This window comes from Rhea americana, unplaced genomic scaffold (assembly GCF_003343005.1).
Source record: "Rhea americana isolate MKP2758 unplaced genomic scaffold, rheAme1 scaffold_11, whole genome shotgun sequence".
Lineage (NCBI taxonomy): Eukaryota > Metazoa > Chordata > Aves > Rheiformes > Rheidae > Rhea > Rhea americana.
Genome location: NW_028185150.1, coordinates 4,300,872 through 4,372,960, shown reverse-complemented (window position 1 = coordinate 4,372,960; position 72,089 = coordinate 4,300,872). Strand labels below are relative to the sequence as shown.

General features: G+C 39.8%; 1 protein-coding gene across 1 annotated transcript; it reads right to left on the bottom strand.

The window, feature by feature from the left end:
• Window positions 1-15,633: 15,633 nt before the first annotated feature.
• On the bottom strand, window positions 15,634-53,591 carry SLC28A3 (solute carrier family 28 member 3). The gene is made up of 18 exons (XM_085312415.1): window positions 53,535-53,591; window positions 45,343-45,444; window positions 41,264-41,346; window positions 38,258-38,349; window positions 37,026-37,215; window positions 34,627-34,771; window positions 32,790-32,903; window positions 31,240-31,317; window positions 28,239-28,319; window positions 27,120-27,200; window positions 25,941-26,066; window positions 24,681-24,811; window positions 23,661-23,829; window positions 21,909-22,106; window positions 19,259-19,340; window positions 18,461-18,559; window positions 16,567-16,690; window positions 15,634-15,736 (listed from the first exon to the last, which is right to left on the bottom strand). The coding sequence occupies exons 1-18, from the start codon at window positions 53,589-53,591 to the stop codon at window positions 15,634-15,636; spliced, it is 2,055 nt and encodes a 684-aa protein (XP_085168541.1).
• Window positions 53,592-72,089: the final 18,498 nt, after the last annotated feature.

Here is a 72,089-nt window from a genome sequence, read left to right as displayed (position 1 = left end):
ACAAAAAGATAAAGACTCTAGGTAGGTCTATGAAGACATATACTTTGAAAATGGCTATCCTGCTGCACATTAAAAAAAAAAGAAAGCACTCAAAAAACTGCCCCACATACACAGATACATAAAGGGTTATCTTAGAAAAAGCATTAGTTGAGGAGGCCATTAATTCACTAAATAATGGAAAAACAGCTGTCTTGGATGGTTTCCCAAATAAATTCTATAAAATCTTTAAAGAAACTCAAGGGTCCATTTTACATGCAACATTCGGGATGGCCTTTGAATGTGGTGAAGAGCCAAGACATTTGGCAGAAGTCTAATTGAAACTGCACATATTCGTCATCCTTTGATCTAGTTTGCCTATAAGGCGTTTGCAAAGACATWTCCAAAGAGTTTAAATGTAATTTTCCTGTTACTGAAGATCTCTATTAGATCAACTTATAARTGGAGATTTTTTGATTATTAAGAAATACATTTTTGGCTTTATCATATTAATTAGAATAAGAGACAGAAGGATCATTACTTGTGAAATACAAAAAGCCTTGGTTTGCAATGCTTTAATATTTAAGCTCTGATAACAAGCCTCTTCATCTATACCCAAAAATTATGTTAGCTTTTTTAAGAATAAATTGTTCCACAAGACCAGACRGCCACGAACTAGGCAAAGTACCCTTTTCATTCCCATAAAAAGCTAATTTCTTAAAAGAAAAGTGTTGGTAAGAAAGTATTGCTTTCAATGAATTCTTGAGCTTGAAATATGTTTGGAAAAGTTTCAAAATCTGTTCAAAACGCAAAATGCAGTCATCTTTGCCAGCATGCAAAATACCAGGCAGTTATAGYGCCAATTTAAAGATTTTACAAGTCTGTCAAAGAAGATGCTTGAATTGACCTGGACTACATTTTGCCTATCTGAAGGGTGAGGGGGGAAACCAGACCCAAGTCCTTTCACTATATTCCTATGGTCCCTGGTTACAGAGATGTTCCTGGCACCTTCAGACAAACTGTTCCTTTTGGCCTTCTTACAGGGGCAGAGAACCAGACCTACTGATGGCGTACAGACGTGGACTGAAGACTTTCCAAGACTAACCCAAGATTTTGTAGGCTTAAGTTGGACTATATGCTTTCTAATGACAACAAAAGAAAGAAGATTTAGAAAAAAAATCCTATTGTATAATTGTAATAGCTTATGTTTGTTTTTCTGTTTTTTTTTGAATTATTTAACATCCTTATTATTCCTATCCTCTGATTTTAATTTTCACTTCATCATGCCCTTTCTATAGATTTTATTCTTTTACTCTTCTTTCAAACTTGCAATTTGATTTTCCCATTAATGTGTTTTCTCTTCATTCCTATTTCCTGTTTATTTTCTTTGCCTTCATTTATTTTATCTCCTTCTGTTTCTTCCTCTCTTGTCTTGTCCTTGACTCCCCTCTTTTCTTTTTTCATTTTTCTCTCCATCCTCTAGTTCTAACTTTGCTTCTTGTGCGCCAGCTTTTCTTTTAATATTACCTTTAACTGCTTCCTATCTTTCTAAATATTTGAGACTGCCCAATAAATGGGTACTTGACCCAGCACTTGCAGAAGATTTGTGCCCCAGAAACTGAATCTTAATAACACAGGAAAAAGTGTCTGATATACAACAAATCTCTGTGATTACTGAATTTAGCCAGTGCAGTGAGGTCAGCCTGTACCAGCAGATAGCATGAGACAGACATGATGCAGCATGTTCTGCTGCATTTGTGAGTGCTGATGCCCAAAGGAAACTATTTGTGTTGATATTATTAACATTTTTTTTTACTGATAATTTTAGAAGGAACACTCAGTTAATGTATTTTTTTCTACAGTTAAAAATCTCATATGCATATCGTATCTGGCAGTTTTCTGATCCTCGCCTAAAAGAGAGTATGTCCCTTAGGTTCCTTTATGAACAGAACTGAAAATAAAATCAGAAACAGCGTAAGGAAACTATAATAAGACAATTGTCCTGAGTGGGATATTCCTAACACTGGCCTCAGAGGGAAGAGGGACAAGTATTTCTTCTTCAAATGCTGCTGTAGCCCTCAAGCCATGACCTGCACTGCCAATGAAGTGAGCTACACGCTCAGCCTCTCAGGGTCTGACAAGCCACTTGAGAGTTGCTCTTCTGGTTACCATGTCACCAGCTCCTTCATACGCTTTTGTGTTGCTACAGCTCCCAGCAACGTTTTCCTTTTTTTTTTTTTTTTTCAGTAAAACGCAAGCAGCCACTGAAAAGTTACATCTAAACAACCTTCTTAAGCCCTGAAAGCTTAGTTTTCTTCAGATCTTGATGTCATTTTCTGACTTTTCCCAGGGAAAAGCAATGAAAACAGAAGCTTTTGTTTTTTATGTATACTGTGGTCCCTTAGCTTGATTAATAGAACATACTAGTTGCTTATTCCTGTGTTAAAGCACCTTTAAGATCGCCCTTTAGAAAGGCTGTGTCAAGCACCCAAGCTTACACTGTACRTGTAACAGATAAACCTGTTACTTACATGTTTTCCTGATAGTGACATCTCTACAATCCATGCACGTTTTACTTCTACCATTCATGCTATGTACTTGTAAAGTTATAAAATGGTAGATAGCTTAATTAGTGTTTTACACACATAAATCTAGTACTGTACYGTACTGCAATAACACATTTTACCTCAGGTATTGTAAGCCCACCCCAAAAGCCCATCAAGATCAGTGGGTCCCTTCCACYGACTCCTCTCACCTTCCATATGGGCCCTATGTTACTGTGGTGCTCTAACAGGGCATTGGACTGGAAAACTTCCTGATCCTTAGCATGGTCTACTGCCCCTTTGTATTGCTTTGCTTGTTGTATGTATGGCTACAGGTGTTAGTTACGCAAACATGCTGTCATATATTTACAGATAAACAGATGYAAGCTAAACAAGTATTTCTGATTCAAAGGAACTCTGAGACTAGGAAAACAGGAGGAGGGAGGAGGAAGAGGAGGAGAAAGAGGAGGAGGAAGAGGAGGAAGAGGAGGAAGTTCAGAGGTGAACTGAGGAAAAATCAAAGCAAAGAGAAGGCTGGGGCTGTATAGTCCTTCTGAAGGCTAGTAGATGACCAGCTTGACCAGCACTTGCTTAATTGTCCAAAAGTCGAGATTGTAAACTGGATTTATGAGATGGGATTAAACAAAACAGAATGCAGTGTAGCTGATGGGTTCAGAAACATGCTTTGAAAGCAAGGAAACAGAAACAGCAGGAAGCTGAGTCAGGAGGACATGAGTGGAGCAACAACAGCCTGAAACATGGCAGAGAAGCAGGAAGAGGAGGTAATTTGTAGGAGAAGAGGAAGTTTTAGAAGGTGATGAGGGTTTTCAAWGTAGATGAATTTTGCATCATTTACAAAGTGTGAAAAGGACCAAGATGAGATCTAAATCAGCCTGGAGAAGACAAGGCTACAATGGTCTACGCATGCCYCCAAGAAAGTCTACACAAAAGTTGGAATGACTATTTAGGTATCACATTGAAGCTGAGGATTTTCTAGTGATGTGTGTTTTTAATATTAGCTCACTTGGGGTTCAAGAATGATCATGGCAGGAAATCTACTTGATGAAAAATGAGTACACTTAATATTCTACCATTTTCTCACAGACATTGTATTTGTCAATTCTCTGATGCCTGAAAGATCTGAGCTTGCAAAACTAACAGCAAAATACTAGGAAGTGCAAGGAGGGATGAATCCCATGAAGTAGCTGGCCTACAGATACAAACCAATCTCAATCTAGGGCATTTCTCATCACAGTAAACTCTGTGTGAAGAGATCTGGCAGAAAAAAAAATAAACCTAAGTTTTCCATAAAGCTGAAAAAGTTGAAAGAAGAAAAATGAATTCTACTTCTGAAAAACATTCGCAGTAGGCAGTCTCTCTCAGTTTTTAGTGTAAAAATGATAGTTTTGAAACCAGACAGCTTTCAAGCCTGGGGAAAACACTGATGCCAGGCAACAAAACTAAATGTATCATTAACTGCATATATGAGACATTCACAATGCAAGATAGAGTGGTCAGATTTTTCATGACTGATGTGAACAATTACATGTTTTCTGGACATGCATCTTGTGAAAAAATGTGAAAACTAGTTTTTAAAGACAGACTTTTATCCCATTTGCTTCTTAAAAAACCACAGATTTAAACAGACTTAATTATCAGTTATCAATAATTGTCCCAGAGAACTGTTGTATGTTAGACATATGACATATGTCTATTTCTTAACATCAGAAACTCCAAACAAAAAACTAGCAGAACTCAGAATTACAATATCAATTTCAGTCAATCTGGAAAAAACAAAGAGCATTACTGTTTTAGAAAATAATAGTAGCACGGTAATTCAGGACGCAGGTTTCAAATATTTTAAACTTCAGCTATCTTGTAGTTTAGCTCCATTTTCAAGGCTTTCTTGAATGTTCTCATCTTTTCCCTTTATGTCAGTGAGAAATGGCAGATACTTATGTGTATAATCTGAGAATATAGCACCGAAAATCTTGTTCAGGGTATGATAGTCCTCAATATTTGGCTTGAAAGAATCAGACCAGATTTAGAGAGTGGAAAAGAGGTTCAAAAAGCTCAAAAAGCCACAGGCTCAGAGAAACACCTGCCACAGGCTCAGATGATATTTAAGTATTAGAAGGTTTCCTTCAAGTCTAGAAATATGAGGTACTTGCACACTCATACACAGAGTATTTCAGTACTCTTTAGGAGAGTACTGTGGCCCATATGTTTTCACAACATATGCATTGACATATGTCATATGTTGTCAATACCTTATGTGTTGTTGTATTGTCACAACAGAAACAGCGTGGGGGGATTTTTAAGATACTTATAATACATGATTAAGAACAACCTAAAAGCATACCTTTGAGATCTTAGAAATTAGGATCTGAAATCCGGAGACTTCTTAGCCTTTTTTTTTTTATTTGTACCAGGTGTTTCTAGAGAATAATCCATAATAATTCTATAATATTTCTAAAACATATTAAAGCTCTACATTCCCCTCTGAAATCCTATGAGTTGATGATTTGTCCTTACCTAGACTTGAAGCCCTGCCTCTTCATTTGAGGGGTGAGTAACATTTTTCTGGAGCTCCTCCACTTCTAAGGGATGACAGGCAAAGGACAGTCAATGAACATTTCAACCTAGGCCYTTGATCCTCCAATCTTCGTGCCGTTCATGCTAAATTTTTGTGATTATTTAGTTTTTCCTGCCATGTTTTTGTGGAAGAGCTGGAATATTGTGATGCATGAGTAAATTTAAGCAATTGCTAAGGCATTTTTAAGCAGAAGGTAAGGATTGAGGCAGGTGCATTATTCAAAAAAAGACCTTAACTGACTGCAGAGGTCCCCATGGCTTACTTTGGAAAGTGCATTCTGCAGAGCTCACTGAGAGCGTTGTCATTGGTGCATACTTGATTTTGAAGGGACTCAACTCTCATTTCAGCATGTGAAAAGCACTGAATTCTGAAAAAGAAATAGATTCTCAAAATATGCAGCTCTGGACTCTGTGGATTATTTGACTTTACGTGCTGGGATGCAAACAGCTTGATTTTGAGCACAGAAAAGCTGTTCTGTATATGTTGCATACTTGAAAAGCTGTTGCAAAGTCCTGCTCATCTGCTCTTTTCAGGGCAATACGGATGCTCAAGGCCAGGTCACTTTTATCATAGATGCAACCAAAGGTGGGACCAAAGACCAGCACTAGTCTCAAATTAATAAAAGCCCAGGTAGATGAGAGAAACTACCTAATTCTGTAGAAACAGATAGAGGAATGAAAACAAAGAGCGTCTGCAGATGTTGTTTTCATCCTTTAGATTCTCCAAGGTAGATTTTAGCTACTTAGGGAAACACAACAACTGAAGTAGTGAAAATGAAAAACTATAAACTTCATCCTTGCATAATCCTATAGTTTGTATGAGGACAATGAGAAAAACAACAGAGATGATGATTACACTAACTAGAAGTCTCAGACTGGTTCCTGTAGCTCATTTTTTATTAAATAATCATCAAATAAGGTTGTTTTGTATTTCTGATTAGACAGAAGGTTAGCATAAAGTGGTAGCTCAGTAATATTTCCATTAGAGTTGGTTATGCTGGTCATTATTCTTTTTAATAGAAAGTGCTTGCAATTTGTTTGTTTAGCTGTTTCCTTTCTCATCTCCAATCTGCTGGGCCATCCATAGCAATTTTATAGCCTGAACCTTTCCTGTAAACTGCACATTGACAGCTAATGTGGACTTCAGACACTGTCATTACAGTGCACTGCTGTAGGACAGGACTTACTTTTTTAACAGGATGAGGAGCCATCCCCAAGTCATGTTCAAGGAAGTCTTTCATTTGCCAGAAAAGAATAGGAACTGCAAGTGACAAAAAATTTCTGTGCAGAGGAGTATATATGTTTTCCTTTGCAGCCTGTACTGCTCCCTTAATAGTCTGGAGACTATTTATATTAAAAAAAAAAAAAAAAAAAAAAAAAAAAAAAAAAAAAAAAAAAAAAAAAAAAAAAAAAAAAAGCAAAAAAAGCGCAGTTGTTCCTTGCCTCCTCCCCTTACATATGCTTTCCCGAAAAAAATCTCCTTCCCCCGCCCCCCAACTTTTGGCTCTGCAGATGCTCACAGCAGCAGCACCAGTCACACACAATTTCAACCCCTAATCTTTCTAGACTTGCAGAGAAGATAGTGATGCTAACATCATCATGTTTTGAATAAACAAAAACCTCCTTGCATACAATTTGTGCATCCATTCTAAAGCACTGGATGGGTACCTTCAGAAAATGTGTCTATGAAGCTCTAACACAATCCTACCAAGAGGCAAAGTGCTGTCAAGGATGACAGTGGAGCTCCCAAGGCCAGCTTGTGCTATCGAATGTGAACTTTGGCTCTTACTGGTGCTTGGCGATGGAGCCGACAGACATGGACCTGGCCACATTGCATTAAACATAGGGCACAGCTCAAGTGAAAGGATGAGAAAGTAAAAGGGTGAGATCATCTGATTCCAGTGCCTTATTTTATCMGCAGTTGAGGACTGTAGTGCGCAAATAGCATAAAGATGTAACATGTTTATCCTCTTGCTTAGGAAGAGAGACTATATTTGGATTGTGCTCTGTATTTTATTATTAATGGCTGTTTAATTTGTAYAATTTTTAATTTATCCAAGATACCACTATGATAACTACTATTCTGTGCACCTGTCTCTATTGTTACCTTGATCTCTGCACATGCTTTGTGTGTTTATTCTATAAAAACTGGATCAAAAGCTCTCTGATGCTTGGTCTATTTGTTTGTACAATGCAGAGCAAAATGGAGATTAGTGCCTGCTCGTGGTCCCTGTGAAAGTAATACACTCAGATTTATACCTAGTACGACACGATTTGCTACAAACAGCACTGTTGAACCAGTCAGGATCATCATCTACATAGCCTCATTTTGTCACTTTCAGGAAAAAGGCATCTAGCAGCAATTTGGGACGGGGCATCTATATATAAGAGGCTCTTCCAAGAATCTTAAATGAGATCATTTTTAGAGAGAGAGAGAGGAAAAAAAAAAGGATAATTGTTCACAATATCACCAAAATAGCTCCTGGGTTATTTGTACCAAGTCTTCAGAACTCAGCTTGAGTCAGTCTTTCTGAAATATCTATATTGATAAAGGTAATCTGCAAAGGGAAGATTTTGTGTCTTTGAAAAATGATGTCCTCAATGTCTCCTCTCAGAACAAACAAGYGAAGAGTTACCATTTTCCTCTGCTTGGCCAGCACTCTCAGGTCTGCTTAACTGGAACTTTCTTTGGTGATTCAAAGTTGTTATATAGTTAGAAATAGTATTTTCTTCCTTTTATTTGGGGGGGGGGGGCGGTTGCTAGTGCTACAAAGTCAAACAAGTCTTAAGAATCAACCTTTTTCTCTGTTAGACAGCTAGACAATAATTACCTGACTGAATTTGCACAGAGGTAACTAAAACAGCTACTTCTGACAATATGTGAGCAGGAAAGGAGTCCAGTTCATTCTCTATCACTGCCTCATGTAGTTTTAATGGGAGTCATGTAGATAAATATTTTGCTACCTAACTAAGCACACRTAAGTGCTCATGTATAACGAGAAGAAACTGTTTTTGTCTAATATCTATATTGCAGGATTTTTGTGAGGTACAAAGTATGGGAAATGTTTGCAGAGACCAAAGAGCTCATCTCAGAGAAGAAATTAGTCTAAACTTAGCTGAAAATACCTTCGTTTTGCTGCTTAGGAACYGCTTGAAGAGTAAGAAGGAGATGAAGATGCTTTCTAATACAGGTACAAGTCTGGTACAACTTCAGCATCCTCCTGAATCCTCAAAGTGAATCTGCAAAGAAATGAATGTCTCCACTGATCAGAATAGCAATGATTATCTAAGCAATCATTTTTTTCTAGTTATTGAGATAAACTCAAGCACGGAGGAAGATCTTCCTGTTGGCACTAATTTAAAACTTTAGTTTTAAGTCTTGTATATCCCTTGAAAGAAAAGGAGTCTAGGGAAAACACTACAGTGAGTTAGACCCAAAGCTCTCCTCTTTTTATKTGAGTCTTCATTTGGCAGTTTCTTCACTGGAAACAGGCAAGTCAAAGTCTGCAGGACAGAAATGTGCCTTTTGAAACCATCTAAAAGTACCTTTGGAGCATATGCTGCCTTTTGTGTCCAAATGAAAATGCTTTTTTCTGAGCCATGCCCTGGAAAAGAGAGCCTTCCTGAAGATAGGCATCCCAAGCAATAGATCTCCCATACCCCTGAGCCCTTTGATTACTCTTATGATGAGYATACATAACAACCTTTGGAGAAAAACATAAGGAAAAATTAAGAAAAGCTGATTTAAGAAAGTCACATTTATCTGACCTTCTTCCACAAGCATGCTACCTTCAGTTGCAAGCCTTTCAGGTTTTTTTAGAGTGTTTCATTGGTGGCTTGTTTTGTGAAGAACGGGTGTTTTGAGGAATATGCCATTACTGAATGTTCCATTGAACGCGGCTGAAGCTCTGAGAGATGAGAACAGCCAAAAGTAGGTAGCATGTGCTTTGCTGTCTCATATCATTTGATGAAACATTTCGTATTTTGAGTGAGAGTAATGGAGAGACACTTCTCATCTGGGTTTTGAGAAGACTATTCCCATTCAGTCTTCTTTAAAGAGCCCTTTTAAATACGGTACAAGCTCTTGGAACTTAATGCAAGCAGGTTATTGTTTACCAAGTGGATTACTTTGCTACATTTAGCAGTAAGTATTTAAGCTCTTGAGCAGGAGTAGTCACATCTCTGGAAYGCAAGGAAGCCTATTTGTGCTTCACTCATTCCTGTAAATAATAGTTTACCAGACATTGCAACTAACGATGCCCAAGAAACAAAACATTTGCCCAAGTTATATCTCATGATAATATCKTGTCATTCATTTTCTCTACAATACATCATTTCCCTCCTCTTTTCAAGAACATGGTGTACTAGGATCACTACTCATGACTCATATCATCCTCAATATGGTTTTTCTTAATCTGCTTTCGAGCAGTGAGCTAACTGCTCCAGTTCTCCCTTAACATTATAGGGCAACTAAGGAAAACTGGCAGCATGTAAAAAGCCTTATGGTGAGGACTGTCCAGGAAGTCTCGACCCAAAGGACATGCCAAATACTAGGCTGGTAGTGGAGGCTGTAATAAAAGGGACTTTGGTACTGCTGCTGGTGTTGTTATTCTGGGCCATGTACAAGCTCTGTAGACATCTCAGAAACCTTTATCTCTCATGTTATCTGCAGGGAAGTAGACTGGAGAGAGCATAGCAAGGCACACAACCATCTCCCCTCCTCCAACACCATCTGTTGCAAGCTTCCCCCCCCCCACCGTGTCTTTATTGCAGAATGGTTTTCTTCATCATTCACTCTGCTACTTTCACTAAGGTTACRCTAGATGAGCACTAACAACCTTCACCACACTCTACAAAGGTGTCTAGAGATTTAGGGCATCCTGGGCAACATTTTAGAAACAGAAGATTTTCTGAGATAGCGGCATAACAAAGCATCTTGGTCAAAACATATATTTTTCTATTACCTGAAATTGGAAGGCAATTAATAAAAATATTTAAGCTCCCATTTTGAGCAACAAACAACAAACAAACAATATTTATTGAAGTAAAAAGCTAGATAGTTGTATCCCTACATGGCTTCTTGTGAAGAGTTTTCACCGATTGCATTGTGCCACCTAGTGATCTGAGGTAGTAAAAATCCAAGCACCCCTGTGGTGATGCTGGAAATCAAAACAAAGGGGATAARCACTTAAGCAAGCGGATACATGAAATGAGATGAGAAATGCGCTACTGTAAAGCCATAAACAAGAAGAAAAATACAACGAGGCAGGGAGGCAAGAGGCTTGGAAATACAACAGTCGCGTGAACGTACAAAGCCTAACCTGAAATGTCCCTCCAGGCTCCACTGTGGTGCTATCGCGGCAGCAAAGAAGCGTAAGCGGGGAGCTGACAGAGCTGACTTTGTTCACGAGGATTTCTGTAAGTTTTCCTGGGTGATTTCAGGTTAAGGTGGATACTGCAGTCAGTTGACTTCAGCAGAGCTGCTCATGATAAGAGTGCATAACCACAAGGACAAATTTGATTTTCAAAATGCCCAGGCATGATTATTCAAAAAACCGGATGGGCTGGATGTCATTTAGATAGTACTTGTGAACTGACAATAGATAGAGGCTTTTCTCATTGACTTCTTGGGGAAGTATGTAAAATGCAGAAATAATTTGAGATAAACAGAAGAGAGATTTTTAATTTCTTTTCATTCAGAACAACAAGCATCATGTGGCAAAAGAGCAAGACTTAGAAGCAAATGAGAGCTTTGGAGAGCAAATTAAGGTCAGCAATTAAGGATATTTGGAAATATTTGGGACCATAGAGCAACAAAGCAGTCATGGAAGCCAGCTGGGGTAATGTGCTGGGAAGAGCAGTCATTAGGTATGGGCACCAACTCGTTTGTGTCCCAGCTGTTGTTTGCGTTCAGACACTACAGCATCAGATCAGTATTTCTTTAGCTACAGAAAAAAGCACTGGTGTGAATTTAGCTACTGTCTTCCTCTTTTTCTGCAGGGTTGTGCAGTTTGGGAAAAGCATCAAGCTGAGGGAGCTATATCTAGTTCAACACCTGAGTTCCTGACAGAAACTAGGCATGTAAAGTACAGTTCCCCGTTACTGCTCCATACAAAACCAGGCTGGAGAAAGCTCCTGGGTGTATAATTCCACAGCTGTGATGATCATACCCTCCCATTGCTGCTATCTAACAATTATTGCTGTACTGCCACTGGAAACAACGCCTCTTGGCTACAACATCATTCTACAGATCGGGAGCAGAGATATCTCAGACGAAAAGCTTTCCCAGGTGCACATGGGACCCATTTCTAAGCTAGGAGCTTAGCACAAATCTCTAGGGCCATAGTTTATTAACTGATAGACAGGTCTGCTCTCCCTAACACAGGGACTCACCATGTCAGAGAGCAATTGCTGCTGAGCAGGAATGCTTCCCTAGCCCCTGAAAAGCAAACAAACAACAGAAATATTTCTTAAATATATTGAACCCTAGCAACATGCAAGATTTTGCAGGCAAAACTGCAGGATTTTCTGGTTTTGCCTAGGCAAACCTGGTCCTGGACTCTGGCCTGTACTTGCCACAAGGGAATGTGTACCACCAATGTGTCTTATGCTTGCACCTCCCCCCCCCAACGTTTTTTGCCACCTGGCACCAAAGGCACCAATCAATACAACAACAAAAAATTCTGWTTTTACTATGGCAATCCTTGCATGCTGATCAATGCCCTTGGAGTTAGTATGCTGACTGCTGTAGTGAGTCCCTTTGCTGCATGATGCCATAGCAACAAGAAAATATTGTGATTCCTCCCCCCCCCCTTTTTTTTTCTCTAAAATCATCATGAAAGAACAAAGTGGTTCTGAGCTAAAGACTACGCTGATTTTCCCTAGTTGGTTTGTCTGAGTATCATTGGGTTTCAAATTCAGAGCCCCACTGGGCAAAACAAAAGCGTATCTACAGATGCACCATTGACTCATTGTGGTGTTTGAAATACTTCCGTCGGCTCCTGTGAGATGATGCAACTTTAAAACCAGCTTGAAATCAGAATCGAAGCTAGGGAAACAAATTCTTTTCTCATTTACACTGGCATAACTGTATGGTAGCTCTAACCTCAGGGATGATAAAGTTCAGAAAGAATTTGATTCAGCATCTCTGATAGGAAAGATTTTTAACTCACCACTTGTTTTCATGTTTGATCTCAGCATAGGATACTAGTGGATCTATTTGTTCTGTGGGCTGACTTGTGGAGCAAGGACCATATCACCTGCATGAACTGATGGTAGCAAAAGCACCTTTCTATGTCCACAAACACACGGTGTGTCTGGGACCCCTTACGGCATCCCCAGGCTTGCGTGCTGCTGGCTGCTGCATAGGGCTCTGCCCTCACTGGACATGTTTGGTGCTGTGGATGTCCAGCACCTTGGAGCAGCAGGGAGCACCTGCTGCCCTGCATGCCCTAATTACTGATCTGTGTGCAGATTGCAAACAAGGACTGAAGTTTGCAGCCACCTGAGGGGGCTATGTGTGACAGGGGAGACTTATGAAACACGGCGTCACATATATATGATTTTAAGGTTATCTCTACTTGTAGCTAGGAGCAATTTGGAGGTCTAATGGTTATCTGCAGACTGGCAAAATTTGGGAACTGTAAATCTCTGGTATCATACAGACTGAAGCAATCTAATGACTGCACAGCAAAAACACTTCCAATTCACAGACGGGAAATACTGTCCTTAATGCCCTGTCTCTTTAGCTAACTTGCCTCTCTCTCTGCTTAAGCCTCTTGTCAGAAAGAGGTAGTATTTGCACCAGACTTGTTTTGGAAAACACTTAAATGTCTTTATAACTTGCAGCACATGATTGTCTTTAACAGATTCAACCCATTGCATGTTTATGAGTGTGCATAGGTTACAAGTGCTGCTGTGGTCTGCTGGAATTGGAAAAAGTGCTTGTTTCTACATGTATGCCTGTTTTTTCCAACAGCTTCTCAGCTGGCTAAAATAAAAACTTCCTATTCCTTACAAGCCTTGCCTCATTTACATATTTAAATGCTTTTTTAGATTGGGGCCACAGGTCTCACATTAGGGATAGCTCTCTCTGGTTGTATATGCTGAGCATTAGAAAGGCTGTATAGACTTTCCTGGAATTACTGTACACTGAATTTGGTAATGCATTTCCAGGAATCATTGGTAATGATTTTAGGTGTCTAATTAGCTGAAAACAAAACAAAACCAAGCCAAAACCAAGCCAAAGAGGACCTCCGGCAGCGATGCTGTAGGAGCTGCACTTTCAAGTGCTGACAGCCCAAGGCCAAAGTGGACGGGTTACCCCAGTATGCGTGAAAGGCAGTCAACAAGCAGCAAGCTTAGTGCACAACTCTTAGGGAAAAAGAAAACACCTGAAAGCCTGGTGGCACCTCTTATATTAGCAGCCCCATCCTGCTCTCTTTCCTTCCTTCTCACTCCTTCATTCATGTATTTAGGGGCAGAAGTCTTATGAGCAGGGGATTTTTCTGCTTGATGGTTAGAGTTGAAGGAGAATCACAGAATCACGGTTAACATTTCTGATTCATTCCTCTTGAAAGAATACGTCTGCATTGCAGAACAGCTAATGCCCCAAGCTGATTTTGGAGCTAAGCCCTGCTATAACTATGATGTTGGCTGGAAACTGTGGAACAAAACCTTCCCGATTTTTGGTTTCTTTAGGAAAGTTTTGCATCATATATTTGAGCTTATATACCCATAATAGTGAGATTCAGAAACATTCTCTAAAAGCAGTGAAAAATAAGGTTCTCATACAGTGTTCTAAACTGAGAAGGATGAGGCCAAAGAAGAATACCTAATATGAAACCTGTGATAAAAATCAAAAATGGTACCAATATTGGCATTTTTGGCAATTGGCAATTACTTTTTTTTTTTTTTTTTTTTTTTTTGAGGGTTAAGCTAATAAATTGATCTTTACAAGAAACTAGCATCTTTTACTATCAGCCTGAATCAATACTCCTTTAAAACAGCTGTGCTGGCAGCTGTCTAAATTTTTAGCCAAGATTTCCCGTAACAGATTCCAGAATAGTTAAATGAAAGGATAAAAACTTAGTTACTGTTTTATCAGAATAGGTTGGTTCATCTCCCAGTCTGTGCATTTGGGAGGATATGTCAGGATTTTCTGTCRTTTTTCACTTCAGTTCGTAGCCTTTTTTAGAAGCCTTTGGCACTGACAATGCCATRGGATAGGAATATATATCATAATCTTTTGAAAAAAAGCCACATACAAGTTTTTGGTTCTGGAGTTCATGAAAGGGCTAAAACCTAGAACATACTTCCCATTTCAATGGAAATTCTTAGCATGGAGTGATYAATCAGCATTTCATTCATCAGACAGGCCTCAAAAATACACATTAGGCTTATCACGAAAACTTGTAACGTATTTGTTTTCCTCAGTCTACTTAGTCTTTTTTTATGATATATGCATGCATGAACACAGCTAAGTGGCAAAAAATGAGGTCATGGCCCAAAGAGACATTTCGTTAATGTTGATAGCACATCCTTTTATTCCCAGTCGGACAGTAAAGGTTGGCAAATGTTGCTGTCACAGGGAGAGGTGGAAGTCTGATCTGCTTTGACCAGAGCATGTACAGCACCCTGCTGGTGTTCCCAGTGGGAATACTCCAGCGAGGCCCCTGCCAGCAGCCCCAGTGCCAGCCATCAGAGCTGGTAACGATGAAGAATGAGMAGAATTGATACAGGAGCCATTGCTTGGAGTTTCTTCCAGAATAGAAACAAAAATCAGGGCTGGGTATACACAAGATACCCCTAAAATGGGACCAACTCTTGAATCCGGCTGTGGCTCAGGTACCTCCCACCCTTTGGAGCCCGCACTGGCTGCCTGTGTGGACAGGGCGAGGATGAGGTGATAGCAGCTTGTTCCTGAGGCGAATGGCTTGATGACCAAGCYGTGGGGGACATGACACTGCTGCAGCTCAGCTCACATGTAGCATAGATACCAGGACAACCTGCAGGTCTCTGAGAACAGTCATTTACCTTCATGCAGAAAAAACACTTCTTTGACAGCAGAAAGAGCAGAAATACCAGTAGGAGTGGAGTGCAATTTTGAATATTATTTCTAGTCCACAGCTGTTCTAGCAGCCAAATCCGCTGCACCTGATCTTCTTCTTGCCTGCAGTAGTTTTACACTATAAATACACTATATAGACTCAACTGTTTCAGTGTACAAATGAAATCAGCAGAATCAGGCTCAGAAACCCATCTAAAAATTTTCCTATTATTTTCTGAGCTGTAATGGGGGAGAAAATCTGTAGCAAGAGATCTCAGCTTTTATGCATTTATCCCAATTTAATTTAGTATTGACTCCACACAAGTCAGAGGAATTAGGCTTGTGTGAAAGGGGAAATAAAGGTAAAAATTTTCCACAGTTTTTGTGGAAAAAGACATTTCTCATTACCTTTCCACCAACAAAAGCAACTCCTTTGTTATAAACTATCCTGATCCCAAATTATGGCTTAATTCAATTGCAATGAGAAGCAGGTAGGTCTAGTATTTGACAACATCCTTTCCAGGAGCTCAGGCTGTAGTTTCCTCCAGGGAATATTGGTTTCGACTCATTTATACTGAGAAAAGAAGAAAAGAAAAAATCAGATTGACTTTTTTTCTCATAGAGGAATGTACATATATGCATACATACACATTTATTCTCATAAGACTTTAAACTAGACCATCCTAAACACTGGCTGTGTGCAGTGTCCAGATGGTCTGATTTTACTGAGTTTGTGTCTAGTTTTCCATATAAAGCCTTTGTGCATCAGATGTATCTTCGTAGATAACTGAAATGATTGAGAATTTCATTTCACTATTCAAGATACTTATATCTTCAGTGCGTTTGCTCAGCATTGATTCTGGTGAAAACTAAGGATGTTCTAGTCTTTGTGGCAATGTGGTAGAGTTAAAATTACTGTGAGGAGCCAAAGCTGGAAAGAAGAGAAAATTTAAATGAAGGAACATACTCAGTATCACAGATGATTTTTGCTCTGTTCAGAAGTTAGTGACACTGATATAGTTATGATAAACTCATTCAGAACATTAACTCATAATAGTGGGACTTTCTCTGAAGTAATATGCATATGCTTGCGCACRTCCAGTTTCACGGCTGCTTTTTACACTGAGGCATGCAAGGAAGAGATGTATGTATGTATGTTGTGAATTCTACTGTTCTACGCAGATTCCATGTATGTTTTCACGTGTAACAGAAAAATGTGATAGAAAAGGAAAAGACTTCAAATGGCATTCAAATATTCATTTACTTAAAAACAGCCAAGTTTATGGGGAGCAGACACCTGGGAAAAAAGCTAAGTTGGAAGAAAAAAAAAAAAAAAAGTAGGCTGTTGGAGAATATCTGAGCTCCTGAAATTACAGTGACAAAGGACAGAGAGATTCTTAGTACCTGGTGAAGACTTCCTGGCAACATTCAACTAGCACTGTGCTGTTGGCRGAGAAATTTGTTGAGTTGAAGGCATTGCCTAACAAAATGAGGCAGGGAACCTCCACAACAGGGACAGACAGCATTCCTGTGAAGTAAATACAGTTTTGTYGATCAGTAACGAAGAAGATGTAAGACTGAGGGATGTCAGCCACCGGGGCTGAGGGAAGCCTCCTGGCTGATCAGAATGAAGGTGTTGCCTGAGCACTCTCAGAGATGGTTCTATAAAATGACGCAAGACAGAAGCCCCTAAATCGCATTTTTGTTAACTTGAATCATTTTATAGAATTGGATTAAGGAGTGATCAGACACACTTTTTTTTCTTTAGAAATTAAACTCTTGTTCCTATTACACTTGGAACATTTTGTTTTTCTGCCCCTCTTAATGCTTCTAAAAAGGTATGCTAATGCATTTCTCACTGGCTGGGCATTAATCTGCCTTCATTAACTAAAATGGAGCTGTGACACATTTATAGCAGTGCAAGTAAATGCAAGACCTGACGTTATTTCATTTCATTTTATTTTTCTAACAGGAACAGTGACGGTTTATCTTATCTTGTTTGGCTAGGTGTTCTCCAAAATGTCCTGTAAATAGTAACATCAGCTTTCATTATAGGAATGGAGTCAGGAAAACATGAAAATGATAGCCACTTATTGTGTTTAGTGTTCAGAGCTTGGCCACATATTTATTATGTTCTTAATGTAAAATGGAGTAGTAAAAATTACTTGGCTCTTATACCTTCTGCTGGCCATAAGGAAAGCATTTGCCATGGCAGAAGTGTGTGCAATATAATTTTGTTTCCACAGCAGATTTTATTGTTTTTGAAAGATTTGGCAACGGCTGTTCACAATTAAATTCTTAGGATAGGGGCTTTCAAGTGACACATTTCAGTAAGACTTCTTAATGCCTCAATTATACAGTATAGTATTTTGTATCAAAATCTTAGAGAGTGCTATAAGACTCATAAGAGGTGAAGTGTACCAGTTTTATAACTTTCAGAAAGTAGAGTAGGCCTGTCCTCTAAATGTATGAGATTTGGTTGAACATAAAAGGATAGAAAAGCTGGGGTTGATACAGATACACTACAGCTAAAAGAACCAGCAAGATGGAAAGAGTATCAGTGCTTTGAGTTTTGTTCTACCCATTCTGGATACCACATGTTTTGAAAAGAAAGCTGGGAAAGGGATCATTAGATACAGGGGTAACAAATGCTACTGAATCATATCTGGTCAATTAATTAGGCAGTTGAATGACTGATKCTATTTTTCATTTCCTCTCAAACATGGTTGTTTCATAGTGATTTGCTTACTCAGCTTTCAAGTGTGGCTTTGAAAATAAGGAGCCTCTGCTGAATCCCAYCCTAGTGCTCTTCCACTAACTTAAATGCAGATTAGCCCTGCTGCAGGAAGGTTATCAGCCCAAAGCATCCGTTTAACATTAACACAGAAAAGTGCTCAGCTTCCCTCACTCCTTTGCACTCCTTCTCTCTTGCATCCTCCTTTTGTCCCATTCCTCCCTTCCCGCTCTATAATTAGTTCTGTATTTTCATAGCCAGCGATGCGGAGGAGGGATTGTAACTCATCTAAAACTTGCAATTATCTCTTTGTTCCTGAGTCAGTGATTACACATGGGCTAACAGAATGCAGTGTCAATACGTAAGATATGGAAGAAGAAATAAGACAAATAATTTAATAGTACAGTTTGCAGCAACTTTTCATTGAATATTGGCTTTAAATCCTGTCAAACCTGTAAAGATTGGCATTTAAGTGACAGGAATTGGCCAGCGGCAGTTATGGTACCGMTGCACTGCCACCCTGTGGTCACTCACTGCAAGATGCACCAAATTTATGCAGGCTACCTGCAATACAGGCGGTCATGAAACAGGCAACRGTCCCAGCAATCATTGCTCTGAAAGCACCACCGGCGATTTCATTTCTTTTGGATGGAGCCATGCTTGCTAGGAAGAAAATTAAAGCGTGTGGAGAACATAAATACATACAGACATATAGAAAGTGAACCTGCTTACTCTCCCATGGTGCAAGGAAGTCCTAACCTGTGGTCCTAACTGGGCAAACCAAGGAAGGAAAATGTGACATTTTTCAAAGGGATGTTTGACTGCCTAATGCTGATGCTGGTTCTTTAAAACGGGTGTGAGCGAGGCCCCAGGTGCAGCACTGGGGACGGGCCTGGTGGCTCCACAGCTGGTCCTGCTCCTCTGCGCTGCCCTGCTGTGGGCTCCACTGGGAAGAGGGCCAGTGGCAGGTCCTCTGGTGGGGATCCCTGCAGACTTTTTCATGGCTTCATTTTCCCAGAGACCTGAGAAATCCAWTTTTAAATTTTCGTATATGAGACATTCTTGGAGAAGATGGCCAGTTTTCTCCCTCAGACTAGCAGGTAGTTGAGACATTTGTTTTATCCTGAAAACCGAGGGGGCTGTCGCTTGGTTGGCTAGTTGGCCTGGCTCTCCCATACTGTCCCCTCAGCCTCTCTTGTCCTGCAAGTACGCACTGCAGGAGCCCTCCCGCGTGGCAAGTCCTGGTCCTCAGAGGAGCAGCCCCTCACCCCCAGTGATGCTAAGCTTCACCTACAGCATGTCCTTTTGGGTCTTTGCTTTGCTTTTGCTTGCCAAATAAATTGTAAGGAAAGACATTCTTACTCAGGCCTCCTATAACCAGTCCCAGGGACCCGAAGTTGGCGAACCCACACAGAGCGTAGGTGGCAATGGTTTCAGAGCGAACCTGAAAAACAAACACACAGGCAGGTAACGGCTGATTCAGCATTTTGAAATATCTCACGCTGGCTTACAGGTGTTAAAAATAGCACTGTGGCCCGATACTTGGAGTACAGAAATCACTCTGTTTTGCTTGGGTGCTGCCACAAGATATCTGGCTGCCACATGGCTTTGAGCAAAGCCTTTAGCCTTGTTTTCATTCTGAAACCATGGAGGTTTTCACACTCAGTGCAGGTGAGGACTCATAAACCATGTGTTTGTTGTATTGTTTATGTATATTGCCGTGCCGGATTGAATTAAATATTAGTAATTACAGATCAACTTTATCTTACTGGTGTCAATTTAGCTACTGATTGTTGAGCATATTAGTCAGAAAGCTTGAGCTGAACTTGTTCTTAGCTGTCTTAGCTGGCATCTACGATACTGTGTTGGAATCTCACGTTTTTGTATATATCCCTGGCTTCTTTATTCCYGGAAAAACAGAGGGCCCCATATGCMAGCTGCTCTGAGAATTATCCACACTGTGCACAGAGGGWGCAAAGGAAAACGGGYGCTCTAGAGAGCRTTTGCTTTGCTGTGGAGATAGGCAGAGCMCKGTTACAATTTTGGAAGCCCCATCAGAGTCCTGTAAGCAGTTTACTTCCTTCCTGACTTCAGCCACCTTATCCTGTACGGTGCTGGCCCACGTTGGACCACAGAGGAGAGACAAGGGTGAGTTGCCTCCTGTCTCCCACCATGGAGAGACCCTTTACAGAGTACAGGACAGCTTTGGGTGAAACCAGGCTATGCATCTTGATGAGACAAACTTAGTTCAAATGTTTTTGGAAGGGAGGCAACATCTCTTTCAAATAGATTTTTTTACCCTGGCAGCTCTGGGGTCTTATTTACAGTATTTTAAGTGCAAGCTGAAGATTGCCAAGTGAGTGTTCCAGTAGGTTTCCTGTTTATTACAGGTTTCTCTGTTTCCATTCCTGTTTTATGAAAGCCAATTTGTAGGTATTTTCAATCACTTTGCACACATACAGGAAAATGCTTTTCAAGTACCCACTCTATCTGCTTTCCTAGAAAAGGCTTTGTGTGCTGTGATTTCCCCGCTTTCACTTGTGTTCTCCTAGCTCAGAAAACAGGAAGCCTTGTTATTACTGACTCAGGTGAGGCAATTCAGAGCTTGTTCACTCTCTCTGACCAAATATCTGGCTTAGATGTATTAGAGAATTCTGAAGCTGAATAGAAATTAAAGCTGGAGGCCAAGCGTACTTTCAGCTGAGCTGTCCTGCCATAATTAAATTTGTTATTGGGTAATTTTACGTGAGTGAATCAAAATTACTTTTTTCATCTCAGAGGTTGTTACCATGGAAGGTTAATTTGGCTCTTTGTAGGTACAAACAAGGAAGACAGGAAGTCCTATTCTGCATCTTGCTAAAAAATTGAGAAAGGTAAAATATAGATGACGGGATCAGAACTTTAAAGACTGACTTCCAGGCTTAAGAAAACCCCTAAGCATTCATTTAGGAGTTTAGAGTCGTATCCCCTTGTAGAACATAGCATGACAGTATTGGACAGAGCAAAGGGGCCCACCTAGCCCACAGTCCTATTTCTAGCAATACTGGTAATGGATTCTCGGGCAAGAGTGCAAGTATTTGATCTGGCTACCTGGCTTTGTACCTCCAGCCGTGAAATATGTTCTGTTATTAAGGAATGCAAGTGGTGAGGGACTTGAATTCTCAGTCATGTCTATAAAGTGGTTATCTGCAGCATCACACCAGTAAAGGTGAAGATTAAATGCTACAGAAAAGGACGCTTCCCAGATAGGGGCCCTTGTGCACACAGCTAGGATGCTTAGTGCTGAGATCCTGAGGTTTCTTCCTCAGTGAATTGTAGTAGCTACTATTACTGTAGGGCAAATCTGAGTGAAAGTGTGAATGAGAGAAACATCTTCACCCACTGTAACTGAAGCACACTGGTCRGACTTGGAGTGTTTCAAAGGAGGTGCAGCCACATGCTTTGTATTACTACTCTTTGCACCGGGATGTAACCTCTGGCAGAGGTTTGCCATGGACGAGGAAGTGCCAGYAATATCTCAAATTCCACCAGCTAAAGCTTGCTTGATTTCTTTCCCAGAGTTTAATGCTTGGGCAAACTTCTGTGGGCTGGAGGCTTCTCCAGGTCTTACCCACGATTTTCGCAAGAGGGTATCTCAGAAGGATGTGCTAAGGAAAAATGAGGTGGGGAGCAATTCATCTTAGAGACATTGCTTTGATCTGGAAACCAAGTACCATGTCCTTTGGGATCCTGAGTGTTCCCGAGGATTTCCCTTTTCAAAGGCTATGTAGTTTTTTGTTGTTGTTTGGTATTTTTTTTGTTTGTTTTTGTTTTTTTACTTTTGAGATATGTAATGTGATGACTGTCTTGGCAGCCTCACAAAGATGGGATGCATTTTAATAATTAAATACTGCTGTTGAAAAATATGCTTCTAAATAATATGCCACCTTTATCCCACTGTGCCTATATAAACTGAGTCCCAGTAGAAAAGAATTAGATCCAAGAAATCAGTAGAATAGAAAATATTACTTACGGTCATATACTGTTTCACACCATTAATGTACATGCTCCCACCCTTCTCTCGATTGTGAATCAGTTTTGAGAGGCGCTCATAAGCCACAAATTCATTGAAGAAGGTTTTGTAACCTAGGAGTCCTCCAACAACAAAACTGTCCTCCCAGTCTACACCCATCATGAAGGAGAATGGCATGAAGACATAGGCACAAATGTTCTGCAAAATGAGTAAGACAGAGCTGGTCAGTAGAGGCAGTTGGTCAAAGAACAATGGCATCTGATAAGGTGTCTAAACTTGAAAAGGATGGTTTTATTTCAGCAGACTCATGTTGCTAAAACCCTTGCGAGACCCAGGATTTTTAATAGGAAGCTATGCTTGAATAATTATGAAAGACCAACCCAAAATCTCAATCCAACAAAGTAATTAGGTATGTCCCTAATTTTACATGTAAAACTAAATAAATGTTTCTGTGCCTTCTTTTTTTTCGAGACAATGACTTTAGATTGGACAGTGTTTGTGCAGGAGACAAGAAGGATCAGTTCAAAGAGCTGGTAAGAGGAAAAAGAACTCTTGTTCTTCAGCTGACTAAATCAAGCATGTTAATGAATTTCCTCTATCATGTTATTGGACTCCAACTGGTGCAAACAAAGGGCTTGCCTCTGCATAAAAGCTGTGCATCTGATATAATTAAAACTGTACTTTTTTTTTCCTAGCATAAAAACTTTTAGCAAATAAAAAAATCCCATATCCCAGAACAGCTTGTTTTTATATAAGAGAGAAAATAGCTCTGGCATTGAAAGGCCTTGGTTAGATTATTTTCAGTGAATCCACTTCAGGCATTTAAGCACTGACTGTTTCCACCTGGCTACTCTACCCCTGAAAAGAGAGATACCCCTAGGTCAGTATCTCTCAGGAGGGATAGCTGAATGTGCTATGTTTGTGAGTCTTGTCTTCTTGTGGGTTGTCTGTCCCAGTCCTGCTACTAGGCTGTTGCAATAGTGTGACTGAAGTATGCATGCATGTGTCTTTCTTCCTTTGGGGATGTTTGTGCAGTGGAATAATCCCTGAAGCTGATAAGATAACATCATAATACTGCTGATGCTGTGTCTGCTAGCTCCTGTATCTTGGTATTGTATCTGTGCTCATACTACGCTTGCATCAGTAATTTGTAAAACAAAAAGCTCAAACTCTTTGTACTGAGACTGTTCCACCTCGTCAAAAGTGATGTGTTGACCCAGGTCAAAGGACAAGTCGTGGTTAAAACCTGTTTGTTCAGCTGATGGATTGGGATACAGTTTCCCAGCTCCAACGTGCTGGGAACCAAGCGGTATTAAGTAAACCCTGAGTTCAGGCAAGCCCTGGCTTGTAGCATTGTTCTCCTCTGGGTGAAGTTAGTGAGTGCTAAGAACTTGGTGGGGTGATCTGAAGCTAAAGTGATGCTGGGTGTTCAGCTGAATGGGATGTTAACGGCCTGCAGGTGTGTGTAAACAGACCTTACTGCCTTGCCACATCAGCAGAGGCAGGATTAGCATACAATGCTTGATAAACTTGCTTTGCTGGTAACAGGAACACTTCAGTGGGAAGGTGTAGATGGACTTAAGAATCAGAAATGCTTGCATGGCAACTATTTTTCGATTCAGCTGTAAAGACATTGTAACATGTGCATAAAAATATACATTTCTTCAGATGCTCTAGCCAATGAGGCAATTAATTTGAAGAAGAGAACTGTATAGATGCATGTAAGCCATGTGAAGGAGCTGGGGACCATACCTCAAAGTTCAGCTGTGGATAGTCAAATAGATTCCCCACCCAGGAGAGGGCTGAGTCAACAAAAGCCAGCAGAGCAAGGAAGGCGATCAGGTTCACAGCAATGTTGGCCACCAGTATGATGGAGGCGGAGGCACCTTGACTGGCAGCTTCCAGAAGGTTATTTGATTCACTTGGTCAGTGAAAACAAAATCAGAGTGTGAAAATTTTTCAGTTCAAGGCACAATAACAGTTACACAGACTTGATTAGAAACCAAACTGTCTGGGCACTCCTAGGTAAAATAATACGGTGGAATATGTTTTTACCCTGGCTCCTCTCAGAGGCCACTGAGAGGATTATATTTGCAGCCGTGAGGAGGAATTTTGGCATGGTTGGAGTCACTTCCTGGGCATGCCACAGCATCCAGTGCTTTTGCTGGTCAAAGCTAGCATGAGGCTCTGGCTCAGGTCCCGGCACCGTGACGGCCTGCAGCATCACTGGGATGGAGTGAACAATGGCAGTCCATTGGCCCTTGTGCAGAGAGGTCCAGCCTGATGAGGAGCAGCTCTTTGGAAACCATCCTGCTTTGTTATCATTTTTAAAGTGGAGTGAATCTCCCCCACATATGGGCAACGAGTTCTCTGCTGCTGTCATTGAGATAACTGCTTCACCTTTGCTTTCATTTGCCGGCATTGATAAGAGTTTTTCAAAGATGGTAATGGAGCAAACAGGAAAATATCCTGGAGTTCACCTTGGGCAGATATTTTCCTCTTTCTTTGGAGAGTTTATTGCATGGCCCAAGGCCTTTGCTGCTCTCTGCCTATTCCACTGGGTAATGATACCTCATGCAGTTAGGACATACTGGACCTGAATTCAGAAACTACTTATTTGGGGCATGAGGATTACAGAGATACTGGTATGAAAAAATTTATTGCTTGCAAATATACCATATAGGGCCTTTGATGCTGTATGTGATGTATTATTTTTTCCAAAGTGATTCCTGTATGAGTTTTACAAGTAAGTATAAGCCTAGATCAACTCACCTTTTTGCAACTTTCAGGTCGTTCTTCAGAGTTAGTCTGGGCTTTTCAGTTTCAGGCCAGAATAGTTTGGAGGTGGCTAATGATGCTGGTGCTGACATGACAGAAGCAGTCAGTAGATGTGAAGCAGAAACCTAGAAATCCAGGTGACAGAAAATAGGCTTTGACAGTCTTATCATGAGCAAACCCAAGCAAAGTAATTAAAATCATCAGTTGCTTGAATGATTTTTTTTTTTTTGTACAGGAGGAGCGTTAAAAAGAATACATTGCTCATAAGGGAAAGAAGAGAAGGAGCAATGTTGGAGAAAGCTAACTGGAGATAGGAAAAAATCTAAGTAGTGAAAAGTATGAATATTTGTAATAATAACAAAAAACAGGTCTATGGAGGACAAGACAGTATAACAATAGCAGAGCTTTTGGGGTGAGACCCAGTGTCTACTCCTTAAGAACACCTTTATGCCCATGATGGCCATTCTTTGTTTCTTGTCCCCTGAAATTGTAAACTTCCCGCTTTTCTTTTTTCTTTCTTTCTTTTTTTTTTTTTTTTACATGGTCTGACATTCCCCTTTTCTCTCTTCTTTCATAAATTTCCTGAGTTCATCCTTTGCTAACTTCTGTAGTATCTCTATCCATCACTTCCTTCCCCTGCTTTCTTGATCCTTTTAGTTAATTCCCTTCCTTTTTGCTTTTGCCTCTCAGCTGTGCTTATATAAATACAGAATTAACACATTTGTCAACTGTCCCTTGATGACTCTGATTATAAATCACTTCCTCRTGCCTGTTTTTCTGTCCAAATCTGTGCTGTCAGCTCCCGAGCATAGCAGTCATTTATAGCATTTACAGCATGGCCATGCACAGCATTGCTAGAAGCTCCCTCATGAACAGACTGCTTAGACTCATGAGAATAATAACGATTCCTGGAGTGTTTTGTCTGTATCACAGCCACAGAAGTGGGTGAGTTGATCATTTAGCATGCTCCATATGTCCATTCATCCAGACTGTAGGAATAAGTGCAAGTTCGTCACTCCTTTTCAGCTACGACAGGCAGACTCTGTATTGCATAGGTGGAAGTTTGTGTTACCAGCAAGAGTTTGCAAGTCAGATCTTGATGCCTTTTTTTACAATTAGGATAGATCTGCATGGTTATTTCTTTAGGAAAAAGCATGTGGATTACAGAGATACACTTCCAAAACAGTCTAGCTGGGCTTTTATATTCCATAATTTCAGATAAACCCTGTTTTCAGTTTTCTTTTCTGGTCTTACCCCAAAAGAAATATATGCTCCTAAGACACTTCCAGCAATAGTGGAGAATCCTGCTGTCATGACTGCATGGAGTTCAGATTTGGTGACGAATGGTAAATAGGGCCGTACCAGGAGAGGAGACTCTGTCTAGAATTTTTTAAAAAAAAAGCCATCAGACAAAGAATTTCCTAATAAACCTCAGCGGTCTCTTCTAATAAGAGGACAGGAAAATCACTGGCTGATCCCACTTTCCCAGGTGTTTTTAATTAACTAATCTTGTTAATAATGATTTTTTTTTTTTWAAACCACCCATAAGAAGTAAAATTGTGCCACCACTCCTCTTGGCTGGTTGATAATTCTTGGTAGTTTTAGAGATTCTTCCAAAGGCATGATGACGTGGCTAAGAAATCCCAAGTCAGTTTTAAGTTAGGAATGGCCACGGGTCTGACACACAGGTAAGTACATCGCATAAAACATGCATACCACCAGTTTTTAAAGTCAAAGTAAAGACCTTGACCCCTCTGGTGTGAGTGTCTGCTCATGCTGGGAACAGTGGTGCATGGACCTACTGGAAGCAGCAGGCTACAGTGATGCACCCCTGCTAAACACCACAGCTGTAGTTATGCTGTTTCTGGGCTTGGAAAGTACTTTATGATCTCCTTGCTCTGCTTCAGAGCTCTGGATGGGCACTCCTGTAATGTGTTTTTACTAGATTCCCAATCAAAGTGGACTATTAGACTCTTTCCCATTTTTTTTTTTGGGGGGGGGGGCCAAGATATTACACAGCCAGCCTTGTATCTTAGTTTTCTGTGGTCTGTCTCTCCTGCCCATGCCTGCCCTATATGCCCTCTTCTCATGTCATCTGGTTGTGCACTCTCTCTTATTTTGTTTTTATTTTTATTTTTATTTCCCTTTCTTCATAGATTTCAGCTAGTCTGGTACTTGTTTTAAGGGAAATCTATTATCCAGGTTTGTGTTCAGATTTCCTTTTTTTGAGGACATGATGTTCCCAGAACAGGCTAACGCACAAACTTAATGCAATTCTGGCATCCTGGAAATCAACTATGCGTCCAGGAGTCCTAACCTTGTATGAAGTGATTATTTTGTTAAATACAGATGCTTACTGAACAGCAGTCTTTCATATTCTAGCATTAACTAATCCTGTGCTAGTATTCTATGTTTTTCCATGCTCTAACTCACCTGTCCCACAAATATGTTACCAGCAGCTACTAGAGACTCGACAGGAGTTGTCCCCATGAAAATTTGCATTATCCAACCAACCTAAAATGATTAAGAAAGAAAAAAAAATGTCTGCTTAATCCACATTTGTTTTGAATTAATCATGTAACGTAAGAGTTTTGAGGCCAACTTGCAATACATCATGAGCTAATTATTTCAAGATATGGTGAATTCATTTAATATATGCAGGTTTAGAATACCTCAGTAAGGCAGGTTTAGAATACGTCAGCAGAATTGCAAGAACAACGCTCAAAGACTCTAGGYTGTTCTTGCCATTGGCCTGGAAACTAACTGATCAAACCAAGTTAATTTAAGCAGATATTTTGACATGTCTTTTAGATATATACCAATCCAAAAGGACTTTGATCATATGAAGAGRAAAAAAATGTGGAATTTAGATTAAGGCTGAAAATGACTTGTATTAACTCCAACATATTATTTCAGCTGGTAAGGTCTGTAGTGCTTATATTAACAATCTTGGGAATGACAAGGGCAAAAAACTTTTTTTAGGGTAAGTTCAAATAAGCTAAAACTACCACAGTGCAAAAAGTTGTGTTTAGCTATAAGCTTGTTCAGCTAGTGCTGGATCGGGGATCTAGCAGCACTCATGCTCAAAGCACGAAGACAGAAACCAGTGCCTGCAGCTAAAAGCATTCAGAGATACATCCTCAAGGGATCTCTGACAGAAAGATATATGCAATATATAATTGTTGTTGCAGTACTTGGTAGTAGGCAGCAATCTACTAGCTATACTCTAACTTTAAGCTTGCATTTTGCAGGGGGGRAAGAAGGAAAATTCAGAGAAATATGTTATAATAAAGCTAGTCAGGCAAAGCCAACAATTAGTGTGAAATTATGAATGAGATCAATTTGGGGGAATGTCCTAGCTGATGCCTAAATGCTGATGATAAAGATTTTGGAGTGGTAAAATTTGAAGGTATTCCCAGGTTAGAAATAAACTAACTTTCGTATATCTGGCCCTGGCCGCACTACTTGCGGATAATGCTACAGTTTTAGCATATGTTTTCAATAGRTGTCTGGCACCAGGCAAATGAAAAYGTGCTGGCAGAAGTTTAGTACCTTTCCAATGAGCCACTGCATGAATCCAACGTAGTAAAGCATAGACATTACTGTGCTGAAGAAAATTACGATTGGCAGGACCTGATTTGAAGACACAAAATCATTAACACTTTCAGAGTGGTTTTCCTTTTTGTAAGATCATTTAACTTTTTAAAAGGAGACCCAAGTCTTCTTGAGATGTACTTCAAGWTCTTGAAAACAAGTCATTTAGCTTGCTTCCTTATGCTATAAAACTTTTAATAATCTAGGCTTGCTGTGTATGGCTGTTGTGTTACAATGCACAACTTTTCAGGTATCTGGATAGTTTTCTCACATAGCTGTGATAGTTTTGAAACTGTTCAATTTAACATAAATGTTTGTTTATAGCCATGTTTTAATTGGCTCAACCACCTACAGGATATTGGCATCTACAAATATCTGGATCTCTAYGCCTGTAGACCTTGAAAACCATTAGCTGAAATACATATGATGAAATTGTGATATAGAATTCAGAACTGAACTTCTCTTATCTTTATTTTTAAATAAATAAATAAAAATTTTGGTTTAGACTGCTATGAAAGCTTTGGTATATATAAGCTTTAGTACGGAAATCCTTCGGAAGATCAAGAAATTCGGCTGGGGTTGTAGCTGACTTGATTTCAGTGAATTCAGCTAATAGCGCACTGGATCTAAATCCTCCTTGCTTCATTACCCCACACTACTTTTACCACTGATTACAATGCCAGTGCTGAGTTTTCAAGAGCTCTRCAACTGTAACCATGGACACCGTATGTTTAAAAAGAACTCCACATGKGTATATATAATAGCTGCAGAAACTGAAGGAAAAACACTTTTTTAAAAAACATAAAATTTAGAAGAATCATAGTTTAAGTATCAGACATGACCTGATAACTAACAAGCTGTTGGCTGTGTTTTTCATCCTTAATAAAGCTAGCATCAGATGGCTCACAGCTGTGTTAAACATACAGGATCTTATCATTTCTATGCTCTTTATAAAACAAAAAAGTCTCCCAGAAAGGTCCAAAATAAAGCAGACAGGTTAGGTATGTTTGAAACAGTACCACTGATGTTAGAAAGCTTTCAAGTATGTTCAGTTGAGGGCATAACACATTATAAATAAAATTAGTGAAGAAGTGAAAAGGAGTGTGGGGGAAAAAAAAAACAAAGGTGTTGGTACTTCTCTGTGAATGAAAGCTGCTCATTTCTCGAGGAGGGTTAATACAATAACCGATTTTGATAAAGCTCTGGAAACTCAGTTTATGCGGTCAGAGCCTTTCTCCAGAAAGAGCGAGCGCTAGAGCTCCTCGTGCCTGTCGAGAAGTTAACCTGGATTCTCTGGCCTTTTTAGCAACGGTCCCGGGGATAGCCATGGGATCCCCCAGCTGTGATACGCTGGGCTGTGCCAGAAGAAAATTTTACTCCCGTAAAACCAGCACCTTTCTCCCCTGCTAAATTTTCGCCGTGTTCCTGTACGTGGGCTGTTATACAGGAATGCCGGCTGAAGTAACTCTTCAGTTAAAGGAGCTGAAGAGGCAGGGAGTGAGGCAGGCAAGTGTAAGCTGTGTGCGGCAGATGGTAAAAACCCAAGCAATTACCCTCCTGTCTTTCATTCCAAGTGGGTGAAAAGAGATCTCAAGTGTAGCTGTGATTTGGAGCTGAAGGAGAGGGGAAACAACATTCTGTCTACGGCAGGTGACAGTCAGCACCCCCTGCCTTGCCGCTTGCGCATATTCGTCTGAAAATACCTCGGATTAACTTTAAAATATGTTTTTCCATTTTTCATTCGCAGTCAGTTCTGAATGTATCTCCCGGTTTTAAAAAATGGAAAGTTGGTTTTCCAGATATGATAGTTTGTACTTCGACTTAAAAGAGAGGTTGGAGCTTATTTTATGTGCAAACTCTCCTGCCTGTATTCCCAGCTATCTAATATGGTACCTACTACGTTATGTCTTAATCAGAAAAAAAGTAGCAGAGAAAACTACTTAATAGGTAAATAATCACTGAGGTCATCTGTCATGTCTAGGCTAGCTTTCACCTAGTATATAATTAAAAAAAGTGGTAGGAGAAATACTGGCAAAATTTTGCTCTAAAATAAGCATAATGGACACCACCCTCCCTGTGCTCTCCTTCCCAGCGCCAAAACGAGGGAGATGAATGGCACGAGTTAATAAGCGTTGTTGGCAGTGCTCCCTCCACCGGCGGGTCAGTCTCAGGCCTGGGCAGCAGTGTCAGTGCTGGCAGTTTATCTATGGGCAGCAGAGATGTGTGCAGGACAGGGAGAGGGAGGGGAAAACCTCAGGGTGCCCCAGAGCTGCCCTGCTCTGAGTGCAGGCACGTGGTGAAGTATGGGTGGGGGGCAAAGGTAGCCCTTAATGGACATGAGATTTGAGGAAGGTGGAAGGAGTCGGAGTCCCCCTTGCTGCAGCTGGGACTGTGGGATTTGAGGAGGCATCTCCTAAGGRTTTGGGAGACAGGACAGTTATGGGAAAAAGTAGCATGGGGATGATTCAAGACATTTCAGAACATCTTCCCTCAGTATTTTTGGGCAGTTGGGTACACTGTATGTGCAGAAATACCTGTGCATAGCAGGGAAGGTAACGGTTGGACATCAGGCTCAAGGAGCAATTTGCTTTGTTGCATAAGTTAACTGAAATGTATGTGGAAATAAATAATGCATGGTCAAAATTGCTTTTTGGGAAAAAAAACTTCCTAAACTTATTTTTCTGTCTTGTGGACTCTCAGCTGCCTTTTCTGTAAAATATGTTGCTACAATTTAGCTAAACAAGTGTGACCTAACTCAATGTATGGCAATAAATTAAGAGTTTTATGTGATGTTCCCAAATTTTCTTCTCATAATAAGGAAGAGATTGACTCTGGGTTGACTTCTCTGGTGACTGTGCTGGTGTATCACCACTCACATAACAAATGCGCTTCCCAACCAAACTGTTCATTTGCAGTTGTCTATCTGCCGTGTGTATAGCACATATAAAAGCTGTCTTACCTTAAAAGCAAAGAAATGATCTGTATACTTCTCACCAAACACAAACTTAGCCCCTGCATCGGAGTACTCCAGAAAAGTCTACAGAGGCAGAAAACAACATGAGTTAGTCATGAGCTGTGGGTTGCTGCCAAATAACACTGCAGTGGTTGCTCTGTGGAGATTCTTGCAGAGGTCTGAAGAGCTCTGTATACCTGGTCCTGGCTTAGCTGTCTCTACATCTGGCTAAGTTTGGGGGTCTCCCCCCAGCTCCTGGCAGAGTGCAGATTGCTTCAGACTACACAGGTAAATGGCAAGGGCATAGGGCATGTTTATCGGCCACACCTGGCAGGATAAGAGCCACAAGCTACCTGAAAAGAAAGATTTCTTTTTAAATGCTGATGCTGCCCCATTAATGCAAATATGTGCAATAAATGATAAAGTTTAAAAATGGCTGAAGCAATGAGTTATGAAAACCATAGACAAAATCTGGCCTAAAAGAAGGAACTATTTTTTAATCCTAATATTATGATGCRTTTCTCTGTTCCTAAAGTCAAGACGTGCAATTAATGATACATCTTAAAATGGAGATGTAATGGCTGAAGTAACGAGCTGTGGTAAAGAGTGGCTTTAAACCGCATGGCGCTAGCAAAAAGGCACACCAGGCCAGCTTTGAGCTGAAATGGGAGATGGAGAAGCTGGTATCGAAGTCCAGCTGACTCAGGCTGCCAGCAGATTAGCAGTCCGACATCGAACCTGTGCTTCCCACTCCCATGGACTGATTATGTTCTGCACTTTCTTGTTTTAAATAAGCTTAATTACCTGCACTGTGAGGAACAGTAGTGTGAGTAGTGTTCCTGGCATCAGGAGGCAGAATGTCCTTTTGGGGTACTCTCTGATCCTCTTTTGGCTTTTATCTATTCCTTTCCAGTAAYGGACTTTTTTTTTAAAGCTCAGCACCTGTAGACTGCCTGTGGAGGCACCTGTGTCTGGATCCCTCCCCGCTTTGGAGGGATCCCTTGCCCCTCGCAAGGAGTAGGTCTCCTTGGTCCCAGCTATGGATTTTGCCACCCATATGCAAATTTACTTTTTCATATTATACATCATAAGGACTATAATATGCTTTTGGGGCCAGTGGGCTATTCTGTTTGAAGGATTATGACAATGGCGGCTCTGGCATGCAAAATCCTTAGGCGTTTAAGTGTATAAGGCTTCTTGCAAGGATATTTTGGAATTGGGCCATGTTTAAGAGTTTCCAGGAGCACTGTGGCTAATAGTTTTTTTGTGTTTGTAGTAGTGCAAAAATCATTTCGGCCCAAGGAAGATAAGGCCATTAAGAAACAGCTATTGCTATGATCATTACCTATTAGCCTGTCCTGCAGCATTCTGTATTAACAGGAGAAATACGATTGGAATCAGGTGAACAGCTATCTTTCTGAGGACCCAGTTTTCCTCATGAGGTGTAAACATTTAGGGTCAAATGGATCCTTGAACTGTCTAACTCTTATTCCCACTGTAAGAGTCTCAATATAGAAAATGATTTAAAAACCTCCAAAATCTGTGTGGTATCTTACCTGGATCTGAATGCCTAGCCAGTTAAACATTTCAAACCCTACTTTGGTTCTCAGGATAAGAAGCCCAAGAAAAAATTGCAGTCCTATTCCTGAAAGTACTGGTCTCCAAGCAACCTAGACAGATAGAAAAATAAAAGCAGAGAAACTACTTATTATTTAAAGAAATAATAATACATTTTAGAATGTTTGTTAAAATAATGTAAGAGATTTGTCTGTGTAAGAGCTTTGTCTGACTATACAGCAGGATAGCAGCAGCTGCCAAAACAGACTTTAGGAGATTTAGGAGATGAGTTATATTCTCCTAATTTGCAAGGTCCTGAGTGTGAATGTCTCCATCTGAGCTAGCCGCTGAGAGTCTGATGAGGTATAAATATGTATGTGCCCATTTTGCCTTCCTTTCTGTTTTACCATTATGGCATTATGGGCTGCAAGTAACGAGAAACAAAGAGAAAGAATCCTTCCTGTGTCTCAGTTTAAAGATAATAAAGATAAATAAATAAATAAATAAAATGAAATAAAATAAAAGGAGAAAGAGGGCAGCAGAAAAGTGTTACTTCTTTACACTGAAGACTGGAAACATCAATGAAAGTAACAGAATATGGGAATTCCTTGCATACCTGGCATGGGAACAGGGAGATTCTGCTACATCTATTACTGTGTGCTTGGATAACTTCAGCTTTGTTTCCATATTCCCCAGCTTTAATTAGCTTGCATACTTGATAGGAGCCTTACTCAATATTGTGATTCACATGGTATCGAGATAGTTATAAAAAAAATTGCGGCTTCCTATGATTCTCTAGCTCACTGCAGATTCCTGCTCTTCCACTCCAGAAAACATCTTTGTCTTGTGAAAACTTAATCTGATTATTTACAAGGCAAAGAGCTGAGATACCTTCCTCTAATTTATCCAGATATCTGAATAACACAAGCCAATTTAGGTATAATGAGGACCCATGGAAGAGCACACAGTGTGAAAAAAGGACTCCCTGCTGAAGGTTAGTTGAAACTATACACCTAGGAGCCCTGTGGATTTATTTTTTTTGTTGCTTTTCTTTTTTAGGCTAAGAAAAGCTTCAGTATGGATGTAGGAGTGTGGAAAAAATACTGGTGAAACATGGTGACCTGGGCAGTGGATTACTATACGACTAACGAAGACATACAGAAGACATACACACAGGGGTGAAAACTGAGGTGAGATTTGTCAGAGGTACACCTTTTTGCAATATCACAGCATATTAAGGTGGACATCACAGCTGGAAAACTAAAGGGCACTGAAAGCATATGGAAGTGAGTTAGTATAACATGGGGGTCTCCACTAGGTCTCAGCTGCTGCATTTCCAGTGGGAATCAAACCTTTGGCACGGGGAAGGGGTGGTGGTGCCCAGAGAAGTGCTTCAGAAGGGAGGCAGGTCTCCAGTTTCACGCAATTTGTGTTGGTTTGACAACAGTACCCTGAAATGTGCTGGTGAAGTCCTGGAAGCAGTGGTGAGCCTGCCATGAGCTGGGAAGTGCAGAGCAGCCAGCCTGCCTCGGCTTGCTCTAATGCTCCAGGAGCAAACATGTCCCTGCTCGCATCAGTGCTAGTACTAAGGAAGGGAAACGGCATCCCGAAGAAGTGTGAGCCAGCCACTGGTATGGCCACACATGCTTCCTGGGACCTCAGGGTTAAAGAGCTTTCCTCATAAATGAAACATGTCTAGGTTCTGGCAAGTTTAAACATTAATGTTCTTGGACACTCTGCTTCCCTTATTGAACTTGGCCAAGTGCCTCATGTGAGGGTAAGGAGAACAGTTTTTGARGCATTAAACAGAAGTTCCAGAAAGGACTAAATACTCACTCTGGCAGGATATTTGGAAAAGATAAACATCAAGAGAACATACATCACAAGCCCCCCAAAGGAGATCAGCTGGCGGTATCCCTGTTTTGCTGTGTCAAAGATGAGCCAGCAGATGATAGCGACAATGAGGGCTATGCAGAGCACCCTGTGGAAAAAGGATGTGATGATATCAGGTGTGACATCCTGAAAGAGATTAGGTATTCCTTTTCTTCTTCTTCTTTCCTCCAGACTTACATTTCTGTGTAGCTCTCCATAAGCAAGACCTGCCTCTGCTAATGCTACCCTGACAGCAACACCCATTAGTGACAGTCAGAAGAAGCATCCTCCAACTGTGTTCGGAAATCAAAGTGTGGGGGAAATCCAACAAAATATGAATCACTCTCTTCTCTGGGCATTATTTTTGTCAAGGAATTTGATGAAATTCCCTCCTTTATCACTCTCTCCTTCTATTCCTTTCCTGACTTCTTTATTGAAGCAGTTCTTAATGTCTAGGCAGGCTGGATTGGCCATATATTCTTCATGAACTCCACTGCATGGCTTGACGAGTCAGCCTGTGAAACAGCTGTCACTGAGGAGCAGATCATAAGCTGTTTACCCCTTTAATCAGCTGTAGTCTGTTTAGAAAAATTAGCTTCTAATCACAACAGTTCTAATTCACTTGGAAACAGCAACAAGAACGATGTGTGCATCTGTGCTCAGCATTTATGCATTTCGCATTGTGACTGATCTGTATTCAGGTCTCATCTTGAAGGAAATTTTCAGACAACAGCCTGAGAAACAAGGAAATATATCATCCCACTTTTAGAGAGGGAAACTAAACATAGGCCAGATTCTTAAAGTAACTTGTGTCTAACTGTTGTTTTTAACTTCCACTGACTTCAGAAGTACCAAGATACCTAAATACATTTTTTCAGATCTGGTCCAAAACCACTGTAGCTTGGCCGCTGCAATACAGAACGCCATAGCCTGAATTTCTACATTTCTCTCTTCCAGGCAGAAACCATGCCTGACAGTAAAGTACTTGATCATTAATATATACAATTCAACAGACTGCAGCCTGCATAAATGCAGAAGTTACTGCCCCTGGCTTGTTCTATAGGGTCATCAGTGCACACTTATTCTGTTTACTTCTTCCCCTCAAGGAGGTTGCCAGGTTGTCTGCTGGAGGTGCTCAGTGCCACTGCTCTTTGGTGTGGCTCCTGAGCAGAAGAACAAATAGTGTTTATGGCACCTTTGTTTCCAGGGTGTTTTTTTTTTTTTTTTTTTTTTTTTTTTTTTCCTAGAGGGAGTAAAAATTCCTGTTTCTGGGGCAAAAATAATTGAAAAATCTTTAAAAAAATAAGCTGGGAAGTGTTTTTCTGAATCCAGAATGATTCTTATTTAGAGCTCTTTCTTAGAAAGAGGCTGACAGTCAAGACAGCTGGCTGATTTCCTCTTTAATGAGACTTTAATTGAACTTTAGGAACCTCTGAGAGCCTCATTAGATTCCTCCTCCCCCCACAAGTAACAAACATTCCTCTTAATTCTTCAGGAAACAAATGTCTACCATCCCAAATAAAGCTGTGTGATCTTAGTACACCAAATTTGGTTTGCATGCTTTGTTTGCTGACTAAGTTTAAAATGCTTACAATCTGTTGATTTGGGGATATGTGAACAATTGGTGACACGGATAACACACTTTTCTTCAGTAGCTTGCACATGTTATAACAACTTCAGGGCTTGCTCTCAGTGTGAGTGACAGCGAGGTACTTTCTGGCTTCCAGAATGAATGCACAAGGCCACAATACACCTGGATTTCTCCAGATATGATCTCTTGCCACCACTAGCTTGACCTACCTGAATTAGAGGAATTTTTTTACATCCTCTGTCAAGATTTTTGACACCATTACCATTGCAATCTTAACAGTGTGCCTGGTATCTAGAAACATATGTACTCTGTAGAGTTCTTATGCTGCCCTGGAAAATTTTGATTTATTGTGTATATCTGATTTGATCCTATTGTAACTGTATGATTTGTCCATCTCCCTGTGTGGACATAAGCTATGCAGTACGTTTCACTCTCAGAAATCCAGGCACAAGGGTGGAAGCACCTGCTAGTGAGTTCCCCTCCCTGTCCGTCTTTGTGCCGTTGTTTCTTTTGAGATGCTTTAGGAGCTGCTCTGAAGGGCTGCAAATGTCACCTGCAGTGGTACTAGACTGGGGACATTAATCTAACAAAGAGCAAAACTGGATGCTATCAACTGGAAAATATGCTTGTGTTTCAGGATAAATGAAAGAGAAGCTGTAAGGTACGACTATGGTGAAACTTTTAAAACTGAAATAAAAACTGAAAAACAAAAAGGCTCATAGTCAACTATGATTTTGTCCTTCTGCATAAATAAGAAGTCATTCATATTTACCATTTCAGCCAAAACCACTGCTTCTTCAGAAATCTTTCTCCAGGGGAAAAGAATGCAGCAATTCTATCTTCATACTTAGCGATTAAAAAATCCCAGCAGATGAAGAAGATGGCCAGGATAGTGATGATAAAGAGTGCCAAGGCCCTCCGAAAATTCAGGCTGCAGGCTGCAATAAGTGCTGCCAGGTACGCTGTCACAAACAAACAAACAAACAAAAAACAATGTACATGTCATTTAAGTCTGATCTGTTTAAAAACAGAAACAAATACTAAATTTAGTGTTAAGGACGTGTTTAAATTCAGGCCTGTGCTTGTCTTTAAATACTTCTCTGATTTGGCCTAAATATTGAAAAAGATCATGCTTTCATGTGTTGTTACTGTTGACATATGTGCTTTCTAATATGAAAACATGTTGCTGAGAAATGGTGGAATTCTTTTTCAGTGGTTTGCATCCTTATGAAGCAGGATATATGCTTTAGCTGAATAAAGTGTATGTCAAATACATTGGTTGTTTTGGAAGATTAAACATATTTGTATGGGACAGTTTTTTTCATTGACAAAATAGTGAATTCAGAACAATAGGTCTCATTCTTTCACAAGAGTATGAGTCTATTCAATAAAATTAAGAGAAACACTTAGAATCATTTATCTTGTACAGTAAAAGCCTGATTTGATGCCCCTCTGAAGCAAATGGGAAGGTTAGAGGTAGCACCTATATTTGTTTCATAAAGTGGCTATGAAATGATTTATTATTTGACACTGTCACTGCTACCATGTGCTGGCTAATGAAATAATGAGAATTAATGAAATAATAAGAATCCGATTTTGTCTGACGAGTCCAGTACAGGTTGTCCCTAACCACTTTACCGTGGTTTTGGGCTAGTTCCTAAGAGATGTAATTTACCTGACTTCTTGGAAGGGGCTGATTATTGAGCAGACACAAAGACTGAACTAACCTTTTATCCCAAGTGTAATTGCTAGTCAGAGTTAAACATGCTGAAGAAGTAGTGTGGCAAAGTCCAGGTTTCTTTTAGATTTAGGAATAAGAGGAGGTTTGCAGTCTGGAGCTTAATCTGGGACTAAATTCACTTTTACCTTTTGCTTCCTGTCAAACGCATTCTTTAAAACAGTCAAAGATTTTTATGTTAGGTCAGATACAAGACAGACTCAGTCTACAGTCTCATATAGGCAAACAAATAAGCCTTCAACAAGACTGGATATAATATACTGTACCTGTTATTAAAATGCCATAGATCACATACTGAATTTTGCTTTTATGTTTCTTGCAAAAATCACACACTTCATCATATTTCTTTTCAAAACACCTAGGAAAATGGCAAAAAAACAAACAGAACAGAAACGTAAGCCATAGATAAGAGGAGAGTAGTTTGCACAGAAACATCTGGTTAAGTCTGCCAAAATTTCTCTGCTGTACTGCACCACATTAGAATAGCTTTGGATCCCAAAGTGCCCGAGAAAATCGTGTTAGCATCTTTTTAGGAAGAATTCTTTGGTTCCACCTTGGGTAAGTAAAATGAAAATCTAGCAGATATATGAAGGGTCAAAATTTGCAGGCTGGTTTTTACTAGTCTCTAAAGTATGCAAAATAATTGATATTTACGTACATAAAACCTTGTCATAGTGTGCATAGATATCTCCGGATATTTGAAATTTTGGTTGTTAATTACACAAACTTTTCCTTTAAGACTCATTAGATTATAGAAGCTAAAATAGTTCATTAGATTTGAATGCCCTATTCTAGCATACACTCTTCTTTATTAAATGCCTCGTTTTGTTTCTTTTCTTGCCTCCCTAGAAGGAAACAGTGATTTCACAGGGGAGGCTGAGATCTAGAGAAACAGCAGTGAAGAGAATGGATTGAACCCAGATTTCCAGTGCTAACTACACTGGTGATACAGATGCTAGGTACTAGGCAAACTCCCTAGTATTGTGCAAGCTAAGAAAGAAGTCATAGCTATAGTTATGGCTCTTTAGAGTGCCTCACACCCTATAGGCTGTAAAGGCAAAGATTCACATTTAGAGATGCTAATTATCCAGGCTGTACTTGTTTGGAAACTAGATGCAGTTGAAGTCAGATGTGCAATGAAATTTAGCATGAAGAGCCTTCTTTTTGCTGCAGTAAACAAAATGATTAATTTAAAAGAAATTGGAGGAATATAAGAAACATTGACTTAATTCATATTAGCAGTCAGAACAGCAGTTGCTCACCAGTTAAAACACTAACAGGGTCTCTGAGAAATCTTGATTGCTTTTGATATTTCATTTTTTTTTTTTGTTCTGGGAATTTCTGTTGCCTCACAAATCACAGCTCTTTGTTTTTACTTGTTAGAACATTARGTTATCCATCCTATCTCAGCAGAGAGATTAGATGCAACAGCAAAAACAAGAAAGGGGGAAACAAAAGGAAGATGTGTGAATAAACCAGAGCAACTTCATGAAGCTTATGGTTCAACCACMACCAAAAAAATATTAACTATTATCTTTTACAGCTACTTATGAGGCCTTTAGAATTTAAAGTTGTGGTTTTAAGAGTACCATTCTTTGTAATCTCTTCTTTGCTATAACACCATTCTCTTACTTTTTAGTTTATTTAGGTGGCTTTGATATGAAGGTAAGTTAAAGACACCTATGTATCATAGGTGTGCACAGATATGTTTTGAAAAGTGGTGGAAAAAAACCCACATCCTCCTAATAAAACTGGTTAGTTTACTAAGTAAACATTACTTTCAAAACATTGAGCCTATAAGGTTAAAATGCAACGTATAACTGATAGATTTCTCTTAACTGAGAATGTTAAAGCACACAAAGAACTTTAAGGTGAAATATTCGTATACACCAACAATATTCTTCCTTTTGTTCTGCAACCCAGAAATCACTCTTTCTGGTCCATGTAGAGTCTGTAACTGAACATCACCTTGCCCACATCGTTGCTATCAATGGACCGATCTTTTGTAGGGTTTGTGGTTCAGAAAACAGGCCGTACCAGCTGTTGAATCAAACCAGCGATGCATTTGAAATTACAGGATGCTTTGTGAATGCCCCTTTCTGAGCGCATGCAAGGAAAACATTAGGTCATATTAGGGCCTGCTTTTAAGAGGTAACTCACAAAAAAATACTTTGGGAGAGACACCATTGCCCTTGCCAGGTGCTCCGCACAACCCCCTGTAACCCCAAGACAAAACCCAGCTACACAGACCAAGCTGTCACTAGTCAGTGCAATTAGAGAGCAGAGCAAAGGTTTCTTCAGCTGCCTGTTTAAAAAGGGTTCATCAACCCATGGCAACAAAACCCCCAGAAAAGAAGAAAGCCCTGCAAAATCAACCTTAGTTATTCCCATTATGTTAACTCTCAGGTATTTTAAGTCCTGTTCCTACAACTCTAAAGTGTAAATARAAGTGTTATTTCTGAATTTAAATGCATCACCTTTACAGGAATGAGATCAATTCAAGTAGTTCACTTTGAATGAAACAGATTACTAATTTGGGATATCTGGCAAGTGAGTTCCTAGAATCYGCTCAGCTGATTAAAAGATCAAAACTAAGGTAACATGTGTGTATAATAAAGAGCAAAACTGGGGAAAACAGTATAATTTGTATGAAGATTTATATGAAATTTTAATATGACAGAAAAATACAAGTTAGGGCCATTAAAATGTAATTTATTTTTATCTCAGTTTTTAGAATGTCTTATACAAGCTTTGTAGTTTTTTGTTCAAAAACTAATCCTCAAGTAAAATGTAGAAGTGTGCCTTCACTTTGTGGCTGCTAGGTATTAGTGCTAACAAAGTGTAAAAATTCTGCTACACCAAAATGGCTATTTTACATCAATTCTACTGTTATTTTCCACTAGGAKAAAAGTGTAGGACAATGGGGAATCTTTAATTTTCTGCAGCAGATCACTGTTTAAGGCTTCTCTTTAAAAATGTACTTGTGGAAATACTGGTAACACAGGTAATGTGAAAAAGAAAAAAGCCCTCATTCCTCTAATTTTCAAGGTTTCAGAAGCATAGTTCCACAATCATACATGTCAGTCAAAAGATAGAATAACTTTTAAAACACTGTGTTTCTGTGTTGTACAAATTATTGGCAGTATGAGGATCTGTGTAGCACACAGATGTGGCAGGGAAATTTCTGGTGGTTGTGCCAAAAGTGGAAATGCCAGCAACTGTTTGCGGGACAAGGAGGGCAGAAAATTTGTTAATCCAAAAACAGACATTACCCTTTTATGTGTGGTTGCTCCTCATCTACTGAGTCAGGTTTGTTTTGGGGCTGATCGCTCTCAATATTGATGTATTCATCCTCCTGGAAAACAGATCAGCACCGACACTGTGAACGTGTTTGTTCAGCAACATTGGAAAGAACAGATTCCCGTGGGCAGACGGCTGGTGCTGCCTCGCGGCTTTCCCTTCCACGCCGCTCACCCGGCTCCAGCTCGCCTCTCCGGCACCAGAGCCGGCATTGTTAAAATTTATGGAGAATGGTTGCATTTTTTTTAATATTGTTCAAAAAAATTCAAATGAGCCAACTAATCTATTCCAAAGAAAAATTACTAAGCAAAGGCTTTTGTTGCAGCAATCTTTCGAGAGTTAGCATCTGTGGGCTTTGCAGCAGAAACTTGAAATTTGGCCAGATGGCCTGTTTTCATCAGGAATGTACCTTTTTGCAGCCACAATCCACCTAGATCTGACRGTATTGAAAATTTAGGAAAAATCACAGCTTAATCTACTCCATGTAAGCATGTCTAAAATTTAACCATTTTAATTTGCTGCAGGTTTTGCGTGTGTGGAGCCTGCTTGGAGGTCTTGCAGCTTGTGCCTACAGAGCAAGTCAGAGTGTGCAGTCTTTCTGTGTGGCCTCTCTGCACCTGGCAAAAAGTAATGGATGTATTTTTTTTYCCATAACCTGTAACTCCTGTTGTTAGGGAAATCAGTCATTTCTCCTCTTGTTCCTGGTTACTCATTTTAGGTTTGTAATCTTACCCTGCACTATGTATATGTAGTCTAATACAGTAGTTTGTCTTGATGTTGTGCCAAATGCCTGATCTATCTTTGAAGTTCAACCACTGCCCTTGTTCAGAACAAGGGTCCTCTTAAGCCGTTTGGCAATGTGCAACATTTGCAGTACAGATGCAAAAAAGAGTCTGCCTTACCTCACCTTGAATTACTTCCCATGCTCCCATTCCCAATAATTGACTATGTGGGTGAACGGTGGGCGATGACTTCCACAGTCCACCTTCTGTGGACCTTACTCTTCACTGCAGGGTTCTTTGGGGGCACCAGGAGGTGGCCAGGGGCCTGGGAGCACTAACTGTTGGCATTCTTTGGCATTTGAAAATAACAGATTAACTGATTTTTGCCTTATTGGAAGTGCCGTCGCTGCTTGCTCTGTGTGCCTTGCTGCTTCAGCATGTTGTTTTAACACTGAAATGGAGCAGCACGACCAGTTGTGTGCTATGCCATGTGTGGCTGTAGACTACATCGTGACTGTGTATACTGCGCAAGCTGTATATTCCTAAGCGCATATTGAGCCATTTTTGACTATATGGTACTATTTAGACAGAAAATGGTCTGATTTGGCCAACTATTTGGAGCAGTTCCACGTTAGGTGAGTTTAGATTTTTCTGTGTTATTGTTTACGCTAACCGTATTCCTAAAATGGCTTCATAAATCAAGATGTGTCATAGGCATGTCTAAAACCCTTCCTTTCAGTTTGGCTTTTCTGCTGGTGTACATTACAGACTCTGCTGAAAGGCCTGGAATGTCCTAAATTGGTTTCTAGTGGGAGATTTGAAAAGAAACAGCTCAAAGGCAAAACTAACAAAGGAAGGAAACATGGCCAGGAATTGAGGTGGCAAGTAGGAATTTGTACATAGAGGCTGCTGTTTATTCTTTGAGAAAGTACAGCACRATGCAGAGAGGAACTTGTGCCTGCGACAGGATAAGAGGCAATGGGCAGAAATTGAAGCACAGGAAGTTCTGCCTGACCATGAGGGGGAATTTCCTCCTTGTGAGAGTGACGGAGCASTGGACCAGGTTGCCCAGAGAGGTTGTGGAGTCTCCTTCTCTGGAGACCTTCAAGGCCCACCTGGATGCAACCCTGTCTAACATGCTCTAGGTGACCCTGCTTGAGCAGGGAGGCTGGACTAGATGATCTCCAGAGGTCCCTTCCAACCTTACCGATTCTGTGATTCTGTGAAATCTCTCAGTCCTGATAATTTAAGTGTTCAGAAGGGGGAGAGAGTTGACTTGGTGGAGCTGCACTGTAAGTTATGGCTATATTGTCCCTAGACTTAATTTCTTTCTCGTTGCTATTAGCGGAAATAAAGTAAATCTGAAATGCAGATGCTGCTGCCTACTGAATTGCTAGTGTTTTTTGTAGTTACCAAAGCCTCTCCCCAGCAGCTGTAGGAGGTGGACTTCTCTCTTGAGGGACAATGGGTGCTGATGGCATCAGAGTACCACTTTTTCCCAAGCTTATATTGGGGCTCTATTGCATCTCAGCCCTTCTCTCAGATGTTTGAATCTGTAGGTGCAGAAATCTCAAGGCTACCTGATAAACCAGGAGCAGATGGGCCACTGGGTGGAAGACATGTGCCTCCAAACTCTCAGGTGGCTGTGACCATCTCTGGCACCATTTTCTTGCTACAGATGGCACCTCAAAATCCATGGCCTTTGCTGGCTCATCAGAATTTGGAAGGGTATCTCCAAAATAGGGTATGACGTGATTTTACACTGCATGTAAAACTTCTTGGAGCAATAAACAGGAGAATACGCTATGCAGTACATCTTAGGCTATCCAAGCTTAACTTCCCTGCTCTTTGAATTTGTGCAATACATTACTTCAATATATTTTCCAGGTGCAGAAAGCTGGGGAAAAGATTATTTTCAAAGAGTTTATATGAAGAATATAACCTATTTCTTTGTTTTGATTCAATGTAAACAGTACCAATCCATGGTTTTTCACTTTATTGACTATGTATTCAAATACACCTAGAGCGTTACTGCTACTGTTTCATTGTCACAACTGCTTTCCTCCTTCTATATAAAGAAAGAGTTAAGAAAATCTGAACTCAAATGCCACTTTCTGTCTGATGTGGATACATAAAGGAAGGAGGACCTGGATAAAAACTCAATGCAATCACAGAATCAGTAAGGTTGGAAGGGACCTCTGGAGATCTCTCGAAGATTTCCTCATGCTGGTTCCACTGGGGCTTGAACCCAGCACCTTCAGTATGTAAAGCAGATGTGATAACTACTACACTATCCCTCTACCCTTTCTTCTCATTTTTTCTTTGGCCAAATACGATGCCAGCTCTGGTTCTTGAGCTGTGTTGCAATTTCTGGAGACTGACCTGAGGGCTGTGTGGAGCACAGGGACTTCTGCCATTGGGACATAAAGTCTGTTCTGGTCTGCTCCAGAGCCCCAAAATAAATGCTGCTGCCTCTGGCCATGACGCATCTGAGAATTTCTTGGTGTGGATATGCATATCTCGAGTGCATTTGCACAAAGTACTGGCTGAACACTTTGTTAAACCCTTTTTTTTCAGAGAGTGGTATTTTTTATTAAAATTAAAATTTTCATTGACTGTGACTTATTTTCTATTTTCAACAGCCTCCAACTGTTCTGACAGTCCTTATATTCTTTCTCTTTTGATGTTTTTCTTGATATTCGACACTGTCTGCCACTTTCCTCTCCTAGGATCTCAGATCCCAGTTCACTTTCCAGGAGAGCATATTGGAAGTAGCCTGAGTGATCTTTTCCTGAGTGATTCTGTCCTTTGTTGTAAATCCACGATCATGCTGGCTTGGAGGAAACCAGGAAGAGAGCAGAGGCATTCCTAGTGAAGAACTAATGCCTTTTGGATGAATGATTACTGCCTTAATTTGAACAAGTATTTAGTAAGTATTTATGTCCTATCTGAAAGCTGGCATCACTAAAATCAGTGTTGCCAGGTCTTCTATGAGAAAATGCTTCCATGTCAACTCCTTTGACCATCATTTCTGATGCCTCTTTTGTCTCTTGCTTGAAGCCATTATGACATCATAAAATACTTTTCTGAGTCCTATGTGTCCTGTCAATTTTCATTTTTCTTTTTTTATTAATAGATTTTTGAGAACAGAATTGGCTTCCCTGTCAGTTTATGAATTTTGAATCAGATTTGGATTTTGTTAAATTAACTGTCTTGGATGTATTATCAAAACTCATCACTTACATTGAATTTGCAATACCGAATTTAAGCAAGATTATTCCAGTAATTGTATATTTTTCACTTGTCAGAAGAAAAAAAGAAAAACTCACCTTATTAGCATGCACAGTTTTCTCATTTTGTGAATTTTTGTTTCTCTGTGAATTGTTCCTAGGACTTGCTTGATATAGAACATCCACATCCTCGCTGTCATTCTGGAATGTGACAAGATCAAAAATTGTATCCGTTCAAATCAAGATCTAAAAGCCTCTTTCATGTGCGTTAGAAACTCATTTATATTACGATTTTTGTGCTTCCATGTTTCACTTTACTAATATGGAAGAGCTCGAAAGTCAGTGTACAAAACTTGAGCATTGCAGTCCCACCACTATGAAACAAAGCTTCCTCACTCAAGGATGGTGCTCCACTAATGTGGACCTACTGTTTTCCAGGAGACTGGTTTAATGAGTTTACAGACAATCATCCTGGCAATGGCAAAACTATACCCTTTGGGGCTTTGCCTTGTTGTTAGCAGCTTTGTTCAAGAAAATGCCATCTAGTAATGCTTTTGGAGTAAAAGTGTTGTTTTTTTGTTTGTTTGTTTGTTTTTCTTTCTTTTTCTATTTTCCCCCCCCTTTTTATTTATTTTTTTTTTGAATATGTAGTTCTACTGCTTCTGGAATTAAAACCCTGGGAGTATCTGTAAAGATAGCATTTAGCTTTGTCACATTAAGCTTCTGTGCTAGCCCTTTTAATGGAGTAAGCTTCTGTGCTAGCCCTTTTAATGGAGTGCGTTAGGAGTTGCACTTTTCTGTTAGACATAACTGACCACTATTTCTACAATTTTTTTTCTTAAGATGAGCTTTTTTGTTCCTTAATTCTTTGAAGAAGACATTACTTCTTTTTAATGATCCTTTAATGACTGTTTCTTATTTTGGTTTGGTGAGAAAGCTGCTTGAACAAAATGTTAGAGAAGTAATTTCCCCAATTGATATAAATATTTCATATTTCAACAGTTTCTTATAGCATCAATTACAGTATGGTCTTTTCACTGACTTTTATTACCTACAATATTTCATTATTTGCATGATAATGGTACCRGTGAATTAGTCATCTAAAATCAGATATCTAAGCCACCTAGGATAATGAACATTTGCAAATGAATGATACAAAATAGGCTTAATCATAATAAAGAATGATAAAGGTGGAAATAAGCAATATTAATAGACATAAACTAAATGTTGCCCTTTAATGGAAATATGAGTTTAGAAGCAATGAGAGTCCTTTTCAGAAACAGATTAAGATTAAAGATTGTGACTTCAATCTTGACMAAAAAAAAAACTGTTTTGGTAAAGCTGTTTGTAGGATCGTATTTATCTGAGAGAAAAAAAAAAAGAAAGATTCACAAGTAGCTGTTGGTTACCGCCTTGATAAAAGCAGATGTCAGTTTCTTTTCCTTAACCTAAGAGTGTCTTTATATTCCCTTAGGAAGAAAGTATTTCTTCTTGAGAAAGCACCTCTGTTAGTAGTCTGCCTTTTAACRATGCTATCTCAAGAGTTTACTACAAATGTCCCTACAATCCACAGTTGAAACCTCTAATAAACAGTCCATAAGATACAAAAACAACAATAACAAGAAAGAACAAACTCAAGAAGCTATGCTCAGTTGTAGCACTGTTACACAGTATCTTATAAGTACTCCACAGGATGAAGTTCTGTAACTGACATCCACGCCTACACATAGTTTCTTTGAAGATTTCTATGCTTGTTGCACAATGAGTAAAAGCAGAGACTTCTTAGGAGTTTTCTTTGTGAACATGGGGAAACACAGCAAACACACCAASTGCATTTTGCTAGCAACAGAAGCATACAATAATTTATGTTGGAATTGACCCCTAGAAAACATCTTGTCCAACATGCTGCTCAACCACAATAATCACAGAATCAGTAAGGCTGGAAGGGACCTCTGGAGATCACCTAGTCCAACCCCCCTGCTCAAGCAGGGTCACCTAGAGCATGTTAGACAGGGTTGCATCCAGGTGGGCCTTGAAGGTCTCCAGAAAAGGAGACTCCACAACCTCTCTGGGCAACCTGGTCCAGTGCTCCGTCACTCTCACAGGGAAGAAATTCCCCCTCACGGTCAGGCAGAACTTCCTGTGCTTCAATTTCTGCCCATTGCCTCTTGTCCTGTCACTGGTCATCACTGAAAAGAGTCAGGCCCCATCTTCCTGACACTCTCCCATTACACARGATTTTGATGCAGAGAGTAATTGTAAGACACGAGTGGATGAGTTATGTAACGGAAAATCAGCAAGAGCATTCAGGAATTGCTGGAACTCTAAAAACCCATGCTTGCAGAATGGTAGATTTGTGTTATTTTCTGCAAAAATTTGTGTTATTTTCAGCCAATCTCACTCCATTATGACATATTCCAATATTGATGATAAGTTTACTGAAGTGAGAGACAATTTGCTGACTAAAACAGTCTTTACACTAGTCCTATGAAGCTGAGTATTTTCATGTATTTTGCAGGTGATTTTTCACGGACAGTCTCATCATCCTTCTTTTTACATTGTGGTGTTTTGCTCAGTGGAAATGCATGCAAAGAGTTTCTTCTTCTTACCAGAACAACAACATKCAGGCAACAATTTAAAACTGCTGGTTGCTTTTTCCTACTTTTCTTTTAGTTTGTGGAAAAAGCTCCGTAATAAAATGCCAAACTATCTGTGCTTACCATTTACCTAAGCCCCTAGAGATGGCAGAAAAGCTTCTCCTACATTTGGTTCTTGTGTCCTGCCTGGAAATCTTTGCAGGAGGAAGCGTTGCAGCAGAAAGCTTAACCCCCAGGCAATACAGTCAGCTAACTGTCTTAAGACCACAGACCAGACCCAGCAACGTGCCAAGTTGCTGCTAAACCTGCTCAATCCCCAGTGACCTAAGCAAGCAGGAACTTAAAATGAGAAAAGCTTGGATGGGAAGAACTTCCTCCCTTTAAGATGTGTGAGAAGGATTACAGAACTGATCTGTTTACTTGCAGTGTTGGTGATACAATAGCGTTAAGCAGTGGAGCTTCTGCTTTCACACTCCATTTGCTGTACTTTTACTCATCAGTTTTGCACTTAGTTGATTAAATGGCAAGGGTGTGGAGCTAGACTGTATTTATAAGCAAAGTGTTTCTTCACTGTTTGCTTGTTTTCCTATAGAGCAGGAGTTCACCTGCCAACTCTTTTTGCGTAACTACAGTCTTTGAACTTTCCTTCTATTTCCTCCCTGGGTTTTGAAGGAGAAGAATTAGTTTTACAAAGTGAGCATTACTGTTACTGCTGATTTTCAGTTGTACATTTTACAACAGCATCCTTGCTAGAACAGATGGTTTTCCAGCCACTTCCATTCGGTGATGAAAACAGATCGGCTGTTTGAAAACAGAGCACCCGGCAACAGCTTAAACTGCTGTGGTGGAAGGATTAATACATTAATTCTGGAGAGAGGTGTCAAGGAAAACAGATACTCCAAAGGAAAACTGTGTTTTAAACCACCTGATTGGATTTCATGGGTTTCATTCAGTCAATTGAAACGAAGCTATCTGATTTACAGTTCAAAAATTTCCTATTTTTTAATATTCTGTCCAACTGAAAATCATTTATTTAAGCTTCCCCCCCCTGCAATGTGCTATCTTTTGTTAACCAGAGTGTCATGATTCTGAAGGAGTTAAAATACAAGTTAAATACTGAGGAGGAATTTTTTTGATCAATAATCATAAAGTTCATAAATTCCTGCCAAGTGATAACATTCAGTATGCAGGGTCAACACTGCTGGGGAGGAGGGACAAATGTTCTTTGCTTTTGTGTTAAATTGAAGTAAATAAGCTGTAGAGACAGCATGTAAAGAAAATATATTGACAGTTTTAAGTTCAACTGGTTAACTCTTCATGAGGTGTTTGTGATTGCAAATTAGGCTCACTCACCTCTAATGTTTTCTTTAAAAGCTTAAGTTGTTGATGTTAAGCCAATGTTAAGATATCCCGAAATGCAGGATGAGCAAGTCAGAATGATAGTCTGGCAKAAGATGGCCTTAAAAAAAGCAGTAGGAAAGCTTTCTGAGAAAACAAAATGTATGAAAGGCAGAAAGTAAAATCTGGAGAAACTGAAACAGAAAAAAAAAACTGTGCATTTTTGCTAAGATAACAAGGAGTCCATGACCTCTCTAGTTGTGGCATTCAAAACATCTTTTGACAGCATGTAGTAACCCAAGGAGGATGACAAGCACAAAAATCCTGAAAATGGTTCTCACAAGGAGTATTTACTCTGGCTGAGCAAAAAAAAAAAAAAAAAAGAACCTACAGGTATGCTCCACTTTATTTCCTGTAAGAGATTGAGTAGTATGTGACAGTAGGAAAAAAAAAGAAAGAAAGAAAAAAAGAAAATTTAAAATGGTTTTGGAAAACAAGCCTGTCTTCAGAAGGCAAAAAAAAAAAAAAAACAGAACCTACAGGTATGCTCCACTTTATTTCCTGTAAGAGATTGAGTAGTATGTGACAGTAGGAAAAAAAAAGAAAGAAAGAAAAAAAGAAAATTTAAAATGGTTTTGGAAAACAAGCCTGTCTTCAGAAGGCAAATTTGGGAACTGTGAGAAAGGACTGTATACTTTCCTCACTGGATCTGCTGAAGGAATACAGTGCAATGCTTCATAATTTCAAAGGAACTTTACAGCAGTGATTTCCATGAGAAATTCTTAATAGCATATATACTTTTAATTAACCAGTCAGAAATAGCTAGTAAGCTGTGAAGCAGGGAGAAAAACAGAGATGGGGTTGGGGGGAAAGGCATTTTGAAGGGTATATTAGCTTGTTTGGGGGGAGTGTAGTGTGAAAGTCGCATGTTACGGCCATACCTGTGTTCTTACGCAGAACAGATAAAAGGTAGAGTTTCAAAGGGGACCAACCATTCTCTGGGTCAACTTCTTGAGAGCTCACAGTGCTTTGCTACAGTAACCGCTTCTGACTGCTTAATGCACCATAACACTGACAACGAGAGTTCAGGGAATAATAAATATTTATTAGCTCTTATCTGCACTTTGCATTTTACTTAGTTTATATTTTAACTCTGAGTTCCTTTTAAAAGTCAGTCCTGAGTATTTTCTCTGCCCTGCTATTTCCTTTTATGAGGCAGGTCTTACCATTCCTTGAGTGATAAGTGTGACTTCTTGTTTAATGTCATCATTAGCAGAGATCTGAATCTGCAGAGCCGATTAGGTAAAACCTCCACATCTTAAACGAGGACTAAACACAAGCTAGGTTAATCCAACTGCAGTTTTGGAGTTTCTGTTAGTGTTGTAGGGTTTCCCAAATAGGAAATCCTGTGGACAACTATTGCAATGCACCACCAGGGAGGCGATAGCCAAACTGCACTGAAAGCAAAAGGCACAGCAGTTTCTCCATGTATTATGTACAATATTGCAGATATAGGCACAGTATACTGCCTTGGCATGCACACACTTAATATGAACAGGCCTCTAAACAGTGATGAGACTAAGTGGATAGCATACCTTGTAATGATTTAGTTACCTTACATTTTGTCATGTATTTAGGGGAATAAAAATAGTAAAAATGTGAATGTCTTGGTAGAAACAGTGCTAATCTGCTAATTCTAGCTGGAGGTAACAACCAAAGCAGGTAATTTTAGCATATGTTTTATATTACATATCTTCTTAAAATCAATGCAACTACTCATTGTAATGCACCAACCTCATTCTTCTTGTATACTTTAGAGTGGCTGCTAGTAACTGAGCTCTCCCTAACATCAGACAATGATATTTAGAGCTGTACATTTGGATTTTGTTGTCTGCTTTCTTTTGAGAYCCAGTAAGCTGTAAAGGAGGTAAGGAAGTTGCTTCTGAGTCTCCCAGATACTGGCATTATCCAAAGACAATAATATGGGACCTGCAGTTTTTGAGGTTATTCCTCTGAACAGCTCTAGTGGCACCTGTGCAGCATGCGAAAGAGTAGGAGGTATTTTGTAGGATCAAAAATTAAAAAAATGTAATTGAGGGCTTTAGTAGAAATCAATACTATGCAGATGGACAGCACATCTTCTTTGAAAAATAACACTKAATAACTAATTTCTGAGAGCCTACTACAGTCCAGATGAAAAAGATTTATGCTTCTGTGGTGCAGAGGCTATCCTGTTGCATCATAAAAAGGTGTGTGTGTTTTAGTATCTATAGCCAATGTGAAAGCTGGAAAGAGCTCAAGACGTTATTCTCCTTTGAATATTGGTATGAACAGGCAAGAAGACGATTACTATGTATTAGTAATTATGATTGTAATTAGTAAATATGATTATCTCTTCATCCTGTTTGGTTTTCTCCACAACAGCAGGCACGATGCCTTCCTGGTATAATACAACTTTGATAAGATCCTTAACCCATCACTAGTTAGCACTGAGCTGCTTTGCATAACACTGAGAGCTGTGTTATTTACTTTGTAAAACAAACTACCTAACTTGCGTTTACTTTATCCCTGATTTATGTATTTTTTTTCTATCACTTTGTAGTTTAATCATTAAACAGCTCAGGTACATCTGAAGGTACATTTAGARTGCAATCCCACACAGCCATTTAAAATGACTTTAATTCCTTTCCAGAACATTTCTATATTTTATCATTTAGGGAAGATTAGTTGCTTAGTACCTGAGCAATGAAGAAGAAAATACCAGATGACACCATGCCTTGGAATAAAAAAAAAAAAAAAAAGTGTTTGTTCTTCATGTAACAAAAGCTTGAGTACAAGAAAATGGCAAGAGTTGATGAGATTTTTTTATTCTCTGCGGCTTCTACTATGATTTGGTTTTATATATGCAGAAAGTTATTTATTTTCTTCTACTCATCTTCTTGAGGGAATCATTTATTTGTTGAGTCAGAGATAGACTACATAACTATTTATGTGGATATTCCCTTCTGGTGCTTCTGGGAAAAAAGCAACCAGAAAACTTGCCTCAAGCCCCCAATTCCACCATTGCCCAGTCTCAGTGATTCAGCATTTGATTTATTTCCTAGGGGACTTAGAGGTTCTGTCACTTTCAGGGCTGGGCAGGAGGTGAAGTGCCTGATTCCCTGCACATTGCCTAGGTGAGCTAGATACATAAAAGAGGGGATGAAGCACTGTCACCGTACTATATTTCATGGAGATTACTGCGGAAAGAGGTGATATTTAAATTCAGACCATCCAACAGCATGAGGCACCTAGCCTTTGCAGCTAGAAAGGTGCTTTTCTACTCTGCAGGGTTGTAGGCACAGACTTTGGGAGTTGACTGCCATGTCTTAGGCACCTATTTCATGCGCAGATGCAACTAGGTTGAAGCCCTCTCAGATCTCCTTCCCCTGGACTGAGGTAGGCCCAAGTTCAAATTGCTGCTCTGAAGCTGCAGTGTGATGAGTGTGCTCTGATTACCCTGAGATCGGCCCAGTCATTGGACTGTTATGTTATCTCTGAGCTATCTTTGTCTCCCCTTGAAGCTGTCCCACTTTGCATGAATTATTAACTATTGCCTGGAGTAGGGACTTGACCCTACATCTCTTGCCTTCCGCAAATATTCCCTAACCAGCAGATTATCAAATCAGTCTTGCCCTTGCMTGTCTCTAGACAAATGAATACTGAATTCTTGATATAGAGTGTTTGGATATCACTGTTGTTCCATGATATGCTGGATGCTTAGTGGCTCCACAAACATCTGCCTTATTTGAGCAATGGCAARTATGGAGAAAAGATTTGCCCCCGTGTGCTTATATGACTATTTTCCTTATATTGGTAATACATGTTGCTTTGACGAGATAGATGTCTGCTGGATACCAATGGCCTCCCATTCAACAGAACTGTAAATTAGCAATCCTCAGGAAGAGCAGCCACTGACACAGCTGTTCAGTGCAGACTGGATAAATAGATGTGTTAGTAGTGAGACCCACTGGCCTGGGGATTATTACTGAGTCAGGAGACTTTTCAAAGATACCAATATACTTGGGAGCAGCAGAAGGCAGTAAAAGGAGCCTATTCATAAATGTGTCAATTGTGCTCCGGCTTTTTGTACAAGAGGCTTGGTAGTTTGGCAGGACATCAGTACAAAACGTGCAGGGTGGTGCAAAAGATCTGCGGGCTAAAGCTGAAATTGCTTTCTTTGTTCATATGCTGAACTAGAGCATTGTTTGCAGTTTCTTAGTCCTTCCTCCTTCCTTNAAAAAAAAAAAAAAAAAAAAAAAAAAAAAAAAAAAGGAGAGAGAGAAGAAAAAAGAAAGAAAATGGAAACGAGCTTACCTGGAAGGCCAAATTGTGCACTCCTGAATAGTCATGGGCAGTCTCCTTCAGCTCCATGTGCCTAGCATGGGAAGGAGAGATTGGGGTGTTTGTCACAAGCTACCTGTGGCACAGGACACCAGCAGCCAGTATCTGGTTAATTCATCCACAGGATCAGTGCCTACTACTTGAGGTTTGGTTAGCTGGAGGCAYTCTCAGGTTGCTCTCACCCTTCCGTGGCTCCACCTTCTCGCTCCCCTGGAACAGCCCCTTTTGGCCCGCTGGGAGAGTGGATTGAATGTTTCCTCAGAGAAGAGGGGAGGATTTCAGCATGCCCCCAAAGGCATGTATCTCGCTAGGCTAGCCCAAACGCAAATATGTGTTTTACAGGACTTCTGGTTCTCCTGCCTCGCTCGGGGCAGAGGGAAGCAAGAAGTGAATGGAAACCTCCATCCAGATCTTTGGGAAGTCACCACAGTTTTTTCTCTCTCTCTCTCTCTCTCTTTTTTTTTTTTTTTTTTTTTTTTTTTTTTTTTTAGCTATTCTCAAGCTACCACTTCTGTTTTATCACTGCTCAGCTTTTATAGTTGTTATAGGAACACCATCGAGCAAAGGAAAACAGAAAAAAAGGAGCAACTACCAAGCCTCGAACAATATCTGTTTTGCATTTTTGGTTAACATGCTAAGTCTCATGACACAGAGTCATTTGGTTGTGTGTCCTGTGATTGCTCACTTTTAACTAAAAAGTTTTCTCCTACAGGTTTTCAGGCTTGCTATTTGTAGCAGGGCAAAGTTATATTCTTAGAACTGCCACTCGGATCTCTCTTAAACATGTTTTTAGTTGCCTATGGACTTCTGATTTACAGCCCATTTAGTGAAACTTCACTGATAACAGTAGAAATATTCTTGATGCTAGTGAGAGACAGCATTTGAATCAATACAGTTTCTTCAAGGACCAAAAAAATTCAGAACTTTCTACATAGAGATTGAAAATGTGTTGCGTTTTTCCCCTTCCTGTGAAAGAGATAAAAGTGATGTCCTATTTTAGAAATAGCCAGTGGATTAGCATGACTGAATGTATTTCTTGGAAATACAGAACAGTTATGYAAAAAAATATGATGATGCATGTGTTCAAGGCATCATACAACCATGTTTTAATTAATATTATAAATCACGTTTGCAGAGTATGCTTCCTGAGTCTCCATCTGACTGTTTAAAAAGAGAACAATTTGTCTTCTCTATTGTTTCAGTAARGAGTGCATGACTTTGAAAAACAGGATCTATATAATTAACAACCTTTTTTGATGCCTCGGATTTTGAAATCAGCCTTTTTGTTGCTAATTATACTTACTCTGGGAATAGAGCAATTTCTGTGGCTAATAGCTTCTCTCTGTTTGCACGCTATTCACCAGCAACAAATAGCTGTGTCTACCAAGTTGACAGGACTGCCTGCTGATTGCTGCGTTGCTCAGCTCTCTCTCCTTCTTGCCTTCTTTACTCCTCCTCCTCCCTCCAGTGTTGGACCTGCTTGAGCTTTTGCTAGCAGAGAGCAGAGGGCGGGGGAAACATTTTCAGAGCCTGCCCCTGTGATCCTAAAATCTTTAGTCTGCACATGCATGGTCAGAAGAAACTTCTGCGGCAGTAACTATAACCAGCCACACTGTTTTCTGCTGCTGCTCTTCTCCTTCTGACAAGTCATCACGTTATTTTTAAAGCTGATTAATTTCCATTGAGAAATGTCAGAATAATACTAATTTGGTTGTTTCACTGCAAAGCTTCCCTCCTCTGAATTACATTTAACTTTAGTAATCTTACGGGATAATAAAATAAAATGAAAAGCTAAAGCCTTGGAAAAAAACAAGACAAAGCCTGAATACACTACAGAACATAAGAAATACGCTCATACTTTTAAACAACAGATGGGAACCCTTTGCTACTTTTCTGGCAGGATCAGCCAGGAGTTTGCTAAATGTTTGATCCATGTCAAGCCCCTTCCCATTTCTAGTCAGTTCTAGTTAGTTCTAGTTCTAGTCAGTTTCAATCCTTACATGACTTTGACTTTCAAGAAACTCTRTGTGTGCAAGATGATACCTCCTGCTATTTCAACTGCTAGCAAGCCTGGGCATCTCTTTTCTGAAGCCATGTGAATCTTCCAGCCGAAAGAAGGAATTAAAGACCCYGACTCCTAATTTCTAGGGTGTTTTTACAACTTCAGGCTACTACTGCTGAACTCAAAAAATATGTGTTGCCCGAACTCTGTTGCCTAACAACAGAGAGAAAAATTTCCAGCAACTGAGGAACTGCTTCCTAGGAATAATAGTAAGAAACTTTAAGTTCAGCTCCAGTATTTCTGTGTGAATTACAGTCAGYAGAATTACTGTCTAATACAGGTCACAGTCATGTCTCTGTTTATCTTTTTTACAGGCAGACCATTCAGAAAGGCAACACACATTTTGTATATAACATTTAAATTGGATTAATGMAAAATAAATATTATTTGTTAACTAATTGAATTACTAGTGTGACTAATACATAGAGGAATTTAATTTTCACTTGAAGGCATATGCATAATTTACCTGGGTTTTTCTCACCTCGCTTTTTAACAACCATAAACATTTCTGAATTTATTGCAAAGATGCTTTTRTTTTTGTTAGCAGGCCTGAGAAATGAGAAATTAGGAAAGAGAAGCACTTGATTACATCAAAACAACATTCTGGAAAAGTTTGGGGGCTCTTTGGAGAAATTAACTCTCTGACATAATTTATCTGAAAAACTTTTTGATATGGACCAAGGAAAACTTAATTTTAGGGGAACTTCAGTTGTGCATCTGTAGAATTTTGCAAGCGGCACTGCAAAGTGGACTGCTGTTAATTTATCATAGGTATGACTGAAACCTAGAAAAAGAGCACTTTTGAGAAACCAGCAGTTATGTATTAGATTTATTTTCTTGGTTCCTTTCCTCCAAATTCCATATTATCATGAGAATAAAAGGTAAAGGGAAGGAATGAGTCTCTTCTGGGAAAGAAAGACAATTTTACACATGTAAAATCTTCCTCAACACACATTTCCTTGGAAAGCCTGACTTTTGGACTCATTTTTATCAAAGAGGAACATTCATTTTTAAAATTCCCAACTATATGGCCTGTAGTCTTAGGGGAAAGGCAGAAAGTAAAAAGTTTTAACCAAGATAAGTCTGCTTTTCAAATATCCTAAAGAAGTCAAATTTAATGAAGTATAAACTTCATTTCCATTTTCTTTTAGTCTTTTACATCTGTACAAGGTAAAGTGACAGAAAATGCTATTAAAGCAGCATATGTTTCTGCAACCATTTTATACAAATGTGTACCTCATGAAGCGTTGATATTGATTGAACTGTTCTTTCTTATGTAGTATTTTGTTAAGGAAAGAAAACAAGTTTTCTCTATTTGGAAAAAGAACTAAGCTGGTGGGGTGGGGACCAGAAATGTTTCTGAAAATCTGAATTTAGACGAGAAAAAAGTGAATTTTTGACCTAGAAAATGTCTAACAACCGAGGAATTTCCACTATGCTCTGGAAAACAGAGCAATGGGGAAAGCCACGAGATAACAAATGGACAGTCTAGCATGAGTAATCTTTGAGACATAATGTCTAGCTGGGCTTGAATACTTTGAATTCTTCTTAAAGCATGTTTTGAGAGTTGCTTGCTATGTAGCTATACAATGGGAAAATCACCAGMATTTTCAGAATAATTTTACCTTTCGTCAGATGGACCTTATGAAAATATACTACTCCCAACACAATCACAAGCTTGCTGGAGCCCCTGGGTGTCCGGGTGCCTCCTTGGTCTGTCTGCGCAAAGGACTCTCTGGTTCACTGGAGTCTCAGCCTCTCGTCCAGCTGGCCTCTGCCTCAGGTTGGCTCCAAGCTCTCTCTCTGAGATACTTGGGATAGATTTTGAATGCTCAAGCACAGTTCAGAGAAAATGATGCAGTTGCTTGTTTTTAGGGGTTGCTGTGGCAGTAGAGAGGACGCTTCTTTCATGATTCACAGTTATCCTRAATTTGCCCCTTAGACAGAAGGCAAACATTAATACAGAACAACCTGGTGTTTAACAAACACAGTGAGTCAAGGAGGAAAGATTTCTTGGGCAGAAAGCCCAGGGCCTTTGAGGGCTATTGAGCTTTAGCGTGTGACAAGTACCTGTGTAAGGCTAAACAGCAGGAATCTTATAGTGGGTGATTCTCCCACATTAGCAGCAACTTCAGTTCAAGGAAACCTCATCAAAGGCTTTCCCTATTACCAAAAAAAGGAGAATTTTATGTAACATCTTGATCATGTGATGCAGACTAAATAAAGAATAACGTTATACAAATAGTCCCATAGCACATTCATGCAGTATTTTAATTTTATGAATGCAGAATGAAAGTAGAAACAAGTATGTAAGAAAAAGGGCATACACTCAATCCAATACGAAAGATCATTTCAAAGAATGCGAAGAGATTACTTAATTAGGGTAGAAATCTTATCTATGTTCAATGACTGTTTCATAAATGGTTTGGCCATCTGCAGATTGGAACCTCTGTATGAATGTAGGTTCAAAGACAGAGAAATGCAATTAGATTGCTAAGGCTGCTTCTTAATGTCTTAATAATCTAAAATATCCTGACCTGTGAATGGTATTTGGACCACCTTATCTTAATCTAAATAGGGTAAAAATTATGGGTGTTGGCTATCCAGCACCTGGATAGGTTCTTCTGTCCTTTAAAATAGATGATATGGAGTATTTGAATCAGTTAATCAAACACCAAAAATCTACAGGAACATCCAGTTCATCTCTGTCTCACACTTCTGATATTTCTTGATCATCTAACTTTTGCATAACTCTCATCAGACTGTTAATACCATCAAATGCAAGTTTTACCTGTAGTTACAGTCAAGGTGTAGCTGGGTACAAGGGCTGTGCCTGAGTGCATGCCCAGAGGGCTTAGTCATGGGAGCTCCCCAGCTAGACTCTGCACACCTGCAACAGCAGACTCTTTTGTGACAAATTAATGAACTGCAATCCCATTCTGCTTTACAACAAAAACTGGCTAATCGATGCAAGGTCCATTCACAAGGTGGCTTCCTTGGTTCCAGGACTTCTCCCAGGAGCTCCTGCTGTGCAGGGCCCAGTGGATACGTGCTGCGAGCGCCCTAAGGTGTGTTGATTAACACCCTGGGTGGAGAAGCTTGGCAAGCTTGTGGATTGCCCCCAGGCAGTTCCTCTTACAAAGGAAAGAATTGACAAAATTTGCATAGATAAGATACTTTAAGTGGTAATTAGAAACTATTCCTGCATATGTAGGAATGGTCACGTAGGATCATCTTTTATAGGTGGTTAAGATAGTTAAGATACCTTTTGAATGTAGTTTAAGATAGTGGATAGCGGTGGATCATGCATGCACTGGAGGGGTCACCCTAGGACCTAGGAGAACATTTCCTATCCTAGTAAGACCCCTAGTATCATAGCAGAACCCCTAGGGCTATACAAAGTCACTACAACTGCAGTTTGGGTAGTCTCATCTGATCCAGATGAAGGTACTGTTGCAAGAACATTTGCAGTGGAGATTCCTGCACCATCTGGATAGTGACAGACAATCCTATTTGAGAGATCTGATTTGCCTGTCCTATGCAGAAGACCCCAATAAATTAGTTTTTTAACTAACACTGACTATTTTTGTAACTCTGGGAGTCCTCCTCCTGAAATAATTTTTTCTTCTGATTTTTAAAAGTGAGTGCAGAACATCAGATTCCAACATGATTTAAATGTTTCAATGTTTAGCTTTATGATTGCTTGTTCCTGTTCTGAACCAAACAATGACACCAACTTCCTGAAGTGCTTTTAACATAAGTAAATGGAGGTGTCAGTGTCCTGTTCTGAACTGACAGTACAGTATAATCTCAAGGGTGATCTCAACTCATCCTCAAGCAGTACAAACAAATGTTCCTCTTGTGATAAAGCATTTCCAATGGAGGAAAAAGAGAGGAGTCATGAATCACAGAAGGCTGAAGAACCTGGATGTCCTGAAAGCAGTTAGATGCCTTTCTCTCAGGAAAAGTTATGCAAATAATATCAGTGGTTACTCTTTTTTTTTTTTTTATGTGATTACTGAGTCCTTGACACACTTGATGATTCTTGAGTCTTGAAGTGCATGAGTATGTTGATAAGGAGAAACTTTAATGGGACAGTGGGAATCCTTGTTTGTTGGGGAATGAAGAGGCCATCACAGAAAGCTCTGAACTTACATCTCTTACATTTAATTGGAAATCAGTCATTGATATTATTGGGATCTGAAGCAACCTGGAAAGAATGTGAGCATACACTTAATGTAGTTCCTTGCAGAGACACTCATTACACAGGCAACATAGCTTCACTGCTGCAGAATTCACAACCAGAGCAGTTTACAGTGTGTAGAAAGCTCTAGTGAGTGAGGTCTCTGAGGTCCCTGAGCTGCCTTCATCAGAGTGAGGTTAAGCATTTGCACCCAGCATCAAAAATTTACCCTCTGTCTAAGCTACTGACAGATGGATTTGAAAACTAGTGGAACTGGCAGCAGATTTATCCTTGAATTCTATGTAAGACTGCCTAAAGTGCTAACAAAAGGTACCCCCCCTACTTTTGTGTGTGTGTGTGTGTGTGTGTGTGTGTGTAATATCCATCTATCTGTCCATCTGCTTTTGCTTACTGTCATTTAGACAGTCTTAGTTTTTCAGTATAACAACGTTCTGGATTGTGACCTGGCTTACTCCTGTGAGCTACTCAGCTTCCATTTCTTCAGTCCAGAGCCTCCTTCCTAGCATAAGAAATGTGGTAGGAAGCAAAGAGGATTGGGCTGCATGCTATTCAAAGTTCTTTTCATGAAGTACAGCTAACTACATGGCTTACTAGGTCTATGCGGGGATGTGAACTGGGCACTTTGAAGAGGAAGCAGAGAAAGAGTTAATCAGGCTGAAGGACCATACTGATGTAAGCTCTTTCTCTTCTCTGCCCCCCCTTCCCAAATGATTTACCTGCCAACTCTATCTTGGATTTGTGGGGTTTTTTTTGGCTGATTTTTTTTTTTTTTTTTTTTTTTTTTTAGAAATTAACCCTTCCTCTGAGGTGATGGAAAATACACTACCCTCATAGACCTGCATTAGATGATCTCTCTTTAATTGTTTGTCACAAGTTTGGTGGAGTGAATGCTTTTGCCACAGAGCAAGCAAAACCACTGCAGTTTTGAATAAATATTCCACAAGTCTACAGCAAGAAAAAAACTTCAAGGAGGAGCCAAGAATGGAATGTGAAGTCTGGAAGACGTATGAGGTTGAATATAACCTATTAATTTGCCATGACTGGGCTACATCTCTCCCCCATGTTGGTTCTCTGGGAGCACCAGAGATGATGTCCATCTTCTTGCATCTCTCTGCATGATGCAAGAAGATCACCCAATGTGATTTAAAGGCATCTCTCAAGTGCTGGATTCAGCTTGAAAGCAACAGGAACAAAAAAACCTTCTAAAATAATAAAAGAACACCCCTCCTCTTGGAATATTAGGAAGTCAATTCAATGAAAATGTAAACATTTTCAAGCCTCTCATGACATACTTTATATCTACATTTTTTACATTTATTGACCAGACGCAGCAGTTGGAGTAAGATATGCTTCAGAAGAGAAAATAATTCCCTGGGCTGTGAAATACTACACCAATCAAGGGCAACATGTGTGCTCAGTTTGAACTCCAGGGCATTTTTTAAACTGTTATTGCCTGGGGATGGGAGAGGCACTATTTTAAATGTTCTTTTGAATTTTTAATGGGTGCTTAGAAGTTCAGGCCTCTTCTTGCAGCTGAGGAGATGAAAAGCCCAGTGGTGGATTAACATCACTGTTAACATACTACCATTAACACAGTTAAAGCTGTTATCAACCTGGTATGTGTAAGGGACAACTCTGGCCTAAAGCAAACTTTGGGGTAGCTCTAAATTGCAGATAACACCAGTCTGGACCTGTTCAGCCAGCTGAAATAAAAATAATGCCTGGACTAGAGATCATTCACACCCTGTGGCATCCCAGCAGGAGCCCATCATGCATCTTCTGGGCTCACAAAGCTCTCTTTCTCTGGGAAACAGTTAAACCTTTCTTTCCAGACATCAGACCTGGCATTATGCCTGGGATTAGAAAAGATGTATTTCAAGCAGTTTACTATAAGGAGATGTGACACCCCTCCTCCAATTAAAGAAGTTAGGATATATATATATATACACACACACACATATATATATATATGTGTATATGTGTATATGTGTATGCATACATATATATATATATATATTAGCTTCAAGAGACACACAGCTACAGCTTCTCTGTCAGGGCAAAGGATTTACTTAAGAGCATGTAAGTGGATTTGGACATATCATAATCACCTAAATGGTTATTCTTTAAACTTATAGATCACTTGTTCTCACAGCTAATCTGCTCGTGAGTAGTTTAGATTTGCATTTTTTTTTTTGTAGTTCTCATTTTGCTGTACTTCCAAAAAAAAAAAAAAATCCAGAACTCCTAACTTGCATGTTTGTTAAAATCTTACCCTGTGTTCTTTAGTACTCTTTCAGCTAAATATTTGCTCATTTGATGGACTTTCTGAATTCTCTAAAAAATACAGTTAGCCAAAGGAACCTATTCATAMAACTTACACACCAAAACTGATTTTTTTTCCTTATATTGTATCTTGGCAGAAAAAAACAACGTTTATCCCATTTCAACGAGAGAGCTCCCTCTAGCTGACTTGTGCCACCTAGCCCAAAAGATTAGGGATACGTAATGTTATTGCAGAAGAAAGGCTGAAAAATCTACTACTCCTGTTGATCTAATTTACACTGGAAACACCTACGTAATTTGTTAATAGAGACTGCACAAAGCCTCTTAATGGGCAAGTGTCCTGTTCACTCCAATTTTCAGCTCCCTCATCCTCATCTAGTTCCTTTGGTAGATCTCAGTACAGGCTGCAACTTCTTTGCATGTATGTCTTTAAATTCTGCATATTTGGGCCCGTATATGGCTATTGAGACGCTTGAGGCTTGCTGGTGAAAAAATGAGATAAGAGTTTTTGGAAGATTAGAAAAGGAAGGAGGGCACAGTAAAGAAAGTCAAACTCAAACTCTACCGAGCTCTGTTCCCAAACCTAAATATCGCATGGAAGCAGTATTTGAGAGGAGCAAGAAGTTACTCAAAAGAAGTACCTAATTATTTATAGTAAAGAAATGAGTAAAAACAGGAAGGAATTGTAATCATATGGATGAGCAAGATTTTCTAATTAGATATGGACTCTGGTGCAGAACATAGTGAGGTAAAAGGTGCTGTGTGCCAGAAAAACAGCAAATGTCACTTGGATGGTGAATTGCACATAGGAAAAAAAAGTAAATAAAATGATACAACTCTTCTACACGCATTGTAAAAGTACTTGCTTGTTCCTTTTCTACTCTCACTTTCAGCTGTGGCCTTTCCTCACATGAACAAATCGCACACTGACCCCGCTTCCCCCGAAGCAGCTGACGTTGATGCACGTAGGAGCCTCTGCCAGATAAAGCCGACTGGTCAGGCCACACATAAGCAGTAAGCTAAGTACATAACACATCTGTTTCTGACTGACTATCTAACTCCTCTAGGGGCAGCTCTAATTATTTGTGATGGATTATTCATTTTACACAGCTTTACACTTAAGTACTTTAAAGCATATTCGAAAATTCCACTGGAAGCAAATTACGTTGCAGAGCTGCCCTGCACCAGCTGGAGATGAGATTAATTGTTAGGCAGCACCAAACCACAGTACGCAGGAATCATATTACCATCCTAGCAGCGACTGATGCGGAGAACCATGAAAGGTCAGGTGCACTTGGCCCCCCGTCTTTCTTTCTTGTGGGGGGGCAAACTCCAACATGCTGTCTCATTCTTTGCAGTGGAGCAGCGTTCACTGRCGGCAGAAATTCGGTTTGAGTGGAGCGTACTCCAACAAGGCCATGCACCAAGGGCTATCAGAACAGGAAGCCTCTGTGTTAGTAAATGCTGGTCCTCTGCATTGTCTTTGGGGATTGAAAAGTGAGTATCAGCATTAGTTTTCTTACTATTTGTACCTGATTGTTTGTATGTGTTCCCTAATCTGAGCCGTGCATATGGAAGGACACACTGCCTGGCATACATTTTGATCTGTTTTCCTGCCAGGAGTCATGGTTTGGCTCAGTAAACAGTGCTAACTTTCCCTTCTGCCTAGGACAGCACTGGGAGGGGCAACAGGTCACCCCCAGGTCAGGTACCCCCCCCACCAGCAGTCGGTGCTGTGCATGTCTCACCACGAGGGTCCCAAGCCCAGCTAAAGACTCTAAGTATTACTTTAACCCACACAGAATAATCTAACCCACTCCCACCTATAAGACCATCTTCTTATTGAGATTCTTGGATCATCTCATTTGGAAACACCTCGTTGATTATCTTCCTACAGGCTTTTAATATTCACCTTTAAGCCTCATACAACATTCAAGCTATTTGTTCTATGAACATATTTCTGCCATTCCTTCACCTAGACTGCCCCATACAATTATGCTTCTGCTTTGATCTTCAGTTTAATTTATTGTAGTTTTACCTATATTTCCATGCTTATTTCCTAGCCCTTTCACTTTACTATTTCTTTTATCCCTTTCTCAGCCTTTTACCTCCCTGTCTCCTGCTCTAATGTCTCCTGCGTTTGGCACAGGTGCCTAATTTCTGTCCACAAGCAGTTCCCTCTGTCCCTTCAGACCTGTCTGAAGACTATTTAACCAGGAGTCTTCCTGTTACTGTTTTTTGTTTGTTTGTCTTGTTACTGACATTTGCTGTTTCTGATCTGCTCCCACGTAACTTTGACTTATACTGCCTTGCCATTTATGGTGTAACATAAAACGTGGCCAGAGGATATGTTTTATTTGGTAATGCATAGCACGCTTTATACATTAACTACCTAAAATATCACATAGTAACATAGTGAAAATGCAAGCATAATTATTAACAATGAGAAGACATCTAGACACTTACTATATTATAAGCTGGGTCTCAGGAACACTAGAGAAAAGTCACCTGGAGTCTCTCTTTTTCAGATTTTTAAAAAAACTCTATAGGTTCAACTAGATTTGGTTGAAATTGGCCTATGGTTTCCAAAGTCATGGAAGGAAAGGCGGTTCACATTCAGGAAGCCAGCAGGGTGGACCGTCAGCACAGTCAAAGTCTCCTCTGCTCTGGTAAGCAAGGCAGAAATAAATCATGAGCCCCAGGATCTGACTCACACCTTTGGGGTAGGCTGTGCACTGGGGGCTCCTGAGCGGATTGGCAGCTCCTTCCTAGTGATGCAGGGCCGAGTTATGCTGTGGCAAGGCATCTGCTGTGTAACCGTGGGCTTTGAAGGGTGCCCACATTAATATGAAGTGGGGTGTCAGCCCTCTTGTGGGGTGCTGGACACCATCCCACACTTTTAAGTGGGCTTCTGAAGTCCTCACCAGTGTGGCTAAAGGCAGAATCAAGTGAGAGGGTTTAAATTTAAATTTGAGGCACATAAGGAAATAAAATAGACCTTTCAGAAACAGAAGGAGAATGAAGTTCCCAGCCTGGCTGTACTTGTTAAATCTCTTCCAGCTCTGCTCTCTCCGGGGGGTGTGTTGTGCCAACATCTGGCCTTAGGTGGCTTAACTGTTTGACCCTGTACTGTGCAGGTATATTAATATCCATGACTGATTACTACTGTATATTACTATCCATGTTGCTGTTTATAGCTGCAGCTGGAAGAGTTTGCACTGCAAACAGATCTATTGGGCACTTGATGGCAGTGTTTGCACTGGGTTTTTGCACCAATCTCTCTATTACCTCTGTGGTTCCCAGCGCAGCCTCAGGAGAGCTGTGGACATTTCTGGCCAGGAGGAAGGAAGGGAAGAGGAGAAAGAGCAGTATGGAAGGAAAGAAAGTTTAAAACACTAAAGACGATTTACTCTTCAGTTTTTTTCCCAGTCTTATGGCCTTAGTCATCAAGCACAGTTTTGCTTTAAATATTTACTTTTCCTACTTGTCACTGGTGACTTTCTGTCTCAGGCTCTCTCATTTACACTGTCTGCTCAATCTCAGGACATAAGTTATTTGAACAGTTAGTTGAAATCTATCACTGTGCAGCCAGTGGTGTCAATCTGGGTTATATTATTAAGTGCTCTGGTTGTGACAGCACCAATATCTGGTTATTCTTGCCTTCAAGGAGTTGTGAAGTGTGAGCTGTGGCTAAAGCACTTTGCAGAAGGCTGGTGCTACGCTGCATCCCTTCCGGTGCATGGGCAAGAGCTGTCCCCGGGTACAAAGCCCCCATGCTGCCCCATCACTGCTGACACCTTTGGGCATGATTATCTGAGGCGGCTGAGCTTGCATAGGTGACCAAAGCCATTCTCTGCTAAACCCCTAGCCAAACAGTGGATGTATAATGGTGGCAAGAAGCCACGCTGGGGGCTTGGCAAGTGTCTAGCTCAGTACAAGGACTGTGGCCAAGAAAGACTCATACAGCACTTTGGCATATATATGCCAATATATTTATTCAATCCCCTCTACACCCTGAAACTTGTACGCTGAGGTGTATTTTCAGCCCTACCCTATTATCAGATCAGATTTGTGAAAATGCTTATTTTTTGCAAATGTGAGCAGTAGATGCAAGTGTTTATGGTACATATAGTAAAATCTACATTCTGTTGTGCTGGTAAAACTGTGAAATACCAGGCATTTCTTCTGGTTAGATATTTTCTGTCCTTAATGCAATCAGCTTTTTGTAGTTCATTGGAATAAGAACACGAAAACATTTTTTTTTCCTAACTGCTGCTTTTCCTGTTTCTGTTTGCTTTAGAGAAAAACATTTATCCTTTAGTATTACTAGATGTTTGTCATAGCTTTGGATTTTCAGCAAAATCATATTATAATATGCTTTTCTTCAAGATAGCCACAATCTTTGGATTTTTCTTCTAAAAAATAATGTCAGATAGAAAAGGATATCACTCAAGGAAAAACATAGTCTCTATCAAATGTTAAGACAGGTCCTCAGCTGATGTAAATCMATATAGCTTTAATAGGYCTGTSCTTATTTTTACTGACTGTGGATCYGATCCATGGAGTAATTAATTTAGGGTTGAAGCCTGAGAATTTTCATGTCCAGTTGAGTCACTTTACTACTTGCTTTCATCTGAAAAACAGAGGAGAGAGATTTCCCCCTCTTACTAGGCAAAGATTTCCCCCTCCCTCTTTTTTTTTTTTTTTTTTTTTTTGCAATTGATGTCTTTATCCAGCTGAATTATTCCTCCGTCCCTTTGAAATGCTCTATAATAAATTAATAATTTATGCTAAGTGAAGCAATACTCCTGGGAGTGGAGCTGATCAAAATTCAGAAGTTGTGGGGCCCACTGAAGACATTTGCTGAAATGAATGTGGCTCCAAGAGACATCAAGATGTGTGTGTGTGCACAYGAGGAGAGAGGAGAGCTTGGGCCCCTTTTCCTTTCCCAGAGGAATGACTGGCAACAGCAGGATTTTGGAAGCCAGCAATGCACGGAGCAGTCTAGCTCAGCAGCAGAACCCTTCAGAAATGGAAATTCCCATCTACAGAAATTTCTAAAAACGCTCTGTTTTGGAAGGCTGAATGGATTTTACTGTTTTTTAGAAGTGATTGAAGTGAATTATTTAGGATATATATATATTTTAATTTCCTTTGGGAATGCAGGTTCTGAGCCTCTTAATTATCTATGTCTCCCCGAGGGAGAAGGTTGGCTGTCCCAAAGGCTGTGGCCAATGCTGTTCAGCCTTGGCTGCCTAGCTGGGAAATGGTACCTACACCAGAACTGCTGTGCYCTGCAGTGCTCTGCAGTGCTCTGTAGTGCTTGCCTCTTAGGCAGCTCACTGAGCTAGAGTAAGAGCCCRGGGACAGAGTCCTGGCTGTTTTGCTGTAATATGATCATGAAATATTTCAATTTTTACAAATTGCCTATTTAAATATTTTACGYATATCTGTTTCAGATAGAAAGTCCTAGCCAACAGTGCTCAATAGGCAGGTCAAATACTGGAGAAACTGGAGGGACAGCACAGTTACGGTGGCCCCTGTTATTTCCCTTTGTACCTCTTCAAGATAGTGGATTATAGCTCCATACTGGAGCTATAATCACAATGGCCATTTTGAGACAAAACTTATTAAGACCTCATTCCATGTTTATTCTCTGGTATCTCATTTAATCTTTTCTTGCTCTCCTCCCCAGTGATTCTCCATAGACAAGTGCCTGTTGCCCTGGGCTACCTTGAAAAGCTCAGCTGYGTGATATTAAAGCTTCTGAGCTATCCTGTGTGTCCTGAGATATATGTGCATTACACAGATACTCTGTAAAATGTAGACAGCTGGATAATACATATACCAAGGGTGGCTGGAAATTCTATGAATCATTCTGTAGAATGCATCACTTTTTCCTGATTTATTTAAGTTTTCAGCTTTTTTTTTAAAACATCAACCTTTTTTTTTTAAATGACTCCTAATCAAAGCAAAACCTAAGTCTTTCACTGAAAAAAAAAATCGAAAGCCACGAAATGCTCTAATAGCTAGAGAACAGAGCATGCATCAGTAGTGGAGCTTCAGAGTATGCAATGTTATTTTTGGCTTAGTTGGCACAGAAAAATCTGTTGCTTTTTTAATGGTAAAACTGGATTCTTGGAAGGARTGTCTCATTATCTCCCTTAGTGCAAAGATGATAAAGACTTGATTTACAAATATGCTTATGACATGTAGCTCCCAATGACTTAATTTAAGCTGCAAAACTCAGGCACTGAAGATGAAACTCTCTGGCTCCAACATTTCAAAAGTGTTTTCTTGTGTAGTTGGATAACTTGTCTTAGTCATTCCCTGATTCTATTTAGAGCTCTAGGACATACAAAAATAATAATAGAAACAACATTTATTTATGTATTTTAAAAATGAACAGCTGAGAGAGCAGAGGCTAGGATATCTGCAGTGAAAACATYAGGGCTGAACTAGTTCCTTGCTTTTCTACATTTCACAAACAGAAAGAAATTTACAGATTTGTAATTCAAAACTGTGATTTTTCACAGTTTTAGTATTCAAACAGAGTGAGAGAGGACTGTAAACTACCAGCCAGGAAGCTGAAAAGTTTGTCTTGAATGTCAATTCAAACCAGTTCCAGATCACTAGAGGAGAGCTKTTCTCTTGCAGTATTTCCCTGCCATTGCTCAGGACACCTATGAGAAGATTTGAAAAGCAGAGCTTTTCTCCATACAGGGACTTACTTCCCTTTTCTAAAGGTAGCCTTAGCTGGCTGGTTAATAGAGTTTTATAGATTTCCTTTAATCTTAGATGTTTAAAGGATCTGTAATGCAGTTGACAGTCCAAAAAAAGAGGTGTTCCTAAGCTGCAAAGTTCTGATCTGAAATATGATCAGGGTTTTAAACCCTGCATAGTTCAAGAGATATCCACCCCACTGTTTATTTTTTTTTTTGAACTTCACAGTGATAGCTTCAGAATTAAGATCCAGGCTAGGTTTCCATTATAGTTCAAGAGTGTTTGGCTCTGTCATTCTGGCTTTGACTCACTTTTAGGTTGGATATTTTGGTCAAATGACAATAGTTGAGACAGACAAAATTTAAGGGAAATCAGTTATCACTTGTCCCAGTAGCATATTCAATTTTTTGATTTTTAATATATAATTTTAAAAATAGGTTATTGAATCCATACTCAATCTACCAGTTTACTTATGTATATAATCAATAATGAAGCTTACATAGTTATTAAAAGTGAAAATGCTGGTGGCTTGGACCCTTGAGGAGTTGACAAGTCCCTAATCTGCCCTGTTGTCTCAATTTCTTCACAGAGAAGCCTCATCCCAACCGGTTCTATGAAGCTGCCCTTGTTCCCATAGAGGGAGGATCTCAGACCCTTTCAAAAACATTGGAGGTATGAAATTCTTCTATAACAAATCATAAAAAACATGCATCCTGCTTCCCTCCCACCTCCCACAAAAGACCCTGCCTTAGAGTAAGCTTCTGTCAGGCTGTGGCTCCAGAAGATCRTTGATTTGGTTTGGGGCACTTGTGCCTGGATCAGAAATGCTGCATTTGTGTGTTACTTTGCAATGAAGTACTTCCATTGCCCAAAGTTATTTTAATGTATTATGGGTTTTTTGTTTTATTTTTTTTTTTGAAAAGGAGAAATGTTGTCCTTACCAAGTTTATTTTGGATCAAACATAGTCTGCCAGATTCTCTAAGTTTCTATTGGATCAGAAATTATCTACTATGACTAATGTGATAAAAATGCAATTGTATGTTCACACCTGGTCTGGTTCAAACTCTTAATATCTGGTGAAAAAGCTGTGAAAAATTCCACTGCTTTACTGCCTCTAGAACCAAATTTTCTTTCACGGACAGATTTTCTCTTCTGAATACAACAGCATCTGCTGAAGGCGTTACTGCCTACTCCTTGCTGGGTGTCTTCCTCGACTGGCCTGAAATTTCCACCTCCCACAGTTGTGCTTGGTTAAAAGGATCCTGTAATACTCCCTGATCCAGGTCAAGTAAAAYAAGCCAAGTTAATTCAAATCACTATATGAACTGTTTAAATTAACTCAGCTGGTTTTGCCAGAAGTTGATTATGCATCATTCACACACGCTGTTCTGCAAGGGTGGTAACCTCCAGCAGACAAGTTGCTAACAGCTGGAGATTGGACAGCGGAGGTCTTCAAGTAGCACATCTGTGCAGAGCAAAGGTCTCTCTGCAGCCTTCATCTTTAATTGAAATACTTAGCACCTCATTAAAAACATGTTTTAAGTGAGCTAAAAATTGAGTAAGACTGAAATGAGGTAGTAATTACTGTAATATTGACATCAGGTTGTTCTTGAAAGATAGGTTATGTAGTGCTCCTCTGGCATATGGTAGGGAGTATGCGGAAGAGCTGCTCTGATGCCACTTACTAAGTGTGAGAGTTTGAACCAAATAAACATGAACACCTGCAAGTCAAAGGTGTAGTGCAAGACTGGAATATAAAACCTAGAACTGAGGGCTACTTTGTCTTTCTGTAGTCTTTGAGGACATTCAGTGCATTACAGTAATGCTCTAGAAAGTCTGTTTTGAGCAAGCTGATGAAAAATACCTGAAAGCATGGGTATGCTGGAGATCTTATCCTTGTGTGGAGAAGCTGAGGAGATGGTGGGGTCCAACTTACGATGTATTAGCCTAAAAAATACTTGCTAGTGCACTCTTGGACAAGGAAGTCCTTAATTCCTGCCCCTTGACTGACCATGTGTTTGTCTACATAGAAAGTTTTTTATGTCTCTCCTGTTCACATTTTGTGATTGAGTAGAACAGCATAAAGTTTCTTGGGTCAGAAAGAAATGACCATGAGAGCTTAGTGATTAAACTGCTAGAGGAAAGGGATGTCAGTCTATAGCCCTGTAGTCTAAAGCCCTGGACTCTTTTATATGTTTTTTCAGATGACCTGTAACATGGTGGTTATTGTGCTTTCATGGCTTGAATGTCATTAGACTGAGGAGAGCAAGAAACTCAGTCTGCCTCATCTGTGCGACAGCTTCATTCAGTAGGCTTAGGGTTATATCTTGTTATACAAAAGATGTGGGCCTCTTCTGAAAGAAAATAGCTAATAAACTTTGGCCAAAGGCAGTCTGGGTGTAAGAAATGTAAGACTACGCTGGGTCTCTCAAAAAAATGCCCAACTTTTTGTTGGCCTCTATAGGGCTTTCATGGGAGTTAGACAACTAGTCCTTTGGCCTAAAGCAGTGCTGGCCAAGTTTGTGTCTTACAAAGTCTTGGATCAAACAGGGCATGGCTGCTTAATAAACCTTTGCCTATGACCTTAAGCTGTGATGATTGTAACTCCATGACCGCCAGTAAGTCTGAGCATTCTGAGGGGATAAAACTGAGTGTTTTTTTATTATTTTTTTTTTTTTGATCACAGCTTTGAACATAGGTGGTATGTTAGGCCTAAAAGCACTATGGTTTATCAGGTCCATCCACAGCAGATCTTTGTAACCCTTAGTACAGTATTTCTGAGTCTTGCTTCTCTCTTGTGCTAAATGTAGAYAGTGCACGTGCTGTTGGTGCTGTTGTTGAACCCAACACCATGACTCACCAGGACAAGGGCACACACTTGCCCGGAAAGCGTGCTGTGCCTGTAAAATAGCACCTGAGGGGATTTTACAGACAATCTTCAAACTCACAGAGATAGGCCTGTGGCAGCTCAGGCTGAGCACAAAAATCAGCATGAAGGAGAAAGAGCTGATAGGTCCTTCAGAAGATAATGTTTGCTTTTTTTCTGTTTTCTGGTGTAAAACTATCAAACAGCCCTTTCTGTTAGTATTATGCTGATAATTGATAACGTGTRTTGCTCGTTTCATGTAAAGTTGTTCTCTTAAACTTCTGATGTGTTGAGCGAGTGTATGTGAACACATGCAGTATGTTGCATAATTTTCTACTGAGATGACCACTAGCTAGTATTAGGACTGCTACTGAGTCCTCACTCCCTCT